Here is a 70398-nt window from a genome sequence, read left to right as displayed (position 1 = left end):
GGTGGGTGTAACAGGTTGTGTCCCATGGCCAACGGGGCTTAGCTTGGTTATGCTGTTTTCTCTGTTCATGTCGATTAAGGACCGTCCATTACTGTGGATGGTAGTCAGGTCATAGACTTATTATCCTGAGCACATACTTGCTTATGGGAGCGGGAAGGATCATTACGCTCTTGTCGTGGGTTCCGGTTCTTTCCAGACCGACTGATTGGAGGCGAGGAAAGGTGGAGGTCTAAGTATCATATTGAGACCGGGTCTCAAGTGTGGGGGCTTTGAGTTCAAGTTTGGACAGGGACCTAGACCCCGTGACAGGAGTGGAATAGGTTGGTCTTGTTTGTGCCTGGGGTACAAACGGGGCGTGTGGGTCGGGGTACCCAGTTGGGATACATTGGTTCATGAATCACCATTTCTGTGAGATGGTATGACTTGGCTATGGTCTAGCACCGTAGTAAGAACTGGAAGATGAAAGATGATAAAATAGTTCTGATTGCTCAACCCTTGCTTGAAAGTAGAACAGATGCTTACCTAGAATGGTTAGCTAATGAAGTAATCATGACTACAAATAAAACTTGACTGTAAGGATGAACTATTAGTAATGCTTTCCATAAACAAAAATAAAACAATAAACCCATATTGTCTATCATACCCATTGGAGTTGGAAAACTATTCCCACTAGTCGGGTAAATCTTACGAGTACATTGTGTACTTAGGGTTTATTTTACCCCTATTGCAGGTGTAGCTTGAGGAGTAGCTCTTGTGTGGAGGATTCTTCTGGTGGGCACAGATGGATCCTTGTATTATTTCCGCTAGATGTTTATTTTCATTTCGTTATTTAATTATCGCACTCTGAACTCTTGTATTATAATAAATAATTTTCAAGAACTCTTGTTGTATGAAATGGACTGAGTATTGTAAGCTCGTATTCATTATTGGATTCTGGATGTAAAATGTGGATTGTTTTGAATTCTCCCTTAGGGTGTGCTCGACGGAACTGTTCGATGTAGCTCACTTTCGAGGTGCTTAGTGTCTAGTGGAAGACGAGCGTCTCCAAAAGTGCGTTATTTTAGGCGGTTCTACCACACACCGGGGCTCGCTGGAGTCACGTCGGGGGTAGGACTGGAGCCACTATCGTCGGGGTAGGACTGCTGCACTGGGGAGCCATTGGCGTCGGGGAAGGGCTGCCACGCCGTGGATACGCACTAGGAGCACCGCTGAGGAGGCCGTCCCGCGCCTGCGCTGGGGATGGCACCACCGCCAGGGCAGGCCATGCTGTGGAGGGCCGATCTACCTTAGGCAAGCCGCGCCGAGGAGGGCGCCGCCAGGGTAGGCCGATCCGCTAGGCCAAGGCTGCCATGGAGGCCACGCCGAGGAGGGCGAAGCCACGTCGAGCTCGATCATTGCGAGGAAGAAGAGCGTCGATGCAGTCACGAGAGAGAGAGATAAAGTAGGTGGAGTGGAGTAGAGGGCCAACAGAAGTAGGGGGTTTTGGGGGGAAAGTAGGGGGCCAACAAAAGTAAGGGGTGTAGTAGGAGTCTACTGGAGCTGGGTTTTTTACCCCCACTACCCAAATCTAGAGCTATGAGAGATGGAGTCTCGAGAGCCTATAGCTGAGAGAGAAAGGTCAAAGAAGAAAGAGAGAGTTCTGGCCTCTCCTTATATAGCTTTAGGGGGGCAAGTTACAAAAAGATAGATGGGGAACTCCACTAGGTACTACGTATGATGCCTTTGGTCATCCTTATTCATTTGGGGCTATCTAGTTTATTGTACTTATACTTGAGGCGGAAGATGTGGGGGATGAGTTCCCATATCAAATGTCTGTCGTCGGGACATGGAGCTAGTGCTATCACAGTGGCAGGTAAGGCATGTCCACATCACCTATTTTGTACTGGATGTTCACTGTATAGAGCATGCCCCTTTGAAAGGTCCTAAATGGCTAGAGGGGGGTGAATAGCCTATAAAAATTTTCTACAACAACACTAAGACAAAAGGTTAGAACACTAAATGGTGTAATGTGAATTTTGCGCTAGCACTACAAGGATTGTAAGCCACCTATCCACAAGTCTAGTTGCTATGATCTCTATGTATCAATCAATGGCTAAGTCACTACTTCTACCATTAGTGAGCAACCTAGCAAGAGTAATTACAACTAATTAAGCTACTCTACTCACTAGCTACAACTAGCACTACACAAGTATATAGGAATGTAAATACAAGTGCTAGGAATGATGTACCAAGCCGGGCAAGAGATCAATCACAATGAATATTAATAAAATCCTCAAAGACAAGATGACACAATGATTTTTCACCGAGGTTTACTTGCTTGCCGGCAAGCTATGTCCCCGTTGTAGCGATTCACCCACTTGAAGGTTCATGCGCTAATAGGCATCACACGCCTAACCCGCATAAAGATGGGGATCCACAAGCTACAAGCAATCCACTAAAGATGTCTTTCATGATCTCCCACGGGAAAGGCTCAAGAACCCCTCATAATCACCATGATCGAAGTCGAAGACAATCACCTTCCTTCGTTCGATGATCCTCATTGCACCAAGCCATCTAAGTATCGGCAAACACCAAGAGTAACAAGCGAATCCCGCAACAAAACACAATCACCAAGTGCCTCTAGATGCAATCACTCAAAGTAATGCACTTGGATGTTCTCTAACCTCACCAAATGATGAATCAATCAAGCAAGATGAGTTAGAGAGGATTGGCTAGGCTCACTTGGGTGTATTCTCAATAGAAATGGCCAAGAGAGTGAGCCCAAGCCGGCCAAACCATTTATATAGGCACCACACAAGCCACCCAACCGTTACTCACATAAACGGGTTGTCGGACCCAGCCTGTCGAGACCGTCGAACCCAGAGAGGGTCCGGTCTGACGCCCTGGGCGGCCACTGTCACATCGCCACACATCCCCATTCAAAATAAATAACCGTTATGCGCTCAATGGACCGGCCGATGCCTAGAGTCCGACGCCCGTCAAATTTACACTGAGAGGTTCCAAAACACCAAAAATCATCGGACGCTAGTCCGATGCCTAGCTGTCGGACCCTCACTGGTCCAACTCTCAGAACCGCCACATGTCCTCGAGCAGCCACATCACCTCACACGTGCCTGGGGACCATCGGATCGAGGAACAGTGTTCCTCCGACGCCCCTAAAAAGCATAGCCCGACACCTCCTCCTATCTGCTTGCGCATTAGGGTTAGCCATCGAACCCAGCCAGCACATGGTCTAACACCCCTATCTCTACTCTTATCAAGCACAATCACTTCACCCTTGTGCATGTGTGCCAACTCCAAATATTTCACCACAAGTGTATGTGAGTTAGAAATATTCTAAGCCAATTTCCAAAGGTGTTAGCACTCACTAGAATCTAAATGCATATACAATGAGTTAGAACATCTGGTGGCACTTTAATAACCACATTTCACGATGAGTTTCACTCCTCTTAATAGTATGGCTATCTATCCTAAATACACTCACACCCACTTGGTGTCTTGAGTGCCAAAACAAAAAGCTCCTATCAAATATACCTTTGCCTTGAGCTTTTTTATTTTTTCTCTTTCCTCTTTTCCAAGTTTGGAGCTTGATCACCATCATCACATGTCCACCATCATCACCATGGACTTCATCTTTGCTCCATCACTTCTTGTGTACTAACCTATCTCATATTCACTTAGAGCCAAAGGTTAGTACCTAGGGTTTCATCAATTATCCAAAAACAAACTAGAGCTTTCACCCTTTCTGTGACACATGTGACCAACATGCCTACAGTTGTGCACATTGTGTCATGATGACCATTTTGTACAACTGACCTTTGACCCTTTGGGGGAAAGGAAAGACCAGCCAAGTTCCTCAAGCTGTACTCGGACGAGGCACTGAGGAAGAACCCTCGATTACTACAAGTCTAAGTACCCTAGTTGAGCACTCCTTGATCAGGGCCGAGATCGAGATCTAGGTCCAGGTGGTCCTTACCGTCAAGTGGGTCACATGGCCTGAGTTCCCTTGGCCAAGTTTGATTTCTTGTGGTGTCAGTGTCAATGTCTTTGGTACTTGGTAGTGTACAAGGCAGTAATATCAAGGAGATGAGGGTACCCCTAGTACAATTATTTGTCAGTAGCCTCCGAGCCTTCCTAGGACTCGATTTAGTTGTGAGGAGGATTTTCATCATGTTGTCATCATCGTTTCTTCTTGCCTTCTTCATGTGAGAGCATTAGTGCACCCACATGTGGTAGCCCTAGAGCCTTCAAGTGATTCTTAAAGAATCTGTTCAAGGATGACTTTAGTTGCCTCATCTTTGTCGTTCAGGGACGCATTTTTTTCATTTAGGGATGTTTGTTTTTGCCCTGACTGGGCTCCCTTCTTACAGTAGGAATTAGTGGACACCTTTTGTCTATCGGGCGGTCCGTTGACCCTTTAGACCGCTACGTCGGTCAACAACATTCGTACGAATTCTAAGCCCCTCGTGGATCATGATTGAGGGGGCAGGGTGGGTGCCCTTGCCCCATCCATTTGATGCAAGGTCTCAGGATATGCAAGGGTGTGAGGGCCTAGTTAGGTGAGGCCCATTAATGCACTACATGTGTGCAATAACATGTGCAAGGGCTTTACACAACCTGGCCCTTTGGGGGAGTGAAGGGGTATCGTGGAACCAACCATTTGTAGCAAATCCAATTGTCCCCTTAGTCTCTTCATGGCCTCATTGGGCCTATAAATAGCCTTTTCCAGGGCACGTTTTCTAGACTAGTCTTTGTTTGATTTGGAGAAATGGATCCACCCCATGTTTGAATCACTGAGATAGGGTTGGATCTATTTTGCAATTTCCTCAAATTCTGCCTTGTCCTCTTGTTAGGTTGAGAAGGCCGACTTGGGTTGTATCGTTTTGGCTGAAGCAAATCTCATGAACTTTTGGTCTCCTATGCATCTAGCAGTCCATGTACAAGTATCACTAGCAACAAGATTCATGATATGTTGTTCGATTTGCTTGGCAGAAACTTCCCTTGACACAAATAGTGATATTTGTAGTACTTGCTTTCTCTTTTAAAACTCTATAATAAACACATTCATGGATATAAAAAACTCTAATCTTCCACTTGTGCCACACGAAGTTCAAGGCCATAGTTTCAAGCCAAACATTTCTTACACTCATAAGTTATTTGATTGTTCAAGCCATAGATTAGACAGAGCATTCTATGACATTCTTTAGTTGAGTGCTTACCAAAACCACAAATCTCAAGATGCTCGCTGGCTTCCCTAATTTCTGTCCTCGACAAGGATGGGAACCCTACTCTCCCGTTCCTTGTTCCCGAGGACTTGCCTGTTCAGGTGTTTATCTTCACCTTCAGCCCAAATTTTATCTTATTTCACGTCCTCTCCGGTTCTTACGGTTTTTCCCTTCTCTCCAGTTTCCCACACCACCAGGTCTAGCCGGCCTACATCCGTTTCCCACACCACCAAGTCTGGCCAGTCTACATCACGTTGTGGTACTGTAGCAGTGGTACGCTTAGATGGCTAAGCGCGTAACACCCTCCACGAATGGATAGATTCACAGATTCCCCCCTTTCTGGATGACTAAGGAGACCCTTTTGTGGAAGATCCAGGAGACCTCTAGTATTTACTATAACTATTTTGCACCCACCCCACCCCCTGTTTCCTAGTTTGTATGTGGCCAATAGAGCATTTAGAGTTGATTTGTCTTTATGTAAGTTTATCCTTCAATAATATTGATTGTAGATAAGTAGTTGTGTTTATAAAAAATGTTTTAAGCTTACTGATTGATGCTGTCTGCAGCTTATTACTATTGGTTCCACATATTTTAGTTGACACATCTTATGTTTATATATGTCTGCAGTAGGGCTGATAGTACGAATGTGTTCTTTGGATACGTTTCTAAGCTATCCATTTCCTAGTGGTTTTGCTCCTGAATTTTAATCACCTGAGTGGTGAGAGGTGAAGGGCGGGCCAGGCGAGGGTAAGGCTTGCCACTGACACCCTTCCCCAGACCCCGTACAAAGCGGGAACTCTCTGCACTGGGTACATCCTTTTTGAGTGGTGAGAGCACTAGTAGAGAACAGACCTTTGATCCAAGGGCCAAACTAGGCTCTAGTCCCGAGAAATATTGTGCCCGGGACTAGAGAAACCTTTAGTCCCGGTTGGTAGCTCCAACCAGGACTAAAGGTCCCTGCCCAACGGCTCCTGTGCCAGGCCGTTGTGGCAGGGGACCTTTAGTCCCGGTTGGAGCCACCAATTGGGACTAAAGGTTGACCTTTACTCCCGATTGGTGGCTCCAACCGGGAGTAAAGCTCTTGTCCCGGCTAGTGGCGTGGCCTGGGACTGGAAAGTGACCTTTAGTCCCGGTTGGATCCACCAACTGGGACTAAAGGTCCCCCTATAAATCCTGCTGGCCATCTTCTTCCTCCCCGAGCCCGCCTGAGAGCTTCAGTTCAAATTTAAGCAGTGTTCTTGCTCTTTCTCCATCCATTCTTCGATTCCTCCATCGATTTCTTCGATTCTTCGATTCTAAAAGTTACCAACTTCATACTCTCATATTTCACCATTGTCTTATCTCATTTTGTTCACTATATATATATGGTTCTTTATTGTGGTTTTTTTCATTTGTAAGCAATTTGAGCTCAAAATCACTTCAAGCGCATATTTACATGAAGGAAGGTTAAAGTAGCTAGTTGAACTTATGGACCGTGTTCATCTCGGTGAGCATGTTCTTTGCTGAGCGGTAACGGACATCAAGGAGGAGCTTTGATTCTACGAGGGAGAGCGGCAATGGTCGTGGAAGACCATGTTCCCTTCCTCGTAGAATCGGAGCTCTTCCGTGGCCAAGTACGGTGCTGTCTGGTGGAGAAATGCTCGCCGAGATGATCATGTAAACAAGGTCAACTAGTATGGATGGTTATTTATTCACACGTCCCGATATCGTCACAGTAGTCTGTCAATCACCGTACCCAAACGTAGTATATATATAAATATAAACGATAATCGATTGTTATGTGTGTACACTCCTATTCTTCTGTTAATTTGCGGAAATATCATGTGAATTACTTACCTGCCGCAGTAAAAGACGAGAACACAATGACCATGGCCACGGCCATGAAAAATGCCAACGACACAACACTAGCAACTTTCTCGGCAAGCAGAGTAGTGTTAAACGCTCTGGAAACCTTTAAACTTCAAGCTTGCATATTTAAAATAGCTATTAAAAACTAGTATTCACCGTTCATTTGTAGCATGCATAGCACACTTCATTGTTTAGAGATATAGAGAATTTTAGAGTTTTTTTAATTTTATTTGTTTATAAAATAAGAAATTTATAGTGTATTAAAAAATAAGTATAGAGAGTAGATGGCAACAGCTTCCGGGTCCTCGGCCTCTCATGGGTTTCCAAAGCGACTTAGGTCGGGCCTCTCACTCATTGCATGCGGCAAGTGTTGTGATGAGACGAAGATTGTGATGGAGTACCGAGTGAAGGAGGGTCCCAACAAGGGTCGCATTTTCTACAAGTGTCCGGATCACAATGTGAGTTATTTTATCGTATTTAATGACTATGGTTAGTTTATACCTATTTTCATGATGGTTGTGATTAAAGTTCTAATTTTCTGTTTTAATTTTAGTGGGATGACACTGGATGTTCAGGCTTCTACTGGGAGGAAGAGTATGTTGAACTCGTGCAAAAATATCTTGCACAACAAGCAGATATAGCGGCTAATGAGGCAGTGATCCAGCCGAAGAAGCCCAAAGATGTTAAACAAACGGGGGATCTGCCTATTTTAGTTGGGATTGGTCGTAAAATCCTTGTGCTGCTGAAGTGCATTTTAGCTTTAGTGTTTTTAGTGGTAGTTGGGATTGTCTACATTGTAGCGAGAATTTCTTAAATTTATAGCTTTTGTGGTGGTATGCATGTTGTATAATTAACTAATTATGTTCTAGATTTTAATACGGTATTTATGTCATGTAATGCAGATGAGTCGGCATTGGATGTACAATGCTGATCATCGCTCCCAAGAGTTCATGGACGGCGTGCATTCTTTGTTACGTGCGGCCGAGACAAACAAACGCGATGGTTTCATGTGCTGCCCATGTGCCGTATGTAAGAATACGATGGAATATGCTAACTCAAAGACTCTTCATTCACACTTGTTCAAGTTGGGTTTCATGCCAAACTATATTTGTTGGACGAAGCACGGAGAAACCGGAGTTGTAATGGAAGAAGGTGAAGAAGAACAATGGGGCGATGATGACATTTTTGCTGAATATGGTGCCTTCAATGATACTGCAATGGGGGAAGCTGAAGAAGAGGTGGGGGCAAAGGAGAAGCCCGCTGAAGAAGAGGTGGGGGCAGAGGAGAAGCCCGCTGAAGAAGAGGTAGGGGCAGAGGAGGAGCCCGCTGACGATCTTGGTCAGGCCATTCGTGACGCACAAAGAGAATGTGAAAGTGAAAAGGAGAAGATCAAGTTCGACCGCATGCTAGAGGATCACAAGAAATTGCTATACCCAACTTGTGATGTGGGGCAGAAAAAGTTAGGTACCACATTGGAATTGCTGCAATGGAAGGCAAAGAATGGTGTATCTAACAAGGGATTCGCGGAGTTACTAAAAATCCAAAAGAAGATGCTTCCGAAGGATAACGAATTGCCCAGCACTACGTACGAAGCAAAACAGGTAGTCTGCCCTTTAGGATTAGAAATCCAGAAGATACATGCATGTCCTAATGACTGCATCCTCTACTATGGCACGGAGTACGAGAAGTTGGATGCATGCCCTGTATGTCACGCATCGCGGTATAAGATCAGGTGAGATGACCCTGGTGATGTTGAGGGCGAACGTCCCAAGAAGAAAATCCATGCTAAGGTTATGTGGTATGCTCCTATAATACCACGCTTGAAACATCTTTTTAGAAACAGAGACCATGCAAAGTTGTTGTGATGGCACAAAGAAGACAGTAAGGTAGACAATATGTTGAGACACCCTGCTGATGGGTCTCAGTGGAGAGCAATCGATAGAGAATTCCCCAAGTTTGCAAGTGACGCAAGAAACTTAAGGTTTGCTTTAAGTACGGATGGTATGAATCCTTTCGGGGAGTAGAGCAGTAGTCACAGCACTTGGCCTGTTACTCTATGTATCTACAACCTTCATCCCTGGTTATGCATGAAGCGTAAGTTTATTATGATGTCGATGCTCATCCAAGGCCCAAAGCAACCTGGCAACGACATTGATGTGTACCTGAGGCCACTAGTTGAAGAACTTCTACTTTTGTGGAACAAGCCAGGTGTATGCGTGTGGGATGAGCACAAGCAGGAGCACTTTGACCTGTGAGCATTGTTGTTTGTAACAATCAATGATTGGCCAGCTCTAAGTAATCTTTTAGGACAATCAAACAAGGGATATAATGTATGCACGCACTGTTTCGGTGACATGAAAGGTATATTCTTGAAAAAGTGTCGCAAGGTCGTGTACCTTGGGTATCGACGATTTCTTCCTGCAAATCACCCTGTAAGAAAGAAAGGCAAGCATTTTAAAGGTAAGGCAGACCACCAAACCAAGCCTTGCAACCGAACTGGTGAGGACGTCCTTGATATGGTTAATGATGTGAAAGTAATATTTGGAAAGGGACCTGGCAGCCAACCTGTTTCGAAGGATGGCAACGGTCACGCACCCATGTGGAAGAAGAAGTCCATATTTTGGGAGCTACCCTATTGGCAAGTCCTAGAGGTCCGCGACATGATCGACGTGATGCACCTGACGAAGAATCTTTGTGTGAATCTGCTAGGCTTCATGGGCGTGTATGGGAAGCCTAATGACACAATTGAAGCACGACAGGACCTGCGGTGTTTGAAAGAATGAGACAACCTGCATCCAGAGAAGACAGATGATGGACGCTAGTACTTAAGTCCTGCCAGCTACACTCTTAGCAAAGAAGAGAAGGACAGCTTGTTTGAATGCCTAGATAGCATTAAGGTACCATCTGGATTCTCCTTGAATATAAAGGGTATAATAAATGTGCCAGAGAAGAAATTTGGACACTTAAAGTCCCATGACTACCACGTGCTCATGACTCAATTGCTTCCAGTTGCATTAAGAGGAATTCTACCACCAAATGTACGTCTAGCCACCGTGAAGCTATGTGCATTCCTCAATGCAATTTCTCATAAGGCAATCGATCCAACGGATCTAGTGAAACTACAGAATGATATGGTTCAATGTCTTATCAGCTTTGAGTTGGTGTTCCCTCCTTCCTTCTTTGATATCATGACACACCACCTAGTTCATCTGGTCAAGGAGATTACTATTCTCGTTCCTGTGTTCCTACACAACATGTTCCCCTTTGAGAGGTTTATGGGAATCCTAAAGAAATATGTTCACAATCGTGCTCGGCCAGAAGAAAGCATCGCCAAGGGCTACAGTACAAAGGAGGTCATTGAGTTCTGTGTTGACTTCATTCCCAATATTAACCCGATTGGTGTTCCTGAATCGCGACACGAGGGGAGACTAAGTGGAAAGGGGACACTAGGGAAGAAAACATATATTGGTAAGGGTGATGATTATTTCAATAAAGCACACTACACAATTCTACAAAACTCCTCCTTAGTAGATCCATATATCGAGACACACAAGAACCTCCTCCGATCTGAGTTCTCAGGGAAGTCTAAAGCATGGATTACGCATCAGCACATGGAAACTTTCAGCGACTAGTTACGAAAAGAATGTCAGGGTGATGAGAGTATTGATGATGAGCTGTATTTGTTGGCTAGGCAGCCATCGTGGTATATCCTCATATACAAAGGGTACGAGATAAATGGGAATACATTTTACACAGTAGCATAAGATAAAAGGAGCACCAACCAGAATAGTGGTGTCCGCATAGATGCCATCGACCCTAGTGGGAACAAGCAAACATACTATGGCCGCATAGAGGAGATATGGGAACTAGACTATGCATCTCATTTTAAGGTACCTTTGTTCAAGTGCCAGTGGGTAAAGACGACTGGAGGCGACGTAGCAGTCGACAACCAGTATGGAATGACAACAGTGGACCTCAACAATATTGGGTACAAAGGCGAACCGTTTGTCCTTGCGAAGGATGTGACTCAGGTGTTCTATGTCAAGGACATGTCTACAAAACCGAAGAGAGGGAAAAACGACAACAACCCAATCAATGATGAGCCAAAGCGCCACATAGTTCTTTTAGGAAAAAGAAACATCATCGAAATCGAAGACAAGTCAGATATGTCAGAAGATTATAAAAAGGATGACCAAATTTCACCCTTCACAGTGAACAAAGACCCTAGCATTCAGCTAAACGATGAGGACACTCCATGGTTACGGCGTGATCATAACCAAGGGACATACGTCAAGAAGTTCACTACTATGCCCGCTTGATATATATTGATGTTCAATAGTGTGTATTAGAGATATTATGTAATAATTGTGAATTTATGTTTGATGTTGAATTATGTCACGTTGAAATGATGTGAAAACAAATTTATGTTTGATGTTGGGATTATGTCACGTTGAAATGATGTGAAAACAAATTTATGTTTGATGGTGGGATTATGTCACGTTCAAATGATGTGAAAACAAATTTCTAGTCGAAACACAAGAGTTTTTCTGAATTTAATTAAACACTATATTTTTGCATTATCGAAATAGTAATTTAAACACTATATTGTGTTTTAAAACTTGTTAAAAAAATTAAAACTTTAGGTCACATAATTTTCCTATGTGCAATAAAGCAAAATAGAATCTATATTTTTTTAAAATATTTTTATGTCTTTTATTTAATTTTCTGTGCAATTAACTATCCTTTTATCATTTGTGTAAAAAGAAATATATTAAAATCCTAATGAATTGGCGGGCAGCGAAACTGCAGTTTGGCTGCCCGCCAAAAACCTTTAGTCCCGGGTGCCACCACCAGCCGGGACTAAACCTTTAGTCCCGGGCGCCACCACCAGCCGGGACTAAAGGTGCGACCTTTAGTCCCGGGCGTTAACAGGGCCCGGGACTAAAGGGCCTTTAGTCCCGGCTGGTGGTGGCGTCCGGGACTAAAGATCCTCTCCCTTATATAGCCTCTACGCCCGCCCCGGCCCCTTTTCTTCCTCCTCCTCACTGTCGAGCCAAGCCCTAACAGACCCGCCACCGCTCGTTCGATTCGTCGCCGACGCCACACCTCGCGAGCGCCCACATGCACACCGGTGCCCTACCACCCCGACGTCGTGTGCTCGCCGACGCGCCGCCCCCCGACCACCACTGACGCCGACGCCGCCCCCTGACCACCACTACGGCCCGGCCTGACGCCACCACTGACGCCGACGCTCGGCCCCGACGCCACACCGCCCTTGGCGCCCGATGCCACGCTGCCACTGACGCCGCGTGCGCGGCCCTGATGACTCCACCCCAGCCCAGCCGGCCACGACGCTCGCGCCGCCACCGACGCCACCCGGCCCAGCCACTGACACCGCCCTCGTCATCACCGCCTCCGGACGCCCATCACCGCCGACCCCTACGTACGTCGATTGTCACCGCCAACCTCTACGTACGTCGATATGTGTTTGTATGTGATATATGCAGAGGAACGCCTCGTTGTGTTGTATGCGGAGCAACGCCGTTGTTGTGTTGTATGCGGAGCAACGCCGCTTCGTTGTGTTGTATGCGGAGCAACGCTGTCTCGTTGTGTTGTATGCGGAGCAACGCCGTCTCGTTGTGTTGTATGCGGAGCAACGCCGCCTCGTTGTGTTGTATGTGGAGCAACGCCGCCTCGTTGTGTTGTATGTGGAGCAACGTCGCCCCGTTGTTGTATATGCAGAGCAACGCCACCCCGTTGTTGTATATGCGGAGCAACGCCGCCCCGTTGTTGTATACCCTAGCGAGAATGACGATTCGCCCTAGCTAGAACGACAAATTCGCCCTGTCGTTCTCGCTAGAGCGAATTGTCGTTCTCGCTAGGGCGAATTCGTCGTTTATATGACTTGTTTACATATATGACTTGTTTATATATATGACTTGTTTATATGACTTGTTTACATATATGACTTGTTTACATATATGACTTGTTGACATATATGATTGTTTACATATATGAATTGTTTATATATATATGACTTGTTTATATATGTGACTTAGATTTATTTTGTATATGACTTATTGTACATATATGACTTGTTTACATATATGAATTGTTTATATATATGACTTGTTTATATATGTGTTAGATTTATTTTGTTTATGACTTATTGTACATATATGACTTGTTTACATATATGTGACTTAGATAAATTTGTATATGACTTATTGTATATATATGCCTTGTTTATATATGTGACTTAAATTTTGTTAAATTTGTTAGATATGGCTGCCCCGGGAGACAACATGGAGGAAGAAATGATGAATATTATTACCAATGCTGGTGAGCAGGATGTTGATGATGGAAGTCAATACCTAGCTCCTGAAAATGAGCAAGAAAATGTTTTGCAAGAAAATACAGGCGAGGTATATATACTAAATATATATTATATGTGAATATTGTATATATTTCTGTGGACAAAAGATATTTATTTATTATTTTTTATATGTAGCCCTCTGGATCGGCGACCACAACGGCGAAGAGCAAAAATATTCGAGGACCGAAGAAACCACTGTAGGGCCGGTACATAATATCGGAATTCAACATCAAGACAGGCAAACCACTTGGTCCACATAAAAGGAAATTCGTGGAACACTGTGGGTACCTTGTAAGGGACAAAATTCCAATCAGTATCCGTGAATGGAAGAAAAAGATCAACGAGCCTGATGTTAGTTTTGTCTCTGATGTTGACAAGAATTTGCTCTGGAATGATATCCTTGCCCATTTTACGTTGCAAGCGGATGATTATGATGATATCAACGATGATGAATTGAAGGAGCTAGTTCGATCGTGGGCTATGAAGAAGATGGCCACACAATTCCAGACTTGGAAGAAACACCTATACAACACATACATCAAGAAGAACGAAACGCCAAATTTCAATACTGCTACGGGCCCGATCTCGAAACAGAGGCCCTATTGGAATGATTTCGTAGAGTACAAGACATCAGCAGAGGGTGAGGCACGGGTGAGAAGGAACCAAGAGAATGCCCAAAAAAAGGTATACCACCATGACATGGGATCAGGTGGCTACGATACTGCCATTCCGAAGTGGCAAAAATAGAAGCAGACATTATTGCCAAGGAGATCGAACCAGAATCAGCCAAGTGGCCCCCACGCTCGAAGAATTGGTTTTCGGTCATGGGGGAAGACTCGACCCACAGACCGGTCTAGCAGTGTATGGGCAAAAACTCGAAACAGCAGCACGCTGATTGGCTTTTGCTATAGAAGCTAAAGAGATTGGTGTGTTCAAGCCCAATAGAGAGAAGGATAAGCTGACGTATGCCATCGGGACTGCTGAACACACTGGCCAAACTAGAGGCTTAGGACGCAACACTCCATGGGTTCATGGTTTCCCTAATGACAGGGAAACCTACCGAAGCCGCTAGAGAAGCAAGGAGGAGCAAGCAGCGCAGGTGACAATGTTGGAGGAAATGGTGCTTGAAGCAAAGGAGCGAGAAAAAGCAATGGAAGCAAGAATGCAGGAAGAAATCAGAAAGCAAGTGTAGATAGCAATGAGTGTCCAGAGGCAGGCATCAGAGCTAGGAATGAATGTTAATATTAGCCCCCCTGGTCTGTTGAAAAGCAGCTGCGCTTCCACTGAGCTGCCAAAGCAAGATGACGCAGCGCTGCGCTTCCCCGTGGATGATGTCACTACTCCAATGACATCAATTGAGCTACATGTTCCAAGGGGGAATGACACAATCAAGGTCGTTGTCGGTGTTTTTACTCCTCCAGACCCTACCAAGATACTAAGAATTCATGGGGCACCAATACAACCTAGATATGCTAGGGTCGCAGTGGATAAAGATAAAGTGAGCAAAGGTTATGAGGATCTAGCTCTTGACATTCCTAGAGGTGATAGAGAGAAGACTCTAGGAGAAGCAGAGAAGGCATACATACTATGGTGCAAGCGCTACATCATTATCCCTAGGGCGTCTACTCCACCACCAGCAGACATTAGATGCGGACAAAAGTTAACAAAACAATTTTTTGATAATTTTCTATAGGTATGACTAATAATAAGCATTTACTATATCTCATTATTTTTGTACTCACAAAGCAGGGCCTCTGCCAACCAAAGTCTAGTTGTTGCTTCTCCCGACCATCATAGTGCTCAGGACAATGATGACGCCTTCGAAGGCACTGCTGCATCCCCACCATCTCCAACTCCTCCACCGCCTCCAAGGAAGTCCACAACTCCTCCGTCGAGGTCTCCAACGCCTCCGCCACCTCCAAAGTCTGCACTGCCCCCAAGGCGGTCTCCAACGCCTCCCCTGCCTCCAAGGAAGCCAGCCCCTAAGAGGTCCGCCCCACAAATGAAGTCGTTGCCCTACCCGCTAGCAAAGAAGCAGAAAGCAAATACTCATCTAGTTATTCCCCAAAAACTATCTTATGAGAAAAGTGAACAGGAATTAAAAGATGTAGTACAAAAAGAAGTGACAGATTTCTTTGAAGGTGCAAAATAGGCACGATGAGCGAGGGAGAACTCAGAGCCATCATACTTCTTCCTACCTCTAGATCAGCTAAGAAAGAAGTTGGAACAAAAAAAACAGGATTCTCTTAAGAGCGCCGCGAAACAACCGATATCAGACTATGACCGCTCTGTCACCAAGTCATATGAGGCGGCACAAAAAAAGAAGAGAGTAGGGAAAGGTGTTGCACAACTCGAACAACAATCACAACAATCAATCCCCCCTTGTCGTTCCTAACGAATATGGTTCAAACTTAAACTTAGTGGAGGAGGTAGGCGGCTATGAGTCGTTTCTTCGGTTTTATGAGGACACTGGTTTGAACCTTGCCGAAGTGCTTGCTGAAGGACCATCTGCTCCGGAAGTGGATCCTTACAAGAATTTTGTACCAGGCTAGAGTCTATACAACCCAGAGAAATTAGGTGAACTGGGTACGCAAATGTACCTGCTAAACGGGTGGTACATGTCGACGTCTAATGCGGTACAAATCTATCTTTCTGTCAGAATTAGAAACCACCATTACTTCCGTGGCAATGACATTATCTATGTCGAGCTTCCAGAATTACACCAACTATGCCACCTGGACTCTCTCGACAAAAGTCTCATTAGCTGCTATTGTCTATAAGTGTGATTATTTTCTACTATATTCACAATTTCTTTATTATATATTCACAATATATATATTCACAATTTTCATGTATGCAGATATGAGATGACAGAACTTAGAAAGAGAAAGGATAATGATGTTGGGTTCGTTGATCCGTATGTCGTATACAAACACCCTAACCCCCCGAAGGATTATAAGCCTCAACCTGAGAGAAATCTCATGAATTTCTTAGTGAACCAACGCGACAAGAAGGAGATACTCTTCCCCTACAACTTCAAGTGAGTGTTATTATAAGTAATTAATGTCGATCATATATGTGGGACATCAATATTTCCTTACTAGCTAGTTACCTCTCTCTCTCTCTCTCTCACACACACACACACACACACACACACACACACACACACACATATATATATATATATATATATATATATATGTTTATGCAGCAATCACTGGATATTGATGGTCATCGATATGGCCAATAGTAGATTGAAAATCTTAGACTCGTTGAGAAAACCGCAAACGGAGTATCAAGACATGACAGATATTATACAAGGATAATTAATTTAGTTTCTCTATAACAACATATATATATATATATATATATATAATGATGCCGATCTCTCAACAATTATTAAAGGTTAAATTATTTTTTTATTTTATTGGGAGCAGGGTTTGGAAAAGGTTCATTGAGGAACAAAAAATGAAACATTGCAAAGCGCCACTGGGTGTAATCGCACACAAAGTAAGTACTATAACTACACATTTATATTCAATTAACACCGTATGATTATTTCAATTCACCCTAATTGATTTTTTGTCGTAAAAGTGGGTTCTAAGGCAGGAGCAGGGTAACAACTACTGCGGATACTATGTTTGCGAGTTCATCATGGCGTACTCAAAGAGAACTCCTGAAGAGCAACTCAAAGTACATATATAAATACTTTTTCCTTTATATTATTTCGATCGTATATTTACAATTTCTTTATTGTTCTCATTTGTATAAGTAATTACATGAGCAATACACATACATATATATATATATATATTAATACTTTTTCCTTTAACTTTTATTGAAGACTGAATGGTTGAGGGAAAGAGTCATACGACTTGACTGACTTAAAGCAATTCGAGAGACTATACCAGGATTTCTAAATGACCAGGTCATCAACCCCAACGGCGAGTTCTACAATGACCCGAACAAAACGTGGATGCCAAATCTGGAGGAGTGAATTGCTAAGGACATAAACAATTTATATATCAAACCTTTGTAATATATATATATATATATATATATATATATATATATATATATATATATATATATATATATGCACATATTATATGTACATAAAATAGCGTGTGTATATATATGATCATCATATATATATATATATGCATGTACGCGTATATTCGTTTGTTATTTATGTACAAAGTTCGAACGAAAACTTACGCGTGCGAAGTACACATACTCCCTCCATCCCAAAAAACCAGACGTCCTGGGCAACCGAAGCATGCTACGAAGCTCGTCGCGAAGCTCGCAGGTGTGCCCGTTGTGGCCTTTTACATGAGGACTACAATCTCGCAGCAAGGGTGTGCGATAAGATGGAAAAATTTGATTGTGAGGTGTATATTCCTGATGTGCACGAACTTCAAATGAGAGGTGACACAATTCTTCTTCCTGAGCACGTAATGAAGAAGCTGGATGAACAATACAATATGAAGAAACTGGAAGAACAAAAGCTGAAGCAACTGGAGTCACAAGCTAACGACGAGTGCATACAGGATCAGTAAGGTGCAAAAGCTAACATACAGTACATGCATTATCTAATTTGGTGCAAAAGCTAACTTGCTTCTTCTAATGGTTTCATGCTGGGAGAGCAGCTAGTGCTTCGGCTAGCAAAGAAGCTTCACAAGGGACTTGCAATGGCAGCCTATCTTCCCTCTCTAGTCTTTGTTTATTCATGTGATGAATCTTGATTTTGTTGCAACCCTTTATCTTCATTGCTTCCTTCAAAACAGTTTGTAGTGTCACAAAGATCATATTTGCCTTCTGTGGAGAGTACTCCATAAATGCCTACAAAACATGTGTTCAAGAAATGAATTAGTGAGTTCATTACTTGTCCAAGATCAATTTAAACAATCGAATGGATGATCAATTTACCTGCTGCACGGCTGGAATTAAATCTTGCATTGTTTTTGCATTCTTCTTGTATTGAATAGCTTGAATAGCACGAAAAAAAACCCAAGTCTAGAATGTTGAAATCCGGTGAATTGGGTGGTTGACAAATAAGCCGAATGTCAAACCCATATTGCTTAGCATGCTCACAAAAAATAGGATCATCCACTTTTAGATGAGAAGGTGCATTATCTTGTTGTATGAAAATTGGCTTGTGCACATCTTCTCTTGGCCACTTGGCTCGGATAGCGGGCAGCACTTTGTTTATCATGAACTCTCTAATCACATCTCTTGTTATTGAAGTTATGGGCTTGATAACTTGTGCACCACGAAGACGGTTTCCACTTCGTCTAATAGCTTGTTCAAAATTGACTAGTGGAAAACAACCTATTTTGCCATCAAACACACATTCTCTATTTCTAAATCTTGGCCGAGCACAAACACACAAAAACATGAGCCTAGGGATATAATTCTTGTTCTTGCAAGTACGATGTGGTTCATCTTCCTCGGGTAGCAAGTAGTATCTCTCGGATTTTTGAGAGATGTAGAACCATTTCTCATCAATAAACACAAAGTCAAACAAATCCTTAAACTTTGGATCATCAACTAAACCTTGCTCAATCATGTCAATGCACCACTTCAACCTAGTCTTCTTATTAGCCTCGGTGAGGTAAGGTTTTATGCTACTAGAGTGGCGTCTAAGCAAACCTTTTTTCAAGTACCTATGTATCCTAGATTTGCTAATACCAAGTCTACTAGACACATCTTCTATGGTCATTCTTTGCTTGAGAGGAATGTCCCTCAATTTTTCCAAATCAAGAGGGATTGCTTTACGGCCACTTCTACCTTTCTTTAGATTAGGAACCATGACTGGAATGTTGTGAGCAAGTTGGTTTTTACCTTGCTTCCATATGCGCTGAACTGATCGAATCTTTACTCCAAATTGAGCACCAACAATTGTTGTATCTTGCTTGCCTAGTTTCCCATTCTTACTTCTCATCAACAATGCTTGGTACACTTGTTGTCTAACATGATCAGAATAGTCATGCTTCGGTTGATTTACTTGATCGGCATGTTGTTCTAACAAAAGGAAAAAAACAACCATTTTAATAGTACTCACGGCATGCTCTCAATATATGAAAAAAAACAAAGACATTCAACAACAGATGCTCACGGCATGTTCTAGCTCGTCATGCACAAGAGAAGAAGAACATGCTGTAGTACATGCAGAAGAGGAAAACAAGAGACGAAGCATTTTACCGATGCCATGCTCGTCATCTTCAGGCTCGTTCAGATCAAAGCCGGCGTCGCCATCGTCATTTTCAGCCTCGTTGAGATCCAAGGCAAGGTTGCCGTCGTCATCGTCCGCTAAACGTTCAGATCAAAGGGAAAGAAAGCATCAGCTTCATTGCAAGTACGGAGAAAACGAAAGAACAAAATGAGAAAAAAATTACCAGCAAGGTTTTGTAGGTAATCGAAATCGACAGCACCAAAATCATCTAATGGCAAGTTCAAATCGAACCTGTCCAAAAAAAGAAGAAAGAAAATGAGAAACGTTACCACACGTTCTTGCTTTGAATATAAAACAAAAAAACCAAACAAACTGAGTAGTACATTACCATTTATGGTGTCGTCCTCCAATATTGGCTCATTGAGATCGACGTCGCCGTCATCTTCTTCCAAACGAACGTTCAAATCAAATGGATTAGCCATTGCATTTGAGAAGGAGTGGAGAAGGAAAGAGTGGAGCATGACAAGCATGGGAGTGGTACAGTGGAGAACGAGGCGTTTTAAATGAAGCAGCAGCCAGAGCAGTCGAAGCGTCCGGAGACCGACCAGATTAGCGCCAAATTAGAATGCTTGGAGTGCGGACAGAAAAATTACGTGGCCACGCACAAACCCGAGCGCGAACGGCGCAAAAACAAGCACCAACGCTGCCCAAACGCGCCAAAACAACACCAAACGCGCTCCCACCCGCACCAGTGCCATGCGAGCCAACGCGCACGTGCCATGCCCCACCCAAACCCATGCAAAATGAAGCCACAGGCAAAAAAAATGCGTCCATGGAGTTTCGACCTCGAGACATCGGGACTCAGGGCTCACCCACACCGCACTAACCAGATGAGCCAGGAAACTTTCTCGTATGGATAGCGCTCGCAACAGTATTTAATAGGGGCATATAGGGAAAACTATACCCTAATTAATGACTCCTTGGTAAGCACAATCATGTCCTAAACGTCAGTTTTTTTGGGATGGAGGGAGTATATATTACTATTAGCAGCGTATTCGAAAATGTATTTTAATATCAAAACTAATCATTAAATGAAAAAAGAAACCAAAAATAGAAACCAGAAAAAGAAAAAAAAAGAGGGACATTTAGTCCTGGTTGGTAACACCAACCGGGACTAAAGGTCCTGCCCCGTGGCGGTCCCTGGCCAGGCCTGGAGGCCCCCTTTACTCCCGGTTGATGTTTCCAACCGGAACTAAAGGTTCCCCTTTAGTCCCGGGCGTCAAGCCGGGACTAAAGGAGGGTACCTTTAGTCCCGGATTGGTGCTCCCGGTTGGGAAACCGAGACTAAAGGGGTTTCCCAACCAGGAACAAAAAGCCTTGCTGCACCGGTGGAGGTTTTATAGCCATGTCGACACGAGAGCTGGCTGCCATAAGATCACTATGCACTTTGAATTAGTTGCCCGTGAATTGAATAGTTCTCAACAGAGCTACAAGAGAAATCAGAAATGCATAAGGTCAGACTTCCATATGCAAAATAAAAATGGGTGTGAATTAAAGAAGTAGCACAATGCACAGTGGTACTCCCTATGATATAGGTGAAGCATACAAATTCAACTCTTTTGGGCAATTTGTTAACCGTCTTGGGAATATTAGACCCCCCTCTCGCCCCAATTTTACAACAGGCTGAAATGTTTTTCTCCAATGCTTGTAGGAAGTCTGAATAATATATATATATATAATCCTGAGGTATGGTTGTAAATTATCCCTGTAGCTAAAAATGGTAGGAATTAAAGCAATGCTTGCTGACTACTAAAAGATGGATGAACTTGTCACCTGCTAATTACATGATGAGGAAAAATACGCTATCATGGCATGCAAAATGGTTGTTACTGGTATTTCCTGCTACCTTAAAAAATGAGAAGTATTTTTGTGGAGCATATTGATCATATTAAAATCAGGGATAGTGGTACACTGCTTAGCCGGGGCCATAAAAACCAACTTACAAAGACATTTTTTATTACTTGGGCATCAGATGAGGTACATAAAAACATGGATGGTAGGAAATCTCGTGCATCACAATAGATGAAGACTTATCTGGCATACCTTTGAATTGAAATTATGTATGTGTGCAGTTGTCTTTGCATAGCTTGTCATGTGATGCTTCAAATTTTGTGTTGTCATTCTTCAACAACCTCGGCATTGCATAACATGAAAATGAGTCTACCAGTAACAAACCTTGTGCGCTTTAATTACCACCTTGTGCGCATTTTGATAGTACTGATGTGTTCTTTGGATACGTTTCTAAGTTGTCCATCGCCTAGTGGTTTTACTCCTGAATTTAATCACCTGCATTGTTGTCTATTTAATTGAGTGGTTTTCCCTTCCTAACTAGTTCAGTACTTGTAGTTTCTTTAGATTGGTGATGAATACTTCAACCCTTGTAGGTCTCATCACTGAACTGGAGACGACCAAGGCCCATCTGGAAGAAAGACTTGCGGAACTCCTGGAGCAAAATCAGGCAATTTACCCAATACCACCAGAGTTGGCTACGCCCATAGAGGGTCTAAGGTTCTACAAAATTTGAGCGCAGTATCCGCAGCTAGTTTTGCTGCTATCTGTCTTTTGTCTCTACAAATGTAAAACGGAACACACGAAATGCATAGGTTTTTTTAAACGTCCGGTTGGCAACCTACATGATATTTTTGGAAGTCTCAGTCTACATTATATTTTTTGTAAGTCTCAAGCTGGGTTATCAGCAATCTAGCTTTCCGGCATTGAATTCGTCCCTTGATCTAACCCTTGGCGGGGTAGTATTCTGCCAAATGAATTCTGACGCCTGGTCAGTTGCCTCACCTTTGGCCGTTACCAGCTTGGGGGCGTTTGGTTGCCTCTATATAGGAGAACCAGGCTTTGGAGATGCAACTTTAACGCGTTTGGTTGTCTACATGGGAGTCTAGACCTGGCTCCCCAGATGCAAAAGGTAGCCCACAGCCTGGCTCACCAGATACGGATTTCATTTGTGTTTCTGGCGAGCCAGGATCGCATGGTGCAGCACAGATTTTCTTAATGATGCTATTAACGTGTGAATAATGTATATTAAGCGATATTAGTGCATTTTAAAGTAGATTAAGATATTAGAAGTACAATTAGGATTATTGGAGTGTAGTTACATAAGTCAAATATTATAAGATTACTTGTTTATCTATTTTTATTTTATACAATACGATCTCATAAGGTCAACCAAACAGTATCTCTCGTCAGCCAGGCTCTATACATATACAGCCAACGAAACAAGGATAGTTTGCACCACCGTAGCCTGTCTAGCTTGGGCATGGCTCTCATATACAATGCAGGCTCCCTAGAGAAGGAACCAAACACCCCCTTTAGATTGCTGAAGAGTCTAGCTGAGCATGCAAGAGGAGAAGGCCAGAAGGGTGAAAAGGTCCTTGATCGGGATCGCTTGAAAGCACCGTATTAGCTGTGATCGATCCTGTTGGAGCTCTTTGGAGGCTTGAGTGGACATACGGTTGACAAAAGCTTGTTGTAGATCAAAGTTGATAGCCTGACGAACCGTTGCATCTTCCTGCTTACAGTGACTAGGGTCTGCTTAGTTGGCTTCCAATTCTTGCCAACCAAAATCATGGTAAGCCATCAATAGTCATCCCCGACCTCCACCACCATCTACTGCCCTTACTCGTCGTCGTCGTCATCAACCTCCACCAACACCATCTCAAAACCCAAATAATACACCACCTTATACCCCTTCTGGCACTGCCTAATGATGCTCATGACGAAGTCGTGTTCCTTCTGAAAGAGCGCATCCACCTTGGCAAAGACCTCAGTATCCATCCCCAACTCAGCGGCAGAAGAAGCCAGGGAGTCGCCCAGGGGCTCAGGGGGGTTTGACAGCAGGTCGTCGACAATGGTTTTCCTCACCATCACCGTCTTGGTCTTCCTCGCCACCTTGTCCGCCGCCGCTGCCTTGTCGTCCTTCTCCCCCACGGCCACCGCAGCCTTGCTGTCGAGATTCATGGAGACCTTCGCCGCCGCCATGTTGATCGAGCCCAAGTCTAGCGATTGCGTTGGTGCAGAACTCCACCAGGCCGGTAATATATAACACTACCAGTACCACGCGCCGCGAGTGCCCGACTCGGACTCCATCGTTGGGCCGTCATCTTTAGTGCCGAGGCCCGAGTCGGCCAACTAACTAGTGTAAGATTTCATGCGCATTTCAATTTAACAAATAATAATAAGAAATAATATATTTCAGGTAAAGGGGTTATTCACGCAAGTGATAAAACACTAACTATAAACTGTTTATTAAAAGATGCAGTATTGTGACGGGCATCAACAACAATTGTCGAAACAGTTCAGCGTACAGGTGCTCGAAGTTACAGCGACAGCGCAACCAGGTTCTCAAGAACCAGCGACAGCCCAAAACATGTGTCGACACCACAGATACAAGAAGGCAACACTGAGTACACAATTGTTTCAAGATGAAAGAATTGATTCGTCTCCAAAGAATAAACAGTGATAATATACTGTGTATGCGGCTAGTACAGTACACTATAACAACAACACTCTACAGAGCCATGCTTCTCACACTACTGGAACACACCTTCTCTTCTATCCTTCTCCCAAAAACGATGGTGTGGGGGTGTGAAATTTGTTTGCGTTTAAACAAATTGGGTAGGGGGGCAGATTATCTGTACAAGGGCATCTGCATGCTGCTTCTCTCTTCTCACCTGTAAACAAGGCCCACCCAACTCTTTCCCTTCTCTCTAAAACATAAAACCAACATAGATATATATATATATATATAGCTACAAAATGTTCAAAAACCCTGCATTCCTATTAGTACAGGTCTGACGCACCTCGGTGGTTTAGAGCGCGCCCCAGAATCTCGTGCAAACTCGCACAAGTCCATTCCAACTGCAGCATCCCCGTGATCAGCATTTTAAGGGCAGCTTCTTTCTGTCACCCGCTTGGGGTTTCTGGAACGGTCATGGGTTGCCATGGCTGTCTTTGTGGATACAAGACATGAGTTGCGACGGTCATGCTGAGCAGTCACCAGTTAGAGCTCGACCTCATGAAGATCCTCTGTCAATCCATTGAGCTGCACTGATGAGTTGCTGTTGGAACGACTGTGTGATGGTTTGCCAGGCATCAGTGGTGAAGGCATCGTCTGTCTGTCAGGTGATCGAGTGCCCGCAAAAGCACTAAACTGCTCAGAGTATGTCCCACTCCAGGATGCGGCTCGTGATTTTGAGAATGAGCTGTTGCTGCTTAATGATGATACCCCGGAACCCTGGTAAGGGGTGGAGATGTTCTCCATACTAGATTGCCGATGAATTGTTGATTGCACTGGTGATGAAAATTGCGTGTGCGGTGGGGGTGATGAAAACTGTGTGGGTGGTGGGGTTGAAGAAAATGATGTTTCTGCTGGTGGTGAGGCTGACCGCTCATCCTGATGGATGGTTTCACTGTGTATCTCTGCTGCTTGGTGTGGCACCATCTGATCTGCAGCAGCAGGTGCTGCAGTCGGCATGAAGGACTTGGCACCAGCTGGCGGTGTCACAGATGGAGCAGCTGGTTTGTTATATGATGGCACTGCTCCAGACACACCCGATTTATTGAATGTGTCAACGTATCTAAAATGAAAACAGAAAAGCCATCAGTTTTCTGGATAATACCTTAGATAGCAATATAGAAATATAATTAAGAGTACTAAATGACAATGCCACTGTCGAATTACCTGGACCGGACACCCATCCGTCCACGAGCAGAAAACTGGTTTTGGCTAGGTGGAATTGGCGGCATACCCAGACCTCCTTGCTCCGAAGAATTTGAGGATTTCCATTCTGTGACTCCATTGGGAGCATGGCTTACACTCATGGGGCCATTCAACTTATGGTCTGGCATACCATTCTGGAAAGATGGTTTTGTTGGAGGTGGAGGAAGAGGAGGCTCCTCGGCAGGAACCGCAGCACCTTCTTCCACCCACCGCTTCAACTTTTCATCATAGTAAAATTTGTTCTGATCCCCTAATTTTGCCTTCATAACAGAAATATTATCCTAAGGTTGGTGTTGCATATAGAAGAGACGAAATGGGGGAAAAAACTGGAGATAGTCGTTTCATAACTTAGTAAAAAAAATACCTGGCGGTGGGATTTTGACATTAAACCCATAGTCTTCTGCACTAGCCAACCAAATCGAGAACTACCGGATCCTGATGCACTGCTCTGTGTGCCATCTGATCCAGCACCCTGTTAGGTTTTTAAAATGAGACGAGGGGATAAATACCAAATGATCTTTCAAATTCAACATAACCAGAAACTAATGTCTTAAAATTTCTCTTTGCAAGTACCTGTTTTGATGTTCTACCGAAGTCCGGCTCAGAAACACTTCTGTTGTGTGCAATTGTCCTGCCAGTGCCACCACTATTCTCTGCTATCTCAGTCATTGACTGCATTGAAGCAGATGGCATTAACGATGACATGGCCATTACCGATTGGCTATTTACAAATTTTGCTGCTGCAGGCATAGAGTGGCTCTCTCTATCACTAACAGATCCATGTGGCAATGGTGGAAGTGGTGCAGATGGTGTACCCATCATGCGGGATATAGATTTATCAAGCGAGGTAAAAATCTTCCCAACTAGTTTTGCTGGGGCAAGATTTGTGCCATATCCACCCTACAAAAAAAAAACAAGCAAAGAGAGTTGGTCCATTTGTAAATGAACAAGTAAAAGAGCAAGAGAACACCAGATATAAAGCAAGCAAAGATTTGCAATAAGCAATATACCAAATGGCATGGTCATACCTGCTGGTGAGTGCGTATCCTCTCCTCCAGTGAAGAAAATAATTGTTTCCACACCTCCAATTCGGGGGCACGGCCAGAGGCTTTCAGTACCTTCATAGACGCTTGGCAATATCTAGAGAAGTTAATATTCAACTGCGTCATAATGTACAAGTACAAGCTAGGGAAAGCATTGTGTCATTTGATTGTTATGAACAAGCCAACAACCTACCTCAAAGAATCAGAAACCTTCCCCACTTCCACAAGCATGTATGCATATATCAGCTTATATGGCTGAAAGGGTAGTAGAATATACTGAGAATTACCAAGCACCTTCGCGTATTCATAAACCTCTGTCCTCTGTTTGCATTTTGAAGATATTAGTCCAGACAGTGAATAGCAACAAAAAATAAACGAATAAATAACTATGCATAATCTTGCCAATGGATCCGTATAATATTTGTTTAAAGCTAGCCACATCTAGGGCACATTTAACTAGGCAACTGAGCAAAAATGATGTTGTAAACGTCTACTCCATACAGCATACACAACTTTTTTGCAGGTATAACATATAGTGTCAAACCTGAATGGCTTCAGGGCTGGCAAATGTTCGAGGACACTTCAAGTGGTCTGCACCAATGAGGCATAACCTTGCACTTTCCGAGTATGAATCAATATTTAGTTCAGCAACTAAATAGCATGAATGGGCAGCTGCAACCTGTATACATTGTGTATAAGGTACTTGACCGCATATACACAAAAAAGTATGAAAACTGAATCTAAAAATAAATATTATATAATGATACAAACCTCATTTTTTTCTTTCCAGAGGCAATCACCAAGATGAGTGATTACTAGATCGTCACCTTTCGTTCTGTTTGCAGTAATAATAGCCAAATTCTCCTCCCAATCATCCAACATACCATTTGGACCAGGCTGACTCGGGGGGGGGGGGGGGGGGGGGGGGGGGGGGGGGGGACAAATTGTGAAAAGTCAGATAGTAAAACAGAAAACCAGGAAAATTATTGATAAGAGATACCCAAAAGTCATGACATTGCAGTAAACAAGACATTATGAAATCATTAATCACACAAGAGATCAGCAATGACAACAAGAAAGGTAAAGTTTTTTTTATAACTCTGAATTTGAATTATATAATCAGTACTTGATGGTCAAAATAGTAATACATTTAACAACTAAAAGACCCATTAACTTAAACTTTGCATGTACCTCCATAGGTTGATGGGATGTACCATAGTCACTGTTGACATTGTTCTCTACATTAAAAACATCTGCAGGTTGTCCAGCAATGAGAAGGCATAGCGTTCGCAGAGGGGACCCAGATACAAAATGGAAGTGAGCCATTTTCTTCACTGTATCCACATAAAACTGTACCAACAGTCCAGGAAAAAAAAAACAATGAATCTAACATGGAAATGAAAACCAGGCAGGAAAGTCGAGCAACATGCTATATTACAAAAGGGAGGTTATTTAAAGTCAAACAGACCTGATCACCAAGCTGCAATGCCAGTATGATTGCAGGTCCCCAAAGTTGACCTCCCTGGGCACACTGAAGGGCCTCTTTTCTTCTCCCAGAAACTAGAAGACTTTGGACCTCTTGTGCAACAGCCTAAAAGAATAGTAGTTGTTTCAATAAGGGACATTTGCTAAAAATAAAGGGCAGGATATTATAAATAAAAATTACCTGCATCTGACTTTCTGAAGCAATATTTTTCATGCAGGGAACAATGGATCCATAATCCCCCATATGAACAGTGCTTCTCTTCCATGATGAAAATAGCTTAGTTGCTGCCATTTCTGGACCATCTGTCTCCTATTATAAAGAATTCATGTAAAAAATATGTACAAAATATAAAATTAGACATGGTTTACAAACTACAGAGTTAAGAAAGTAGTTGAATCCCCCTCGTAATGAAACATGAAATATGAAATCAAGCGAAGTTCCCACGTGACAATGCTAATCACAGGTATTTATAACTTTACATGGTTGAAACACTGTTCGTAAACAAATTCTAGGTTGTATGAGTATACATAAATCTGAAGTTTAGTAGCTTATCCAACTTATGTTTTGGTTTACACCATCCAACTCGAAACAAATCACCATGGCACAATGTTTTCTAATGCAAGTTGTAAAAATAAATAAGGATAGCAAAGGAAAGCAGACCAGAGAAATCAGAGGAGATATATAAACGAACAATTCAATTACAGAATAGAGTATGAGAGGAAGTACCTCTTGCGATGGGTCAGACGCAAAAGGTGAACGGAGTTTTCCATAGTGCTGAGACAGTATCTTCAGCAATGAAATAAGCAACTTGTGAGTATCACCTTTCTGGAATTCACTGGAGGAAGACTCGTACCATGCAATCATTTCATCAAGCCACTTATTTACATCCTTTGATGCAGCACTTCCACCAACCAGAGGACCAGGAACAGGTTGACGGCACAGAGCATGGAAATAACTAAGTGCACTACCATTAGTGATGCTTGAAGGATCAACTTTATCAACGACCACCTCCGACAGATTAAGAACTGAAACTGTGCTACTAGAGTTACCCTTGAATTGCAAGAAGAAGAAAAAGAAAGAAATATTTTAGTAATTTAGTCAAACTCAAATATGTTCCTTCATTACAAAATGCGTTACAAAAGGAAACTATTGTGATACCTGATTTCCAGTATTAAAGCTTGCGGGCATGGAGCTAGTTTCTTTCATAACTATGAGCTTCCCTCCAAACCCAAAAGCAACAAGGGCATGCGGTGGTCGTCCAGCCGATGACCTGCCTTCATGTGGGGAGTGACCGAATTGCAAGTTTGACGCATTTGCACCCGGAAATTGTTGCTGATTAAAGTTCATGGAGTTTTCAGTACCAAAATAGCTATTTGACAGGTGCCCTAGCGAGGTTGCATTTGCTTGTTTCTGGCCCTGGTACGTGGTTTGCATTGGGACAAAGCCTTGAGTACTCACAACACCATTGGCATCACCATAACCATGGTGGTTTGCAGAAGTGTCAAATCCCGTGTAGTTAGGTTGGGAACCCACGTAACCAGCATGTTGAATTGAAGAGGGTTCAAATGCCTTGAAACTTGTATTGTAACCTGTAGAAGTTTCAAATTCTTTGTAACCGGCCTGGTGAACTGTGGAAGCTCCGGAACCCTTGAAATCAGTCTGGTGACCCGTGGAAGGCATGAATCCCCGGGAAGCACTATGGTGACCCGTAGAAGGTTCAAATGCCTTGTAGACACTCTGGTTATCCATGGCAGGTTCAAACGCCTTGTAACCTCCCTGATTACCTGTGGACTGTTCGAACATGTTGTTGCTGGTGTGGTGACCTGCGGCAGGTTCGAAGCCTTTGTAACCAGCCTGATAACCCGTGGAAGGTTCGAATGCCTTGTAAATGGATTGTTGACTGTCAGAGGAGCTATAACCACTCTGAACACTTGATGATTCAAAGCCCTTGCGTCGACCGTAGTGATCTGTAACAGTTTCAGCTGTGTTAAAGCCAGCCTGTTGGCTAGTAGAGGAATTAGTAGTCTCAGCATTCCTGTGTTGTTCAAAACCATAGAAGCTACTAGTCAGGCTGTTATCTGTAGCACTTTCGGATCGTACATTGTTACCAAATTCATCCGTGGTCTGCCATTGGTTCTGCTGAGTGAAACTATTCGAGAATGAGTTGTGTTGGGCCACCTGATTGTGGGCAGCAAGGTCCTCAGTTTGTCCGGCATTATAGCCTGTCAGAGAGGAGGAAGTCGCAACAACACCATCGTTTGCAACAACAGTCTGGCCCGTGCTAGCTGTTCTAGCCTGCATGGCGGCCTGCTGGTACGACTTAAGGGAGTTCCACTGCTGGGTGTTGGTGTCAAAGTACCAACCAGGGTATTCTGCATAGAAGAGCATATTGGGTGGGTACTCCGAGGCGGCCCCTTGCCCCCAACTTGAGGCAGCACCTGCTGCGGTAGTGCTCTCCTCAGCAATTGTCTCAAGCCCCGCATGCGCTGAATTGTGCAGGTAAGATGCGTCGAGCTGCTGCTGCTGCTGCTGTACATTCTGAGTGCTATTGTCCAGCACCTGAGCTGCATTCCCAGTTGAATTTACACTGTCATCAAGCTGGTACCATTGCTGCGATGCCTCGTCGTACTTCCACCCAGGGTACATGGCCTCCCAAGACTTGGGATCTGCTGACTCCACTGCAGTGCTGGTGCCGCCGCCCTGGTCGTGCTGACCATTGACATTCTGCTGATCGGAGGAGCTGCTCCCGGCAAAGAAGGCCTGATCCGTCACCTCAGCGGTCAAGCTCTGGGTCCTGCCGAAGAAGGCGTGATCCGAGGCCGTCTGGGTCCCGGCCGTGCTCCCGAGGAAGCCGTCGTCGTCGCCGGCGCCTCCCGAGAGATCAGCGAACGGATCAGGACCGTCGTCCGCGCCACCTCCGAAGGAGGCCCACTGCACCTGCTTGACCGCGGTGTGGACGCCGGCGCCGCCCTTGCCTGACCCCTCGGGAGGCGCCGGTGCCGGAGCCGGCGGCTCCGGGGCGGCGGCGAGGCTGGTGGCGGAGACGGCCCTAGGCAAGTCGCCGGCGGGCGGCGGGGGCGGGTCGTCGTCGTCGACGAGCTTGTCGAAGAAGTCGGCGTCGGTCTGGTCGTCGGGGGAGAAGGAGGAGGAGGAGGCCATGCGGAATTGGATCGGGGACGGGGAGATCTCTCTCCTGTCGTGTGGGGGACGGGGGGTGGATCTAGGGTTGGTTGGTTGCTCCCAGCACTCAATTGAAATGAAATGGGGGGAGGGGACGGTCAGGAGCGGAGGCGGTGGCGGTGGCGTGGCGGGGGCTTGCCGGCCGGCAGGACAGGGCGGCGGATCGGAATCGCAGGAGGAGGTGGCGGAGGCGGAAGGGCGCGGTTGCGGTCACGAGCACGACAGCCGACGTCGCATCGCGCCACCCGTGGCCATCCCACTTCTTACCTCACCTCTCCTGTCCTCTCTCTTGTTCCTGCTCGTATCCTTCCATTTTCTTCCCCTTGTTATTATTACTCTTCCGAGTGATGAAGATCTGATGATGATGAAAGATTTTTTTTTCTTTTTCTGGTGACGTGTCAGGGATCTCACCTGAAGTTGGTTTGGTTCGACCACACTTTGCTGTCCTGCTCATGTGGTACTACCACCAACTAAAAAGGCATTGCTTCTTCCGGAAAGTTTTTTTTTAAATAATTTTGCCAATCTCAATGGTGAATATTTTGCCACAGCGTATCTACCGTTGGTTTCGGCCAGGTTTATTCAACCAGTCAACAGTGTTTTTCTCTCACGACAAATCAGCACCGGCCAGCCCAGAAACCAACCAGCGAACACGCCGAATGGCAAATACTAGGTTTATTATCTGGATTGCTTGCCATTATATGGGTACTGCTCGGGGTGGTCGGTTGAGGGGGCGGTGACTAGGGCAGGTGCGCCGGTTGCTAGGGGGCGGCGGCTACTAGGGCAAGGGGCGACGGCAGCGTTGGTGCGCCGGTTGCTAGGGGCAGCGGTGGCATCAGGCTAGGGCAGGGAGCGACGGCGGCGTGGACGCAGAAGAGAGGGAGAGACGAGTGGCGGCGCAGGAGAGAGAAAATAGAAGATATGGGAATAGATTATTTATTTCTTCACTATTCCTATTGCTCAGTCGCCTGTTTTCTTGTTTTGGTTTCAGGCGAACAGCAACGAATGCTTCTTCCCTTCCTAATCCATCTATCAATTTTTAGCCCTTTCGTTTGGCTGTGACTTGTCGTAAACGATCGTAAATTTTCAGCCAAAACTGAACACGGTGTTTGAATTCTCCTGCCGCTGTCCGCTAGCGATTGTTTGGGTGGGCTTTCCCTATTCCTAACTGCAGTGTCGTAGGTGCTCTCTCAGCGAGTCAGCGGAGGTAAGTGTCGCCACGTTTTTTTGTCATCGTTGCATGTAAATCTACGGCTGGTAAGTTAGTAAGTCCCTTATTTCTTTGCTTAAGGTCCGAAAGTTTACATTGTGTCTCTATTTATAGTTCGGAAAGACTTACTCCTGAGCAGTATAAACTTATCCTCTAAAAAAATTAATGAAAGAGTCCTTTATAGATTTAGAATGCTATCTTTACGAGCAAACTATTTATTTTCTAACAAATCATGATCTATTCGGCGTGTGTTAGCAGCTGCAAAAAAAACTCTTCCTTAAATAAGCGGGAATGCTCAGCCATGGGTGTCGGTCCTGTCCGGACGCGGCTCCTAGTCCGCAGCGGGCCTGCCTCTAAAAAATCATCATTTCGCTCATCCAACCGTCGCGGTGTGGCTACTCATCCGTCCGCCCCCGCAGCAGCCCTTCTCCAACCGCGTCGTGCCTTTCACCAACCGCGCGGGCACCCATCCCTCGTGAGCGGACGACGCTGGACGACTGCAGCTGAGTGAGCAGCGGCGCTGCAGTAGCATCAACAGGGCCGTCGCCCATGGCTACTAGCCTGGGCCATGAGCAAGCGTTGGAGAACCGCAGGAGGGCCGCGCCGTTGTTGTACCGGCAAGCTCCATGCGACTGTCGATCTCTGCGGTGGCGCCAAGCTCCGCAACAACGAGCGTCCATTCGTCCAAGCAGCATGGTAAATTGTGCTGAAAGCGCATGTTGGAAGCGTATGTTCCAAGTGTTTTAGATGTGTCACCTAGATGTTGCAAGTGTTTCATCTAGAAGATGCAAAATTAGATCGGGATGTTGCATATATTGCAAGTGTTTCAGAGGTATATTGCAAACATCTTTTTCCAATGTTTCATGATGTTACATATGTTTCACACATATGTTGCAGGTGTTTTATCTGTATGTTATGTATGTTTTATAATGGTTTTCAAGTGTTTTTGTAAGTGTTGTTTTACAATGGTTTTCAAGTGTTTTTGTAAGTGTTTCAGACGTATGTTTCAAGTGTTTCATCTGTCTTTTTTTTATGTTGCAAGTGTTGCATCTGAATGTTTCAAAGGTAGATCTGGATGTTGCATATGTGTGCACAACATCGGGGGCACGTTAGGTGAATGGGGCACGGCAGAGACGGGCACGAAGGTGAACGGGGAGCGGCGGGGGACAGTAGCGCAGTGAGAGATAGACGCGCTCGCTCGAATCGTTTTTTGTTGTGGACCGGTTTCATCGGATGGGTGGAATCAGGCTGGGAACTACGTCTGGACGCGTCTTGGCGCTGAACGTTCGGGCGCTAGCTGTTCCGACGGGAGGTCAGATAAATCTTTATGCCTTGACTATCACAAATCAATTATGGTTTTAGATAATTTCGTAAATACAGTCTAGTACCATTCTAATATATAGTGTTTTTTTCCGATACCAAAATCCGACACGAAATAGACATATTCACAGCATTACAAGCAAAATATAGGCATGCCAATATCTCGTCCTACTTCACCGTTATTTGGATTTTAACCAATGTGACAAGTAGCACGTTTAATTAGCACAAGACAGTCCTTCCAACTTTGTTTTGCATATCAAAACACACACAAATAGCATGTCAAAGCGGGAAGGTAAAATGGAATAAAATGGTTTCGAAACAATGCCCAACGCCAGGCATGTCTTATGGATCATGTCTTTTTTACCTCAAGATCGGCTCTAGGGCCTTATATTACTTATCGATAGCTCGGCACAACCGCGAGCAACCACGATTTTTACAATGTCAGGAGGATCATCAGGCCACAACATCGATTGACCTGTGTCCCACACCAAGCCTAGCTTTGCAATCTCGTGCGCAGACGAGTTACAAGATTGTGGAATACAAGTAATTTTGTGATTGCTAAACGATCATCTAAGAACTCACGAATATACTTGAAAAGCATCCCGCTCGGTTCTAAATCACGTCCATTACTGTACCCATGCATTTGAGGGATGTCAATATAAATGAGATTTCTGATGTAATTGATTGCAAGAGTAACAGATATTTTATAATGCTAACATTACAGCTGGAAAAAAACTAAAAGTGAGGCATTTTAACTAACTCAGTTATCGATATTGCGGCAATTCTAGCTAACCATATAGTACACCACCACCACCCTGAAACATAAATAACTCAATGACCTAGTAAGCGACCGATAAAATGGATAGAAATAAAGGCTATCAAAATTCTGGTATGTTATGCTAATATATCAACACTACCCCAAAACATTGAATTTGTGTTCTGCATTTTCTGCTAATATCAAATTCTCCTGCGGTTATCAACCCTTGGTTTCTTGGATGCTGCTGAAGTACTGGAATTATCACCACCAGATTGTATCTGGCATTTTTTTAAAAACAAACTTTCAGCTTATCGGCATAGTTGTAAGCCAAAAAGATAGAGTGCAGACGATACTACTTACCTTATCAAGCTTCTCTCTGACAAGCTTTACAGTAGCGTTCATCGACTTGGATGGAAAGTAATCCTACAAACAAAGCGAACATTTATCCATATATTGGGAAAGTAGCATTCAACTTAAGGAAAGGAAACCAGGACCAACAAGAAAAGAAGAGTGCAAAGCTACTAGAGTGGTAAGCTACATTAAACAGATTTGCATTACATATTAGCACGGCAGGATCTCCACAAAAGTTAGACGTTTTGGCCCCTACCAGGTACTTTGCTTTAGTGATGTAATGCAAAGATGTTTGTGTTCTAGTACTAAATATCTTAGTTGACTCGTTGGCATTAATTAGTAACCTTAAATTTATTGGCAAATGATTTTTTAGATTGAACACATTTTTACCACATACCTTATCTGAGGGCACATGACTGAAACGAGGATCTTCAATATGAGAAGCATGAATTGTCTTCATATATTCCCTGAATATGTGTAAAATGAACCTTAGGATAAAAATCAGGCTGACACTTTTACACTTTGCTCAAGAGAACAGTTAGACTGAAGAGTTTTTGCCTAGCCGTCATAGTTTCACAACATCCACAATGTAACTGGTCACGTTATACTGAAATCAGCAAGCCAGTCGCAGGAATACAAACCTCTTATTAGAGTTCATCTGGTGGTGATTCCCACTAGATGATCCCTGAGCTGGAGAATACTGAGATGTCCCTTCAGGTCTGCCAGCAGATGCTGGAAATGGAAGAAAATATCTCAATCAAAGTTACCAGTGTAAATAAATTAGCAATGCTCACAGTAGTTATGCGTTGCTGTCAAAATACTAAATACAAAGCTGTAGGGACCAAAAAGTAAAGTGGAGGCACACATTTTATTCGGCCAAGGACTTCTTTTCTCCTAGCTTCCAGTTTCTCCTTAGTGTCTAGAGGACTCTCAAATTGAGGGGCGTAGGTCACCTGCAGGCGGTTGCCAAGAAATACAGACTCGTCAAGCTTCCTCTTTGCAAACCTGCAGCATGAGAGCACCAATTTTGCATTTCAAATGGAGGCCGCTGATTCTGTACTTTTACCACGAGAAAAGATGTCAATAGTTGGCAGCGGATAAGCTCGAACTTCAATGCTAGCAACTGGACCGCAAGATGTGAATTGAATCAAAATTTTTAGTGGATCAAATTGTATGATGGCCGGCTGAATTAATGGATTTTATGACCCAATTGACTTTTGTGGTTCAATAAAACACTAAGTAATTATTATGTTCTCTTGATTGAAGCCTGGTGAACAATAAGCATAAACTGAACATTGTCCCAAGTTGAATTGAAGAAAGATGAAGCTTACTTAGGGTTACAGCAGTTGGGGTTGGTAGGCCATAGAAAACACGGGGCGGTTTCATTGCCTTGTGATGTTATTACAGTCCAAGAACACCTGAACTAGACTGCTAGATCAGCACACCGTCCACACCTCACCTGGCGTTGTTGACCTGGGAGAATTTGACGAAGAAGACGTCGGTGTAGGGCTCACAGTCCTCTGCATCCATGGGCGTGCACCTGACACCAATGAACTAATAAGCAATTCGAATACAGGGTACAGGAGGAGCGAGAGGAGAAGAGGTGAGACTGACTCCTCCACGGGGCCGTACGTCCCGAAGAGACTGGCGAGGTCGTCGCCGCATCCGAGCGACGGCACGTTGCGCACGATCAGGTACCTGCAGGCAGGAGGAGCAATCGGCACCAACCATGAGCAAGGGGCAAGGGCAAGCCAGGTCTGGAGAGGCAGGATTCTGATACCTGGACTCGTCGCAGACGGTGTAGACGCGCACGGCGGCCGGCTCGTCGCGGTCGCGAGGCATCTCGACCGGCGGCGCGCAGAGGGGTCGGGGGCGGGGCGGCGGTGCCGCTGGGCCTGGGCCTTAGCGGAAGAAGGCGGAGCCGCCGAACCGGAGACACACCACCGCTCTGATGTTTCTGCAAACTTTGTAACGATTTTTTTTAAATGAATCTAAACCTTCAGAAAAGGCATATAGCGACTAAGAAGACGAAGAACTAATCTGATGGGTAATTTAAATGCAAGGCCAGCAACTCCCATGATTTCGACCAAAATTTCAATCTACTTCTACAATTCCGAGGATTTCATTTCACATCACGGACCAGGGGTAACGAAGCATTCAGGTATTACCATTTTTTCCCTCCGCCATACATCAGAGATGCCATCAAGCAGTTGGGGAATAAAATACACGCCAGCTGATGGCAGTGAACATGTCAATAGGGAAAAAAAAACATTGCAAAATGTCATCTGTTACTCAGGTTTCAGCGATGTTGCTTCTGCAGCATTAGGCAGAAGCAGCAGCACAATTACAGGTCTGCACGGGTGACAAAACTTATTGTTTTCTCCTTTTCTCGAAACCAAGTGGGCAGCATACCATTCACCATTCAGGCATTCACATAGAACCTGCCTTCCTTCACAAAAATCCGATACAATGGAACCTCAGAAGCACCTAGCTAGAGAGGCAGTCAGATGGGGACACCGTAATTCACAATCTTCGTGAGGGCGGCGTTAAGCGCTCGCTTCTCCTTCTTAACCTGAGAAGCTAGGCCAGATATCTGCAACACATGAAAGAAAATCTCTGCTATGAGTTTAGATCACAGAAGCCAGCCAGCTTAAAAAAAAAATACAATACATTCAGAGGCCAGAGGATAGGCATGATTTGTTGTGGAGAGGCTTAAAACTGTGATCATCGTATGCAAATTTACAAAGTATGAATGCTGCCTGCGTTTAGCACAGTTTTACCTAATCACTCACTACATGGCATGTAATAACTAATAAGTGGTAAGGACTACTGAAATATATACTGCTATATTGACAAGTGTATTTCTGAAAAGGGGCCCAAAGGAAGTGTTTGATATTAAACACAACTTGGGCTGGAACAAATAGCAGCACATGTAGGTTAAGATAAGAAAGATATTACTAAGAGAACTAAATATAATTCTCTATATAACATCTTCTGAGCAATCCAACAACATTATACATCCCATATTCCCATATATAAAAAAAAGGTACACTGTTTAACAAATTCATTCTCAAGCACATAATATCCATGCCAGGAGCAACTAGTAAGACTACCAAGAAAATGCCAGGAGCAACTAGTAAGACTACCAAGAAAAGGCTTCAATGTATCCATATAGTTTAGAATATTAGACTTAGGAGATAACCCTGTACATGGTCCGGTTGCAAACCGGCCCAACCCACAAACCAGCCCATGATAAACCGTGTAAGGAGCCACGCACGGGTTGGTTTGGTTCGATTTGGTACCCGTCTAACCGTCTTCTTCGTTCGACCAACCAGACGCCGCCGGTCGCAAACGCACAATCGCTTGAGGCCTTGTCGGAGACCAAGGGCGGCGGGTGCCTGGAGCGCCACGGCCTCGGGTGGCGGGCTGCGGCAGTGCAGTGGCCTCGGGCGTCGGGTGCCGGGAGAGCCGCGGTCTTGAGCGGCCGGCAGCTGGAGCGCCGTGGCCTCGGGCGTCGGGTGCCGGGAGCGCCGCGGCCTCAAGCAGTGCCGCCCCTCCGGGCGTCCTTTGGCAGCGGGGTCGTACTGTGCATGTGCATCTTCCCTTTTCCCTATGTACTGAGCTTTCTCCAAATCTCACAATCAAAATCTTGCAATTTGAGCGTCGGCCTGCAGTAAGCGGCGAGGGCAGCATCGATGGCGTCCGGTTCCGGCAACGAGGCCGCCGGCGTGTCACGGCCATCTAGGAGCATCTTGGCTCGGCTCGTGCGTCGGCGTCAACTGCTTCCTAGCACGGCTGCTTGGGGGCTGCAGCGTTGACGCACTTTGCTGAGATTAACCGTGATAACCGTGAACCCGCTGGTTCCAAACCGCCGACGTAACATCTTCTACGGGTTGGGCTGGGTTTTGCCCAGAAACCAGTTAAACCGGACCATGAACAGGATTATTAGGAGACATGTGTTATGTTTAAAAATTATAATTGGCTAGAACAAAAGCCTCAGATCGATTCCTATAAACATCACTATGTCCAAAGATACATGCTGATTTACTAACCTCCGATCGAAATTCAGATGCATGTGCTCTGGGGAGCTGATCAAGAATGCCCTTCAGACCTGAGAAGATACATTTCATCAAATGCAAATTCTGGATAAAATGATCTCCATAACCAGAAATCAAATGTCATGACACAAAACACTAATATCTCGAGAAATCTTACACACCTACTGCTTGATTTTCAATATCACTAATCTTGCTCAACTCATGTTGAATGGAACGCCCTTCTTCCCTGATAAAGCAGAAAGTATCGCCCATGTTATATAGAGCAAGGACAGAAACAAATGACAGAAGGGGCGAGAGAGATGCCTGAGTGTATTCCATCCTTTCTGAAATCTTTTCTCTGCAGTTGCTGCTCTATCCTGGATTCCAGTATGCATAGAATCAGTCATGAATAGCATCTGAAGTTAAAAGAGACAAAAAAAAAAGTAAAATGGTTCAATTATCTTCAAATGAAGAACAATTACCAACAGTTTTTGGCGTTCATTGGATACAAGATTCACAGTCTGCCGCATGTGATTCACTTCAGTTTGTACGCCAGAAAGTAGGGTCTATAGTATGAAAACACAAAAATTATGTTAGATAATCGATCGGATCCGTACATTTCTTAGGGAAAAAACAAACTTGCAAACATCATATTTGATTTTATTCTGACTTGCTACATGAACATCATCAATCATGTACAGGGAAACAACAGGTAAATGTATCCAAACACTGGCATGTAAATTATAAGCATGTAGTCATAGGTGAATAGATAGCCCCACCTAGGAAGAGAACTTCTAAGCAAGATAGTGAATTAACTTGAAAGAGTATGAATCAAGGAAGATGGTTAATTAACTTTGAAGAGCATGAATCTATCAAGTCACAGGAAGTATATGTGCTGATCAAAAGGACATAGAGTGCTTACCTCCTTGCTAACAAACATGCGCCGTACTCGTTGAATAAGGTAGCTCCTTGGCCCTGCAAGGATCCATTCATATTTCATTTAGTATAGAAAGGTCCATTTTAAGCCTTCTTGAAATTATATTGGAACAAATGGCCAATGAATCAGCAAGGTTATTACCTTGGGGCTATGTACCATGAAATACTAGGCAACTAAGTAGAGGATGGATAGTTTGAACAAAACTTGCAACCGCTTTAATGAATCTCATCAATTCCCAGATCATTGAACTAATTTTTCAAAGTTTTTTTAAACCAACCAGAACAAGATATGTGCATGATATTCTAAGACGGAATACATTGGCTCGGCAGAGATCTCAAAACATTTCATTCATTTGCAAGAACACAGCAAAGGATCAATTCTAGAGTATCAAAAGTACATTCGAGTTAAAGAAAACAATTTGGTTTAGCATGTGGTAATAATGAGTTCAATGTTCTTCAAGTGCATTGTGTGGATAGAATCCCTCATGCAAATACTAAATTACATTGTGCATTAGCAAAAGGAATCAATGAAAGTTGTTGCAAGGAAAACATATATTACTTTTGAAAAGGACAATCCCTGCAAGTGTTGCGGAGCCTGCAGCAATGCCTGGATGCATTATAGCCATGACAACGCCCTCTGCAACGATTATAAACATTCAATGCTTGAGAAAAAATGAAATAAAAAAAGCATAATTTAGCCAACAAAGATGAACATCATCTACGAGGACATCAAACTAAGGGGAATCCCGAACTATCTGATCTTTACGCAGCAAAACGCACCTTTGATCTTGCCAAACACAATCTGCTCGTGAGCAGAGTACTCCTTCTTCACCCATTCCAGCTCCTCCTGCGAACAGGACAGCAAAAGGTTTGAGCTTTCATCAAATGTTGCCTAGATCGACCGAAGCGAGGGGAATGGGGACCATCACCTTGGCGACGAGGGTGAGGTCGGAGGCGGCCGCGTAGGCGGAGGACGCGGCCGTGGAGGAAGCAGAAGCCGCCGCGGAGGCGGATGAGGTGGCCAAGGTGGTGGCGGAGGCTAGGGCAGCCTTGGCGGCGTCGGCCTTCTCGGCGCCGAAGGTCTCGGCCCAGCGGGTGAAATCTACGGCCGCGGCCGCCGCGGAGGCGGCAGAGGCGGCGACCATGGAGGAGATGGAACCGTTCTCCGGCTGCGGAGGAGGTGGCGGCGGCGGCGAGTCGCCGGAGCTGGTGGGCCCGTCGGCCATGGTGGTGGCGGTGGTGCGGGTCTGTGCGTCGGATGGATCCAATGGGCCGAATTCAACGTGGAATAAGGCTGTGTTTAGTCGGGTGAACCGTAACACTTTTATTTTTATTTGATAGGCTCAAAACATTCGTCTCACGATTTCCAACTAAACTGTGCAATTAATTTTTTTTTTGTCTACATTTAATGCTCTATACACGTATCGCAAGATTCGATGTGATGGCTACTGTAGCACTTTTTGAGAAAAGTTTTCGAAACTAAACCAGGCCTAAGGAGAAGGGTTGGTGTAGTAGTATAAGAAAAATACGGTTCCTGACTATGTATACGTACTCCTAAATAGGGTCATGGCACGATATGAAAACGAAAATTTGGTGGTCATATATGGCCAAAGGAAGACCAGACCTGTTTTGTTGCCGAAATTAAATTGGCATTTTGTTACAAATCTCTTCAATGGCTTGTTTGGAACTGGAAGGTCCTTCATTTGGAGTACATGTACATAGCCAGATTTATTCAAAACTTGGTTTCTGAATCCATTTTATCACCTGATCCTAACACTACTCGTGAGAACATCACCTCATCATAGCATATAACATTGTGCTACATTTGGATTACACAAAACTGTACTACAGATAGAGAAATAGGCAGAAAACCAGAGCAGCATCAGTAATGCCATTTAGGCCTCAACTCCTCTTCTTCCTCCGTCAACTCTTGATACCTGTACCATTGCGACGCTGCTTTACTGACAGGCAATGGCGGGCGGACAAAGACCTCAACCGGTTTGGGTACATGTACCACCAGATGCAGCTCACCGCGATCGTATTCTTCCTCGACATTGTCATCAGGGCTGTTTGATGGCACGCCTGATGGCTCCACAGAAATCCACCCAAGCCCAGAGATCGCGATGTCACAAGCAGGCCTGAATATGGCATTGGTACAGATAAGGTTTTTAAGCCCAGTAATCAAGGAATCAGCTTCTTAAATTAAAAAATGGCGTACCCAGTGCAGAGAGCTCCCGCTCGGTGCGGGGTTTAGGAAAGGGTGTCAGTGGCAAGCCTTATCCTCGCCTGTGCAATGCGAGGAGACCACGACTCGAACCCGGGACCTTCCGGTCACAGGCGGTAAGACTCTACCGCTTGCACCAGGCCCGCCCTTCATCTTCTTAAATTAGTACTATACAAAAATGCAATTGCTCCCATTTCACTTGTTATCCAGACAAGATATTCCCCCATCTTCCCAGTAGAAGAAGAAGGCTAGCTTCAATAAACTACCCATGCAGTTTTTGACCATAAATGAATGATGAGTAAAGCTATGGCATCACCATTACTTGCAGACATTACCTGTCACGTTCCTCATACTTCATCTTCAACTCGCGAACACCTTGAAGCCCTGGCCATCCTTCAGCTCTATCCTTACCAGTTGGCGGAGTCAATGTAACTCCAACTTCAGTCTGGAAAGTGAAAAATAAAGACAGAAATAAAATGAAATCATCGTTATTTCAGATGAGCCTCATTTAGATGCATGTAAGTTTCATGCAAACATAGAAGCCAATAGCAAATGAATACAGTTTTGAAGAGCATGGTTAAACGTGTAGAGTTTTGCAGGACACAATTCAGAGCTGTGATTAGAAAGAGGAGAAGAGGGAGAAGCAACTCTCGCTTCCTAAGCCAAATAAAATATAGCTGGTGGTATCAGACAATGAATTTTCATACCAATTAGCATAGGCATACCTCGTAAAATTGATCTGCTTCTGTTGTCGGGACCATATTAATCTTTAGCTTCTTGGGCCCATAGAATGTCAGCCGTGAGCGTGGAAGAGCCTATGTCATCCATTGATTGACAATTACAGCTTACAAGGGAGAATTAGAACATGATAAGAAAACAAGACATCAAAGATGAAGTTCAGCTCATTAGGTACCTTGACAACATCAATGCGGACTAGCCCAGCCCAGAACAATGAATTCCCACTCAATTCAACATCTGTATCATTAGCCTGAACATAACATTATGTTCTGAAGAAAAAGATTAGTGTGGAAATTTTGAGAAAGGAACATGTGCTCAACCGAATGAAATATACATACAGGAAAACATCGCCCTTTCAAACGACTTTGTGGTGCAAGAGAAGGCAGATCATCAGCATTGATAACTGCTGCCTGCCTATGGTGAAGGTGGACTCCAGGTGTATCATACAATTTCTGTGTGCAAAGATTCAGGGATATGTTAGTAGACTTCAAATTGGATCTCAAAGTAGAAGATACAGAACATCAGGATGTAATCAGAGACGACACATATTTTGGAGCAGTTCATATTGAGCACTGTGCATGCATACAAACTATTGTATTGCATCAAAGGATCATGATAAGACACACCTTTAGAAGTATAGACACATCTATGTTGGTTAGCGAAAGATTTTTTTTATTTAAGAATTTTCAGCGAGCATAGATTAAATTACTGTCCGTGTAGCTATATCAACAAAGTGTCTGCAACAGGCTAGCAACTAAAGTTAACATATGCATATCCTTTCAGAAGATCAACTAGCCAAACAGAATCATACCCCTCCGCCTAAAAATGCTTCAATTTGAATAGGGCCAAGGGTTGTTCCAGGAACAGCAGACTGTATTGGCTTGTATTTTTGAGCTGCCGCTGCCACCGGATCCTTGTATGCCATTGTTCCTACAACAGAAGGATCTCCAACAATTAGCGTGGTAAGAAAAAGAACAAGCAGAATTGTTTAAACGGTAACCACTACATAAATGGATAGAAGAAAAATATTAATAATAGGAAAGGCATACTTAGCATTGCGCTGATAAATGCAGATTTCCCAACATTTGCAGAGCCCTGTAACAGAGTATGATCTGTGTCAGATATAGGTACACTGGCCAACAGGCAGAAACACAACTCACAATCTCCAAAGTTGTATTGCCTGAATTAATGAAGTTTGTTAAATTTCTACATATAGCAACAGCAATTGCATATACAATATAATGCACATATCTCTGAACAGCAATTGCACTCTTAATTTTTTTCCCCGACATTTAAAGTTAACACAATAATGGAAGTGATGAGTGCTTACCAGTATATATATATCTCGGCCCTAATACGATAAAAAGAAACATCAGTCAGGATCGTGAAATGTAGAACGAGCAGGGGAAGTGAAGATCTATAGAATTTGAGATGATATAATTCGAGCACGGGCAAGAAAGTGGACAGTCTAACTGCAATAACCACAAAAATAAACAGAGATGCTGACCTTCTTTTCCTGTTGAATCTCCGATATAACCCCTGTGATACCGACCAGTGACTTTGAGCTTGTCAAATGGACACTAAGGACGCTGCATATACCAAATTTAAATTGGTCAAATCATCTGATGAAAGTACTGTGAAATGAGGAATAGTAAGGAAATGCTTCCTACTTAAGCTTCTTCTTGACAACTGACTCAACAACCCAGTCACCTATGCAATTCAAATCAGTGTCTCTGGGAAGGAGATCAACCTAGGAAAGAAGTAGCTTCAGTTGTCAGATGATAGTGAGAAAAAAAGGACAGTATAGAAAAACTGAATGTATAAAACAACCACCTTTGTTATCACAAGTATAATAGGATTAGCACCAGCAAAATCGCGTACTCGTGCCAGGAAACTCCCATTGAAGTCAACGATGTCAACCTTCATATAGAAGCTAGAATGAGTGGACAGAGAAAGGAGCAGAGGCAAGAGAATCAGCAATCTGGCAAGTTGTTTACCAATTTGACTATCAGTGCTTTCTCGTGACGGAGGTATGACAGCTTCTCCCTGAGTTGTTCTGCAGAAACAAACTGCTTGCCGCCAGGATAACCACCGTGGCCACCAACAGCAGTGAGCATGTGGCCATGAGACAGGAGCTTGCACCTTCCACATAGAACGGTTCTCAGTTGGTGGTGCCTCTTTTTCTGCTCATCAGAGAAGAAATGAAATGCTATCATTCTCTGCTCCGAGGAAGACTATGAAGGGATGAATGAAGTAGCCGGTCGGCGAGTGGAGCGAAAAGGGACGGGGAAGAAGCGTTGGTGATTACCAGTTCGTAAGTTTCGGGGTCGACGTATCCCGGCGCGGCCTCCTCCGCCGTCTGGAGCGGGGCGCCGCACCCGTAGCAGGGGAAGCCGGAGGGCATCCGCGCCAGGGCCCGGCGCTTCTCCTTGCGTCGGCGGCGCCTGTCGGCGTCGTCGGGTGCGAGCACGCGCGCGGCGGCCTCGGTGGCCAGCTGGCGGCCGAGGAAGCGGTCCCCACGCGTGGGCGCGGCGGGGCCCGCGCCGTCAGGCGGGGCGGGCGGCGGAGCAGGAGCGGCGGCGAGCGAGGTCCGGTGGGCGTGGGGCTTGAGCGGTGGAGGTGGTGGCGGTAGGGTTTTGGGGAAGGAGAGGAAGGGGAGGTGCGGTGACGCCATGGACGATGGACGGTTCGTGACCGTCGGCGGCGTGGCGGAGCAGAGCAGAGCCCAGGGGGAGGTCTCGTCTCCTTGCCTTATCCGGCCAGCGCAACGGAACGGACGGAGGCGGTAGCCGGTAATGAAATATCTTGGGGCGGCATGGGCTTGGGCTTGTTGTCCGACCAGATCCAATTGAAATGCCCTTTCAAAAAGAAATCCAATTGAAATGTGATGGATCAAATAGGCCCAGAACATCTCGACTAAGGGCTTGTTTGGAACGGAGGATTTCCAAAGAAAAATCAAAGGAATGAATTCCATAGGAATGTTTCCTCAATTTGCTGTTTGGAAGAAACCTGCATTCCTTTCCAAAGGAAAGACTAACCGTGCTTCACAAAACGTAGGGAAAAAAGCATCCAAGAAAACCTAAAGGAAAAATTCCTACAATGTTTTGTCAAGTTCTCAAGCATGAAACCTGGTTTTTGGGCACATGTGGCATTTTTGTTTTCCTATGATCCAAACACCCCAAAGTTTCTATTCCTGTGTTTTCAAATCCCGTAGTTTTCTACTTTTTGCTCTATTCTATTCCTGTGTTTTTTTCCATTCCTTTGTTTTGTATTCCTGCGTTCCAAACAGGCCATAAACCAACGAATCTCTTTTTTTCAAAAAAAAAATTGTATTGTATTAGACTAGCATAAATGTCCATACGTTGCCAAGGAAAATAATAGTTGCTTTTATATATAAGAAAAAGTGACTAAAATAGAAAATACAAATCACTTTTATACATGAGAAAAGAGGACCAAAATAGGTGTATGTCTCAAAGTAGATAATTATCACAAAGGTAAGGGAAGAGAGATAAAGAAATCTCCACATAGTTGATGGTCTGTTTCAAAGAAGACAATAGACATATGTACTGATCACAATCATCTCAGCCTCTTTAGCCATACCACTATCACAAGAAGCTACAATGCTTGACGTGGACAGAGCTTGACATTTGTCGTTGCTCTCTAAAGCCATTGCACTAAGGTATTTCCTATCAGTGGTTGGTAATGTGAACCATGATGAGAGTAATAAAAGGTAGAGCTAATGTGAATCTGATGCAAATATATTCATTGGCCATTTGAGTTTGTTTTAATTTGTTGGAAAGGTAAAGTTATTCCCCTTAAACCACATATGTCGGCACGCACGTCCAAGGTGGACCAAAAGCTCCAAACCTCCTATCCCAATCAACACTTAGGCCCCCTCTAGAATGCGGGAAAATTTCCCGTTTCTTGCCTTTTTCTATTAAAAGAAACTAATTTCTATGAGATTCATGTATATGAAACTCCTTTATTCTAAAGGAGTCTCTACATGTTTTGGTGATTACACAAAAGCATATGCAGGGCATTCCTCGTCTATAATAGCATAGGAATCAAGAGCAATAAATAGTGCATGAATCTAAATTGTTTTGCATAATCAGATCATTATTCAAAAATAAAAATAAAAAAGATCTAGCAGCAAGTTCCTTGTTGAATTCCACGGAAAGTACCCTGTTGCGCATACTGCGGTGCATCTGATCCAAAAGGCAGCCCAACAATAGAGGGACCATCCAGACATGTTTTTTTCTACTAATCTTCTGTGTGTTGCTAGATTACTGAACAAAGTTAATACATACTATAATATGAAAAATAGTGAGGAGATTTCCTAGCATTAGTAATCCAAATAAATTAAGAAACCATATTCTTGATTAATTAAGTGTTAGCGTAGTGTAGCATGCAAATCTCAAAAGTAGGCCATTAGAGTTATTTCCCCCCCCCCCCCCCCCCCCCCCCCCCCCCCAAAAAAGAGCAAAGCTTAACTCTGATTCATGATTCCTTCTACCGTGACTACTCTTAGGCCTCGTTTAGATGCAAAAATTTTTGCAAAATGGCTACTGTAGCGTTTTCGTTGTTATTTGGCAAATAGTGTCCAATCATAGTCTAATTAGGCTTAAAAGATTCGTCTCGTGGATTTCGTCTAAACTGTGTAATTAGTTTTATTTTTTATTTATATTTAATGCTTCATGCATGCGTCCAAAGATTCGATGTGACGGGGAATTGCAAACTAAACTGGACCTTAGCTAGTTGGAAATGGCAATGGCTCTTTTTAGAGCATGGATAGCTATTATTGGTAAGTTTCACCGCTACCTGAATTGCAAAAGAAAAATTGTTAACTGCAAAATTTTATACAGTATTTTATTAAGCACTACGATTTTGGTTAGGGCATCTCTTCATCTCCCTCCGAGGTTGTTTGAAAAAAATATATATATAAAATTTTGAATGCGTGTTGTACTACACCGATGAATGGATGGGATCCAGAGCAATACCACCGGACGTACCGGCCTTGAACCACCGATCGCTGCAATTGCGCATGCTCCATCGGCCTGCCATGCTTGGATGGATGGATGGATGCATGCAGCGTAGCTATGCATGAAGCACGATGCCATGATCGATCGATCGATGCATGCATGCTGTGCTGCTGCTAGGTTCGAGATGGGGACGTACGGCCGAGAGAGGCTTCAGGCTAGCTCCTCGTCCATTGCCCGCGGCCTGCTGGCTGCTGCTGCCTCCAGCTCTAGCTCTTGTAGCGTTGATGGATCGGACAGGGACCCGGCCGGCCCACTCCCATCAGTCCCAGCCGACAAAATTAAAGCGACCTCCTAGCGGCGGTAGGGTAGAGCCGTAGCAGGGTCAGGGAGGGCCAGGCCTCTTGTCTGTACTGTGGGCAGTGGGCCTGCCTACCTAGCCGTTGATATCCATCGCAGCCTAGCGGTGAAAGAGCTAGATTTAACAGCTTTATACCTCTCGTGATAGACGTCGTTTAGACTGGGGTTAGGAATCAGTAGTTGGTAATATAGCATTTTTGTTTATATTTGACAATTATTGTCTAATCATGGCTTAACTAGGTTCAAAAGATTCGTCTCGTAATTTACAATCAAACTGTGTAATTAGTTATTTTTTTATCTACATTTAATACTCCATGTATATGTCCAAAGATTTGATGTGATGGAGAGAGAGTGAAAAAACTTTCAATCTAAACAAGGCCATAGCCTCAGATGATTTCAGAGGCGAAGCTATCTGTAATTTAGTGGCTACAAAAAAAACAATGGTAGAAGCTAAGGCCTTGTTTAGTTCACGAAATTTGGATTTTGGGGCTACTGTAGCACCTTCGTTTTTATTTGACAAATAGTGTCCAAACATTGACTAATTAGGCTTAAAACGTTCGTCTCGCAATTTCCCACCAAACTGTGCAATTGGTTTTTCTTTTCGTCTACATTTAATGCTCCATGCACAGGCCGCAAACATTCGATGTGACAGGTACTGTAGCAACTTTTTGGATTTTGGGGTGAACTAAACAAGGGCTAAATTGTCATCACTTTTGCACCCATATATCATAATGAACTCTTGCACTCACAAACAGTGGTGAAGCGTGGGGATTAATTAAGGGGGGCTAAATTGTTAAGGAAAACCAGTGTGTGTATATATATATATATGTGTGTATATATATATGTATATGTATATATGCAAATGCTTTGTATTTGTGCAATATATATCTACAAAACAATCTACTTTTGAGCTTTGTATAAAGAATACTAACGAACCTTAGTAAACAAATCAAGGACATGAGAGTAGACAAGACGGGGACGGCCAGCACCCAGTTTGGCCCTCTGAGAGGCTCCGTCAGTGCTCTGAAAGGCTCCACCGGTGCTCACGAGGGCAAGCATACCTCCTTAAATTTGCTCTAGTTTCACGAGGGCACATAATTAGTATCATTAGATAGATCTTTAAATATATTTTTATGATAAATTTATTTAAAAATATAAATATAGCTAATATTTTTTTGTAAACCTAATCAGACTCATCAAAATTGATATGCATGAATTCTATGGTGATCCTTTTTATGGGATGAAGGGAGTAGCGTTTGAGTCAATAGCACGGAGGTGGCATGCATGCAGGTTGGCCCTCTGAGAGGCTCCGCTAGTGCTCTGAAAGGCTCCACCGGTGCTCACAAGGGCAAGCGTACCTCCTTAAATTTGCTCTAGTTCCACCCCTGGGTGAATTGGTTAATCTTCTCTCCCCCTTCCTCGAAGGTGCTCTTGGTAGTGTTCAGAGGTAGGATTGCCTGCATAGATTTATAAAGTTGAGTGCGTGTGTATATTTAACTTTGAGTGTATATATATATATATATATATATATATTAACACTGGATTTTGGTCAATTCTGGAAGATGACAGGTAGACCCACATGCGGGAAGAAGAGTGTTCGGCAAACAACGCAAGCGGTCGGCTAAATGCTTGTGCGGTCGGTTATTCTGGAAGGCGGTAACTCCATTCGGGAAAACAGAAGATGGCAGGCAAGACCGATCAGAAAGATGAGAGTTGTATTAATAAAGGAATCTATAAGTTTAGGGTAAGGAATCGTAAGTTTCCAAGTTTGTTTAGAAGTTCCTTTGTAAATCGTAGTCCTTTGGGACTCACATTTTGTCTAGGGTATAAATATTGACCCTCGACCATTGTAATAAGGGTTCACAACCAAATCAATACAACCGGCCCCGTGCCAACTTTCGAGTCCTTTTGTCGTGTCGTCGAGTTCTTCGAGAGGAGTCATCGATCCGTCGACCTCCGTAAGTTCCGACAACCTTGTTATCATGTCTAGTATCATGCGGTGGATTTAGACGTGATGCAAGTAGTCTTGTTTGTTTTTCAATGATCGTGCGGCGGATCTTTGCTTGACAATCAAGAAGTCTTTGCTTATGCTTTGCTTATGAGTAAATACCGTGCGGCAGGCGTTTGTTCAATACGCTTAGTGAAAGCAAGATAGTTATCGGCTCTATTAGATATGGCAAATCTAAATAGATTCATTAAGTTATCCAGTGTTGCATGTTTTAAATATTTTATATATTTGTAACACACTTCTGCCCGATCTAGATCAATATTGTTCGGCCCTCCCTTATGGTTTTATTTGCGCTTCAATGATCATTGTTTTCGTATTACCTTCGCAAATAGATAATACGCTCGTAATGGCTGAGTTATTTTGATCTAGATTGTCACATGTCGTGGGTTCGTGTATTTTAATTACGTTTAAGCTTTGACGAAACTAGGTGTCGTGCGGCAGATGCAGGTTTTAGATTAGTTTGAATGTATTTATTTGCACGTTCCTGCTTCATGGACCCCAACTCGGCTAGATTGCCGAGCTTGGTTATGCATTAACTCATAATCAATTTCACTTGTTCAAACATGTCTTCCCATGCACGTATATTCGGCAATCAGATCTCCACGTGCATTTATCTTATCATTAGCTGAATGGTTTATGAACTCATTGGCAGACAGTTCTCTATAGCTGTATGTCGTTGTAAGTGGCTTCAGGGCCGTATATGTGGAACTGTCTGGTATTACCCGACATGTTCTGGTTTGACATTTAATTATTTTGTCCCTTGTTAGTTTTCAGGTCAAACTGACTGGCACGCTTCCGGATAACGAAGCACCCGAGAACCCGATTGAAGCTACGCTTTTCGGCTTGCTGTGTGTGAGGCACAGTGTCACATTTTGTGTCAACACACTTTTTGGCACGCCCGGTGGGACCATCTGCTAGTTCAAGATGGCATCTGAGATCAATAATGATCATGTTCTAGATGTAAGCATGGCAGAATTGCCAGATAATTACAAGGATTTAGTGCTACAAGCATGTGAGCAATACCAACAGAAGTGCTTGATGTCTTTTTCCAAAAACAAGAGCAATAAAGTATTTCAAAAGCAGTCAATGCCAAGAGTTCTTCTTCCGCATCAAACTGATTACACTGAAGAGGAGGATGCTCAGAAGATGGCAGCCCTGGTTTATAAAGCTATGGGAGAAACCATGACAAACCATCACACAGCTTTTCTGAATACCTTTTGGGCAATCATGATCAGTACTTTTGGCCCAATGGTTGATAAATACTTCGAGGAAAATGTTGGACCACTCAGTGGGCCGACGCTTTTCAATGTTCCAAAGCATCAAGAGAAGCCTGTTGGAAAGGAAGTAGCGTCGCCTTCAAATATAGGTGGATTGACTCACACTGAAAAGCAATCACATCCCACCTATGGCCAGGTGACATTTGGTACCACAGGAGAAGTGCCACTTTCAGCTTATAGAGTTTCTCCGGCATCAAACAGATTGCAGAAGAATATGTATGGAGATGGGTATCAAGAATTTACTGATTACAGTGCTATCAATGCTGTGCCAAATCCAGGGTATAGAAGTGTTTCAGGATTGCCTTCTGGAATGCAAGTACAAGGAAATCAGGATCCAGGCATTGATGTTTTGATGCACAGGATGGCTGATATGATGCAAAATCAGTTCGGCTTGAAGCCAAAGAATCAATCATATTCATACAAATCTCCTTATCCAGAATGGTACAACAGAGTGGCATTGCCTCCAAGGGTGAAGCCTCCAACAGATTTGACCAAGTTTTCTGGTCAAGATGATACTAGTACCATAGAGCACATCAGTCGGTACTTAATGCAGCTTGGAGAAGCTGCTTCAGATGAAGCATGGAGGATTCGATATTTTCCTTTGTCTCTTACAGGACCGGCTTTCACATGGTTCACGTCTCTACCAGCTCATTCCATTGGTACGTGGGCAGAACTAGAGCAGAAGTTTCATTCATATTTCTATACGGGTACTAATGAGAAGAAATTGGTTGATCTCATGAGTCTGAGGATGAGAACAAATGAAACACCATTGGAGTATCTTCGCAGATTTAGGGAGACCAAGAATATGTGTTATTCTCTAAATTTACCAGATGATCAACTACCTGGAATTGCTATAGCAGGAATGTTGCCGAATATCAGGGAGAAGTTGTTCGGTTTAGAGTTTGATGATCTTGGTCAACTTGCACAGCGTTTAGCAGCTATGAGTAATCAAGCCCAAGGATTCAGGAGAGATAATCGCTTTCAGAAGAACAATGCCACTAATGAGGTGTATCAGGGCTTTCTGGATGAAGCGACTGAGTATATTGATGAAGATGAGATAGCTGCAGCTGAGTTAAATTGGGCAAAGGAACCCACTCAAGTTAGTCAACGCTGGTTGAAACAACAAAAGGGAACCTATGATTTTGATGTTACTAAGGCAGACAGGCTTTTTGCATTGTTGATAAAGGAAGGACGCATCAAGCTACCAGAAGGACATCCTATGTTACGTCCTGAAGGAGTGAAAGACAAAAAATATTGTGGCTTTCATAACACTAATTCTCATTCTATCAATGATTGCCGAGTGTTCAGAATGCGAATCCAGAAAGCTATCCAAGAGGGACATTTGAGGTTTGATGGCAAGATGAAAATTGATGATCAGCCTTTTCCACAAAATATGATTTCTTTCTCTGTGAATATGGTATCTGCCAATGATCTCAAAGGTAAAGTCAAGGTGAAAGTGTTGACTTCCGATAGAGCAAAGGAGAGTGGTGCTGTTGACCCGGATCGGCAAATCACCAGTAGAGAGCTGTAGCATCGAGTTTGGTTTCAGGATAGCCGAACCGAGAAAGGTCAAACTTCCAAACCCAGAGTTACATCACGTATTTTGCTAAACAAGTGGCAGAGGGAACAAGAGAAGGAATACTGTAAGAAACAATGGTTTATGGAAGAATGCCGGAGGTATGAGGAAGAAGTATACCGAAGGGAGCAAGAAGAATACATGACAGAACAGGAGCAGTCTCATTGGGGTTGTTCGTTCTTTAGGCATTGTTGGAATGAAGGTTTGAGGTTGCCTGCAAGAAATAATTGTCCGGAGTGTAGTGCTTAGTACTCCGAGTATAGGCAATCTCAAGTCAACCGCCGTCCCGTCTATGAAAGACTTGGAACGAAGGTTACTGAAGATGATCGGCGCTTAAAAATAGGTGGCTTTGAGAATCAGCAAAGGAAAAGAGTTGCAGGTTCAGGTTGGATTCATGATAGAGTGCATGATGAAGAAGCTGACTTTTGTAAATACGTATGGCAAAAAGGACAGTGGTGTCCTCCAGGCCTAAGGAAAAGCCAGAAAAGAAGAGTACAACGATTGAGGAATAAGGAGTTGGAACAAGAAGTTACCGAAACAAAGCAAATTTGGCGTCCTAAAAAGAAGCCTGATGGATGTGGTCCTTCGGCTAATGCTTGCATGGCTTTCTTCCTCCCATCAAAGTTTATAGCTCCCGAAAGCCAAGATGTCCAAGAAGAGGTGTACTCCGATTTTGATGAAAGTGAATGTCAGGATTTGATGGCTCAGCTTGTATTAGCACAGCAGGCTGTTTTTGATAAACCAATCAAGAATCGTCACTTGAGGCCACTCTATTTAAAGGGATATGTCAATGGCAAGCCTTTAACTAAGATGTTTGTCGATGGAGGGGCTGCTATCAATATCATGCCTTATACTACCTTCAGGAAACTTGGGATGACTAATGAAGAATTATTGAAAACTGACATGGTGCTTAGGGACTTTGCTGGCAATCCTTCCGATACCCGAGGTGCTATCCATGTCGAGCTGACTATTGGGTCAAAAACTCGGATTACTACCTTTTTTGTCATTGATGGCAAGGGGGCATATAGTCTACTCTTGGGCAGAGATTGGATCCATGCTAATTGTTGCATTCCTTCAACTATGCATCAAATTCTTATTCAATGGATTGGAGATGATGTTGAAGTTGTACATGCTGATAATTCGGTAAGTGTTGCTGCCACAGAATCTACCTATTGGGAATATGAGGGCGTCGATTGTTTCTCTGGAAGAGTGTGGAAAGAAGGTCCTGTAAATGTTTTCAGCGAAGGCCAACAGCCGATCCAAGCAGTCGGCTCTCATAGCAATTTTTAATGGGAAATCCCGTCGATGGCAACAAAGGAAAGTTGGGGCGTGGTTTTATGTCAGCTGATAAGTTGGAAGAAATCAATGTTGGTGATGGTTCTAAGCCAAGGCCGATGTATATTAGTGCAAAGTTAGACCCAGAATATAAGTCAAAGTTGATAGATTTGTTGAAAGAGTTTAAAGACTGTTTTGCTTGGGATTACACGGAAATGCCTGGATTGGATCGTTCCATTGTTAAGCATCGATTACCCATTAAACCTGGGTTTCGTCCTTATAAACAACCTCCAAGGAAGATATACAAAGAGGAGGTATTGGCCGATGTGAAGAAGGAGGTTGAAAGGTTAATAGAAGCAAATTTCATTCGGCCATGCAAGTATGCAGAGTGGATTTCAAATATAGTACCGGTATACAAGAAAAATGGAAAAATGAGAGTTTGCATAGATTTTAGAAATCTTAATAAGGCTACTCCCATGGATGGTTACCCAATGCCAGTTGCCGATTTGCTGGTAGATGTAGCAGCAGGTTATGAAGTCATTAGTTTTATGGATGGTAATGCTGGCTATAACCAAATTTTTATGGCGATAGAAGATATTTCGAAAACAGCTTTCAGATGTCCTGGTCATATTGGTTTGTTCGAATGGATAGTCATGACGTTTGGGTTAAAGAATGCTGGTGCAACTTATCAAAGAGCTATGAATTATATTTTTCACGAGTTGATCGGCAAGATTGTAGAAATCTACATTGATGATGTAGTAGTCAAGTCTAGAAATCATGAAAGACATTTAGCCGATTTAAGAAAGACTCTGGAGTGCACAAGAAAGCATGGCTTGAAGATGAATCCAAACAAATGTGCCTTTGGAGTTTCGGCTGGTGAGTTTTTGGGATTTTTAGTTCATAAAGGAGGAATTGAAGTTGGGAAAAAGAGCATGGAAGCAATAGACAAAGTTGTGCCGCCAACTAATCTCACAGAATTGCAATCATTGTTAGGCAAAATCAACTTTGTAAGAAGATTCATATCTAATTTATCAGAAAGAGTTTTACCCTTTTCCCCTTTATTGAAGCTCAAGAAAGATCAAAAATTTGTATGGGGTGACATACAACAAAAGGCTTTTGATGAGATCAAAAAATATATGAAAGCACCACCTGTGCTGGTACCTCCACAACTTGAAAAGCCTTTTAAGTTGTATGTGGCGGCCGATAGCCTAACGATAGGATCGGCCCTTATGCAAGAGTTTGAAGGAAAAGAAAGAGTCATAGCTTATTTTAGCCGAAAGCTGTTAGACCCGGAAACAAGGTATTCGGCTACAGAGAAACTTTGCTTGTGTGTATATTACTCCTGTACCAAATCACGACACTATTTGTTGAATTCCGAATGCGTGGTGGTTTCTAGTTTTGATGTAATCAAACATATGTTATCAATGCCGATTTTGAATGGAAGAATTGGCAAATGGATTTTAGCATTGTCAGAATTTAATTTAAGGTATGAATCGGCAAAGGCGGTAAAGGGTCAAATTATTGCTGATTTTATTACCTAGCATCGGGATCTTTCTGTTGAGGCGATAAACATTGTGCCTTGGGCCTTGTTCTTCGATGGATCATCTTGCAACAAAGGTGGTGGTGCTGGTATTCTTTTGATTTCCCCACAAGGAAAAGCTTTTGAGTATGCAGTCCCTATTGAATTTCATGTTACTAACAATCAAGCAGAGTATGAAGCATTGCTTAGAGGGCTTCAGCTTCTTATAGAAGTAAAGGCCGTTGCTGTTGAAATCTTTGGGGATTCTGAGTTGGTGATTAATCAACTGAATGGTCAGTATGGATGCAAGAATAATGTGTTAAGAGAATATTATGAGGAGTGTAGAGAACTTTTAAAGAATTTTCTGATAGTAACCTTGCATCATATCCCTAGAGAGTACAATGAAGAAGCAAATAAGTTAGCTCAAGCTGCTTCTGGATATCGAGAGAATCGGGAAGTTTTTGCTATAGAGGAAGATGTTTTAAATACTGATCCAGTAGATGGTGATTGGAGATACGAAGTTACCAATTATCTGAAAAATCCATCTCAAAGGGTTTCCCGAAAACTCAGGTACAAAGCTCTCAAGTTTGTGTTTCTTGATGATCAGTTATATTACAAGTCCATCGATGGAGTATTGCTCAAATGCTTGAGTCAGGAAGAGGCCAAGAAAGTGATGTATGAGGTTCACGAAGGGTTGTGTGGTGCACATCAGTCAGCTTATCGGATGAAGTGGATAATTAGGAGAACTGGTTATTTTTGGCCAACTATGTTGGAAGATTGTTTTGAATATTACAAAGGGTGTCACAATTGTCAGAAATTCGGCAATATTCAAAAAGTTCCAGCGTCTGCTATGAATCCTATAATCAAGCCTTGGCCGTTCAGAGGATGGGGTATAGATTTAATTGGTCAGATCAATCCTCCTTCTAGTAAGGGACACAAATTTGTACTTTTGGCCATGGATTATTTCACCAAGTGGGTTGAGGCTATCCCTTTGAAGAAAGTAACGTCAGAGAATATGATCAGTTTTGTTAAGGAACATATAGTTCACAGATTTGGGATTCCTCAGACTATAACAACTGATCAAGGGACTCAATTTACTTCTTCAGAATTTTGTGACTTTGCCAAAAGTATGGGGATTAAGTTATATAATTCTTCTCCTTATTATGCACAAGCTAATGGTCAGGCAGAAGCATCAAATAAGATTATGATTAAAATTATCCAGAAGAAGATTGATGAAAAAACCAAGGAAATGGCACTTGGTTCTTAATGAAGCACTGTGGGCTTACCGAATGGCTTGTCATGGATCCACTCAAACGTCTCCCTATGAACTGGTTTATGGGCATCATGCTGTACTACCATGGGAGTTACGGTTAGATTCAAGGCGAATTGTGTTACAGAAAGAATTGGCAAAAGAAGATTATAAGAATCTGATGATGGATGAATTGGAAGATTTACATTTGATTCATCTCAAGGCATTGGAAAATATTGAGAAAAATAAAATACGCGTTGCCAGGTATTATAACAAAAAGGTTAGGCTGAAAAAATTCGCAGAAGGAGATTTGGTTTGGAAAACTATATTGCCAGTTGGGACAAAGGATAGAGCATTCGGCAAGTGGTCTCCAAATTGGGAAGGTCCTTTCCGAATTGTAGAATGTGTGCCTGGCAATGCATACATATTAAAGACTTTATTCGGAGAAGAGTTTACCAGAGCTATTAATGGAAGATTTCTTAAGAAATACTACCCCAGTGTTGAGGTTGGTTCGTGAATGTAGATCAGAAAAACTGATAGAGGGAAAATCGCCTTTGGCCTAGAAGATCGGATACAAGACTGAAAAATAGCCGATATTGTTCATATCGCCTTTAGCCTAAAAATCAGATACGAGATTGGAAATAGCCGATGTAGTTTGCATCGCCTCTAGCACAAGAATGTTTATCCGAAACTGGGTTGTTTTCAGCATTTTTCTAACAATCGCAAGTGGGATTTTACCGAAAAGAATCAAAGAAGTAAATGTCATTCCAAAGGATGAGATTATTTATAAAAGTTCATCCTAATACAAACTACTCCTCAAATAACTTGTTGAGGACGGATTGGGGGTTTGTGATTTCGGTAAGGGCAGCAGCATGATCGTCGTAGGCCTCCAGACGCTCATCGATGTCGTCGAGTTCGTCCGGGCGTCCTCCAACAAAGCCAACTGGTTGGGAGGAGTAGTCTTCGTTGGTTTGGGAGGTCATTGCCGCCAGCCCGAGAGAAGCACCGAGGTGCACACCTTGGATGACGGCCTGATCAATGCGGCCGTCCACAGCATCAAGGCATGCCTCGGACGTCTCCCCCTGGGCATTCACCTTGTCGGCAATCTTGTTCGCCGCCGTCTTCAAGCGGTCATTCTCCGCGGAAAGAGCTGGGCAGAAAAGAAGAAATGGGTCGGCAAGCAAAGGGAGTCAGGATGATAAAACTAAATGAAGATAACAAACCGGTGATGGCGTCGCAGAATTGCTTCCGCTGGTCCTCCCATTCGGCCTGATCGATGCCGAACTTCTTGGAGACGTCGCCTAGCTCCTCCCGGGCTTCGTCCCTCTCCTGGCGAAACTTGAGCGCCTCCTCGTGAGAGTAGGGATGGTGTGCATCTACTGGTTCTGCCGAACCCCAGGGATTGGAATGGTAAGAGCTTGAGGAGCTGGGAGACCCGGAGGAGCCGGATGATGGAGTTCCCGGTTGAGCTGCCGTCACCGGAGGAAGGAGATGGTATTGGCTAGAGCTGATGACCCTTATCCTGATGAATGAGGAAGGGAAAGTCAAAATTAAGAGATGAACAAGGAAATTGCAAAGGAGGCAAAGAGCCGAATCATACCCACGACGCCGGCAGCGCGATGCTCTGCTTCCTTCAGCTTCTCCATCAGCAGGACGCTTACCACGATTGCCACTGTTCGTCATTTGCTTTGATGGAAGTTAGGGTTTTCTTCTGGAATGAATCGAACGAAGGAAGTGGAGGAGACGGGTGTGAGAACGCTAAGGCAAAGATAGCGATGAAGGCTAATGGAAAGGTCTATTTATAAGCCGAAGCGAGAGATCGTGGCGAATTCCACGGGGTTATGGAGCGAGAATCCCGAACGGCGGAGTAGGGTTTTTTCCCTTTCGGCTGGGCCGTTACTGGACTGGGCCAGGCCTGAGTTAAGTCGAATGTCGCTTGAATATCTCCATGATTTATTGGAGCCAACATTGTTCGGCTATACCCTCACAGTATTTGGATTGGATTCGTTCGGCTATCGGAAGAATGGAGACAATCGGCTACATTCTAATCGAGTACTTTAAGGGAAAATGGCCGATTGCTTTTTTCCGAACGAATGAAAATAAGTGAACATAAAGTTGTTTAATCAAGGAAAAAAAGGGTATCACACTTAAAGTTTATTACAAGCCTAATGTTTGCTGGTTCAGAAGATGATTGATTGCTTCTATGGCCTCAGTCCTGATTCGGCTAACATTATCTAGCACTTTTTGATCTTCATCTTCAGAACTCTGGATGCTGGACAACTTATTTTTGATCTGCTGGTCTTCTTTGATGGTCGAAGCTATCTTTAGTGAAGTTGCTTCTATGTTCTTCGGCAGATTGGCTATATGGGCCCTGTGAGACTGAATTTTGGCATTCAGTTCGGCTAGTTGAGCTTCTAGTCTGATTTTTTCATCCTCCATGGATCTCAGTTCAAGCTCCAAGGTTGCCAAAGAATTTCTTGTAGTTTGGATATGAGAGTGAAGATCTTTAATCTCCAGCTTTTTCAAAGATCTATCCTTCTGCAAAGCGGCCCTCGAAGATATGTTCTTGGTTGCCCTTCTCACCATAGCAAAGTGATCATCAAGATGGGCTGCAGATTCTAGGGGAGCCTTGAGAGCAGAAGGGATATCTTGATCAATGAGTTCAAGGAGGTCTTTTATCTGGTCTGCATCCTGAACCAGACTAATGGTATCCTTATTCAGCAGAATAATCACTTCTTTTAGCCGAGTCTGATTCTCCAGTGACAAAGTTTGATGAGAAGTGATCTCTTCACCTTTCTCAATAATGTAGTCCTCAATAGAGAAGGAGTAACTAGTGGTCGGTTTAGTGATGTTCTTCTAGACAAAGAGGAAGAAAGAAGGTGTTAGCCGATTGGGTAATTTTGCTAAAATATAGTATGAGACAAGGCATTACCTGTTGGGCTGATTGGTCATCAGGATGGGTTATACCCTAGCTTGCTGGAGGACTTGATTGAAGATTCAGAGGAGACGGATCTGGAGATTGATCAGGAGAAGTTTCCCTTGCCAGTTCATCTAAGATCTCATCTATTCTCAGTAAAGTAAATGATAATGAGCATAAGAGATAGATGTTGTTAAAGAGAAAGGAGAAGAGAATTGGTTGAACAATGTTACCTATAGTCTCATCAGGTTTATGAGCCTTTGAACCTTCAGCTTCATGGGTCTCTGAAGTTTCGCTATCATGGATTTCTTCATCTTCAGTAAAAACTTCAGGGGTTGGTTCTACAGGCGCTGAGGTATTACCCAGTATGGGAATTTCGACTTGTGGCTGCAGTGGAAGAAATGAATGTAGAGATAGTAAGGCTTACTGCTAAATGAGGTTGTTAACCTGATAAGAAAATAAAAGATTCATGCCTTAGGAGATAATCTGGCTTTCTTGGTCCTTGGTTTCTTGGGTAAGAGAAAATTGTCAGATGTTTTCCTTTTGCTTTTTCCTCTTGAGGATGCAACAGCTGAAGTAGCAGGAGTTTTCATGAGTGCCTTTAACGGTGCTGAATCCAAAGTTATGGGAGCTTTCATGAATTCCTTTAAGTTTGGAGCATCAAACCCCAGAGCAGGCTTGGGACCAGCCGAATAGTACTGGATTGCTTTGGCTGGGGGGGTAAGCTCAAGATCCTGTACATAACCAGATTTTAAAATAAGAAGTGAATTCAGGATGCAAGAGATGATGAGCATAATGAAATTACCTCGCTATCAGAAGCAAAGTCAGGTTGCAAGTTTTTGCATAAAGAATGAACTGACATATTGAAGATATGAGCATGCCATTCTTGCCACCAAGAGACGAAGAAGGGATGAGCAACATCTATTAGCCCAAATGGAGATGGTTCATATGTTGGCAATTCCTATCCTAATTCAAAGATCTTCTTGGCTTCCATTCTTTCTGTTATTACTTCCCTTGACTTTATGATTATTGAGAAGAGGAATCTTGGAGGCAGTTGGCCGCATCCTAATTGTCTGGCCACCATATTTGGATAGTAGAATTCATAGGTGGACTGCACTAACCTCCCATGATGAAATTCGGCTGGCAGAATGCAAGGTTTGATAAAGGAGTTGAAAATCTCTGTGGATTCTTGGCCTGAACAACCAGTTTCATAGCTAAACTTGCAGGGCAAAGTCAGATCTTCATTTTCTCTGTAAGGAAACCAGAGCACATTGCCGAATCCTTTGAAAAATAGCTTGAAGAAATGACCGATGTCTAAGTCAATGCTTATGGATGATGCTGCTTCCCCATAAGTCTGACAAGCCTTGACCTTTGCTGTGTTGCCTTTAGCATAGTTGACTGAAGAAAAACTTAGAATGGAGAGGCTCACAGAGGTTATCTGATGCATATATAGCTGAAGCCACATTTGAATTAGCCACCAGGGACCATTCACACAAGAGATTTCTCCACCTTAGCGCATCTAGAGAGTGATCTGATGCATCAGATGATAAGCAGACCCTAGGAGATATTTGCCTAGTGGAATCTGAGTGCCTGCAGCTAAGTCTTCAGCCATTACCATATGATTCAGGGTCGGTTCATTGGATTTTCCACAGAAGATGAATCTGCATAGCCACATATTCATAAAAGCTTTCAACTCTTTGTCAGAGACGGCGCCAGATGCATTCATGTAGTTCTGAATATGTTTGACCCATCCACATCCAGAGCTGACGGCTCTTTGATTACTTTTGCTCTTGTACTTGTAAGGATATGCTGGCAATGACACATTCAAGCCAGTCATCATGAATACATCGGCTAGAGTGATGGTCATAATACCATGACCAAAGATAAAGGCATTGATAGCGTCAGACCAAAAATGAGAAGCTGCTATCAGAAGGGGATCGTTCCTGGGTGTCTCTACTAAAGATAACTCTAGACAATGACTGATGTCTTGACTTTCCCAGTGGCTGCTGCTTTTCTCCAGCATTCTCCTGTACCAGTTACGCCATCCGGTGATTGGGGGAAATGGCCAATTCTTGAATGTGTTTGGCCATCGGTTTGATGAGGTAATCCCAGACTTGAAAGGAATTCTTTGGGTTTCCTTCTCAATAATTTCAGAAGCGTCAAGATTTCCCATTGGGCCGAGGAAATAGGAGTTGGGATTGGCAGCATAGGGGATCAAAATCTGGCTCTTGTATTCCTTTAGAAGATGATTGAAATCAGAGGGGAATAAATCAAAAAGGGAGCGGGAGAATAAGATGAAAGTTGCCGAATATAAGTAAAGTTTACCTCTGAGATTTCATCCTGGGTCGCCATTGAAGATTTGAAGGAGGTCCGAGGTTGCGCTGAAAGCTTGAGTTTTTGGGCAGCGGCTGCGGTTTTGAACGGTGATGACCTAGGAGGATGAAAGAGCTTATGGTCAATTTTAGAATAAAACAACTTTTATCCCGAAATTGAGGGGGCATGTGTTAACACTGGATTTTGGTCAATTCTGGAAGATGACAGGTAGACCCACATGCGGGAAGAAGAGTGTTCGGCAAACAATGCAAGCGGTCGGCTAAATGCTTGTGCGGTCGGTTATTCTGGAAGGCGGTAACTCCATTCGGGAAAACAGAAGATGGCAGACAAGACCGATCGGAAAGATGAGAGTTGTATTAATAAAGGAATCTATAAGTTTAGGGTAAGGAATCGTAAGTTTCCAAGTTTGTTTAGAAGTTCCTTTGTAAATCGTAGTCCTTTGGGACTCACATTTTGTCTAGGGTATAAATATTGACCCTCGACCATTGTAATAAGGGTTCACAACCAAATCAATACAACCGGCCCCGTGCCAACTTTCGAGTCCTTTTGTCGTGTCGGCGAGTTCTTCGAGAGGAGTCATCGATCCGTCGACCTCCGTAAGTTCCGACAACCTTGTTATCATGTCTAGTATCATGCGGTGGATTTAGACGTGATGCAAGTAGTCTTGTTTGTTTTTCAATGATCGTGCGGCGGATCTTTGCTTGACAATCAAGAAGTCTTTGCTTATGCTTTGCTTATGAGTAAATACCGTGCGGCAGGCGTTTGTTCAATACGCTTAGTGAAAGCAAGATAGTTATCGGCTCTATTAGATATGGCAAATCTAAATAGATTCATTAAGTTATCCAGTGTTGCATGTTTTAAATATTTTATATATTTGTAACACACTTCTGCCCGATCTAGATCAATATTGTTCGGCCCTCTCTTATGGTTTTATTTGCGCTTCAATGATCATTGTTTTCGTATTACCTTCGCAAATAGATAATACGCTCGTAATGGCTGAGTTATTTTGATCTAGATTGTCACATGTCGTGGGTTCGTGTATTTTAATTACGTTTAAGCTTTGACGAAACTAGGTGTCGTGCGGCAGATGCAGGTTTTAGATTAGTTTGAATGTATTTATTTGCACGTTCCTGCTTCATGGACCCCAACTCGGCTAGATTGCCGAGCTTGGTTATGCATTAACTCATAATCAATTTCACTTGTTCAAACATGTCTTCCCATGCACGTATATTCGGCAATCAGATCTCCACGTGCATTTATCTTATCATTAGCTGAATGGTTTATGAACTCATTGGCAGACAGCTCTCTATAGCTGTATGTCGTTGTAAGTGGCTTCAGGGCCGTATATGTGGAACTGTCTGGTATTACCCGACATGTTCCGGTTTGACATTTAATTATTTTGTCCCTTGTTAGTTTTCAGGTCAAACTGACTGGCACGCTTCCGGATAACGAAGCACCCGAGAACCCGATTGAAGCTACGCTTTTCGGCTTGCTGTGTGTGAGGCACAGTGTCACATTTTGTGTCAACAATATATATATATAATATTAATATTTATGACACATAATTAGTATCATTAGATAGATCTTTAAATATATTTTTATGATAAATTTGTTTGAAGATATAAATATAGCTAATATTTTTTTGTAAACCTAATCAGACTCATCAAAATTGACATGCATGGATTCTATGGCGATCCTTTCTATGGGATGAAGGGAGTAGCGTTTGAGTCAATAGCACGGAGGTGGCATGCATGTAGGTTGGCCCTCTGAGAGGCTTTGCTAGTGCTCTAAAAGGCTCCATCGGTGCTCACGAGGGCAAGCGTATCTCCTTAAATTTGCTCTAGTTTCACCCATGGGTGAATTGGTTAATCTTCTCTCCCCCTTCCTCGAAGGTGCTCTTGGTAGTGTTCAGAGGTAGGATTGCCTGCATAGATTTATAAAGTTGAGTGCGTGTGTATATTTAACTTTGAGTATATATATATATATAATATAATATTAATATTTATGACACATAATTAGTATCATTAGATAGATCTTTAAATATATTTTTATGATAAATTTGTTTGAAGATATAAATATAGCTAATATTTTTTTGTAAACCTAATCAGACTCATCAAAATTGACATGCATGGATTCTATGGCGATCCTTTCTATGGGATGAAGGGAGTAGCGTTTGAGTCAATAGCACGGAGGTGGCATGCATGTAGGTTGGCCCTCTGAGAGGCTTCGCTAGTGCTCTAAAAGGCTCCATCGGTGCTCACGAGGGCAAGCGTATCTCCATAAATTTGCTCTAGTTTCACCCATGGGTGAATTGGTTAATCTTCTCTCCCCCTTCCTCGAAGGTGCTCTTGGTAGTATTTAGAGGTAGGATTGCCTGTGTAGATTTATAAAGTTGAGTGCGTGTGTATATTTAGCTTTGAGTAAATATATATACATATAATATAAATATTTATATTTATGGCACATAATTAGTATCATTAGATAGATCTTTAAATATATTTTTATGATAAATTTGTTTGAAGATACAAATATAGCTAATATTTTTTTTGTAAACCTAATAAGACTCATCAAAATTTTCATGCATGAATTCTATGGCGATCCTTTCTATGGGACGAAGGAAGTAGCGTTTGAGTCAATAGCACGGAGGTGGTATGCATGCAGGTTTGCCCTCTGAGAGGCTCCGCTAGTGCTCTGAAAGGCTACACCGGTGCTCACGAGGGCAAGCGTACCTCCTCAAATTTGCTCTAGTTCCACCTCTAGGTGAATTCGTTAATATTCTCTCCCCCTTCCTCGAAGGTGCTCTTGGTAGTGTTTAGAGGTAGGATTGCCTGCGTAGATTTATAAAGTTGAATGCGTGTGTATATTTAACTTTGAGTAAATATATATATACATATAATATAATATTAATATTTATGGCACATAATTAGTATCATTAGATAGATCTTTAAATATATTTTTATGAAGATATAAATATAGCTAATATTTTTTGTAAACCTAATCAGACTCTTCAAAATTGACATGCATGAATTCTATGGCGATTCTTTCTATGGGATGAAGGGAGTAGCGTTTGAGTCAACAGCACGGAGGTCGCATGCATGCAGGTCGGCCCTCTGAGAGGCTCTGCTAGTGCTCTGAAAGGCTCCACCAGTGCTCACAAGGGCAAGCGTACCTCCTTAAATTTGCTCTAGTTCCACCCCTGGGTGAATTGGTTAATCTTCTCTCCCCCATCCTCGAAGGTGCTCTTGGTAGTGTTTAGAGGTAGGATTGCCTACGTAGATTTATAAAGTTGAGTGCGTGTGTATATTTAACTTTGAGTATATATATATATATAATATAATATTAATATTTATGGCACATAATTAGTATCATTAGATAGATCTTTAAATATATTTTTATGATAAATTTATTTAAAGATATAAATATAGCTAATATTTTTTTGTAAACCTAATCAGACTCATCAAAATTGATATGCATGAATTCTATGGTGATCCTTTCTATGGGATGAAGGGAGTAGCGTTTGAGTCAATAGCACGGAGGTGGCATGCATGCAGGTTGGCCCTCTGAGAGGCTCCGCTAGTGCTCTGAAAGGCTCCACCGGTGCTCACGAGGGCAAGCGTACCTCCTTAAATTTGCTCTAGTTCCACCCCTGGGTGAATTGGTTAATCTTCTCTCCCCCTTCCTCGAAGGTGCTCTTGGTAGTGTTTAGAGGTAGGATTGCCTGCGTAGATTTATAATGTTGAGTGCGTGTGTATATTTAACTTTGAGTAAATATATATACATATAATATAAATATTTATATTTATGGCACATAATTAGTATCATTAGATAGATCTTTAAATATATTTTTATGATAAATTTGTTTGAAGATACAAATATAGCTAATATTTTTTTGTAAACCTAATCAGACTCATCAAAATTTTCATGCATGAATTCTATGGCGATCCTTTCTATGGGATGAAGGAAGTAGCGTTTGAGTCAATAGCACGGAGGTGGTATGCATGCAGGTTTGCCCTCTGAGAGGCTCCGCTAGTGCTCTGAAAGGCTACACCGGTGCTCACGAGGGCAAGCGTACCTCCTCAAATTTGCTCTAGTTCCACCTCTAGGTGAATTCGTTAATATTCTCTCCCCCTTCCTCGAAGGTGCTCTTGGTAGTGTTTAGAGGTAGGATTGCCTGCGTAGATTTATAAAGTTGAATGCGTGTGTATATTTAACTTTGAGTAAATATATATATACATATAATATAATATTAATATTTATGGCACATAATTAGTATCATTAGATAGATCTTTAAATATATTTTTATGAAGATATAAATATAGCTAATATTTTTTGTAAACCTAATCAGACTCTTCAAAATTGACATGCATGAATTCTATGGCGATTCTTTCTATGGGATGAAGGGAGTAGCGTTTGAGTCAACAGCACGGAGGTCGCATGCATGCAGGTCGGCCCTCTGAGAGGCTCTGCTAGTGCTCTGAAAGGCTCCACCAGTGCTCACAAGGGCAAGCGTACCTCCTTAAATTTGCTCTAGTTCCACCCCTGGGTGAATTGGTTAATCTTCTCTCCCCCATCCTCGAAGGTGCTCTTGGTAGTGTTTAGAGGTAGGATTGCCTACGTAGATTTATAAAGTTGAGTGCGTGTGTATATTTAACTTTGAGTATATATATATATAATATAATATTAATATTTATGGCACATAATTAGTATCATTAGATAGATCTTTAAATATATGTTTATGATAAATTTATTTAAAGATATAAATATAGCTAATATTTTTTTGTAAACCTAATCAGACTCATCAAAATTGATATGCATGAATTCTATGGTGATCCTTTCTATGGGATGAAGGGAGTAGCGTTTGAGTCAATAGCACGGAGGTGGCATGCATGCAGGTTGGCCCTCTGAGAGGCTCCGCTAGTGCTCTGAAAGGCTCCACCGGTGCTCACGAGGGCAAGCGTACCTCCTTAAATTTGCTCTAGTTCCACCCCTGGGTGAATTGGTTAATCTTCTCTCCCCCTTCCTCGAAGGTGCTCTTGGTAGTGTTTAGAGGTAGGATTGCCTACGTAGATTTATAATGTTGAGTGCGTGTGTATATTTAACTTTGAGTAAATATATATACATATAATATAAATATTTATATTTATGGCACATAATTAGTATCATTAGATAGATCTTTAAATATATTTTTATGATAAATTTGTTTGAAGATACAAATATAGCTAATATTTTTTTGTAAACCTAATCAGACTCATCAAAATTTTCATGCATGAATTCTATGGCGATCCTTTCTATGGGATGAAGGAAGTAGCGTTTGAGTCAATAGCACGGAGGTGGTATGCATGCAGGTTTGCCCTCTGAGAGGCTCCGCTAGTGCTCTGAAAGGCTACACCGGTGCTCACGAGGGCAAGCGTACCTCCTCAAATTTGCTCTAGTTCCACCTCTAGGTGAATTCGTTAATATTCTCTCCCCCTTCCTCGAAGGTGCTCTTGGTAGTGTTTAGAGGTAGGATTGCCTGCGTAGATTTATAAAGTTGAATGCGTGTGTATATTTAACTTTGAGTAAATATATATATACATATAATATAATATTAATATTTATGGCACATAATTAGTATCATTAGATAGATCTTTAAATATATTTTTATGAAGATATAAATATAGCTAATATTTTTTGTAAACCTAATCAGACTCTTCAAAATTGACATGCATGAATTCTATGGCGATTCTTTCTATGGGATGAAGGGAGTAGCGTTTGAGTCAACAGCACGGAGGTCGCATGCATGCAGGTCGGCCCTCTGAGAGGCTCTGCTAGTGCTCTGAAAGGCTCCACCAGTGCTCACAAGGGCAAGCGTACCTCCTTAAATTTGCTCTAGTTCCACCCCTGGGTGAATTGGTTAATCTTCTCTCCCCCATCCTCGAAGGTGCTCTTGGTAGTGTTTAGAGGTAGGATTGCCTACGTAGATTTATAAAGTTGAGTGCGTGTGTATATTTAACTTTGAGTATATATATATATAATATAATATTAATATTTATGGCACATAATTAGTATCATTAGATAGATCTTTAAATATATGTTTATGATAAATTTATTTAAAGATATAAATATAGCTAATATTTTTTTGTAAACCTAATCAGACTCATCAAAATTGATATGCATGAATTCTATGGTGATCCTTTCTATGGGATGAAGGGAGTAGCGTTTGAGTCAATAGCACGGAGGTGGCATGCATGCAGGTTGGCCCTCTGAGAGGCTCCGCTAGTGCTCTGAAAGGCTCCACCGGTGCTCACGAGGGCAAGCGTACCTCCTTAAATTTGCTCTAGTTCCACCCCTGGGTGAATTGGTTAATCTTCTCTCCCCCTTCCTCGAAGGTGCTCTTGGTAGTGTTTAGAGGTAGGATTGCCTGCGTAGATTTATAATGTTGAGTGCGTGTGTATATTTAACTTTGAGTAAATATATATACATATAATATAAATATTTATATTTATGGCACATAATTAGTATCATTAGATAGATCTTTAAATATATTTTTATGATAAATTTGTTTGAAGATACAAATATAGCTAATATTTTTTTGTAAACCTAATCAGACTCATCAAAATTTTCATGCATGAATTCTATGGCGATCCTTTCTATGGGATGAAGGAAGTAGCGTTTGAGTCAATAGCACGGAGGTGGTATGCATGCAGGTTTGCCCTCTGAGAGGCTCCGCTAGTGCTCTGAAAGGCTACACCGGTGCTCACGAGGGCAAGCGTACCTCCTCAAATTTGCTCTAGTTCCACCTCTAGGTGAATTGGTTAATATTCTCTCCCCCTTCCTCGAAGGTGCTCGTAGTAGTGTTTAGAGGTAGGATTGCCTGCGTAGATTTATAAAGTTGAATGCGTGTGTATATTTAACTTTGAGTAAATCTATATATATATACATATAATATATTATTAATATTTATGGCACATAATTAGTATCATTAGATAGATCTTTAAATATATTTTTACGAAGATATAAATATAGCTAATATTTTTTTTATAAATATAGCTAGAAATTTACGATCAAGCGGCGAAGTACAGAGGAAAGGACGATGCGTGACGGCACAAGGGCTCATCAGCCATTATTACCGTCTGAATTCAATTAGCACTAGTACTCGTAGTACTCGGTATGCAATGCAAGGCCCCCCCGGCAAGCGGCACTGTAGCTAGCACGTACAGTAGTACCTCTAGACTCTAGTAGCTAGTACGTACGCTCAGGCTCGTGGACTGCACCTAGCTTTCATGTCATCAAATCATCATAATGATGGATGCATTAGTACTTCAATTCCTTCCTGAAAAAAAATACAACTATTGTACGTATCGGAATGTATACGTATATATACTACGTGCATTCTTTGGCTCATATCCGGCTTGTTCGACTTCTTTTTTTTTTTAGCCGAAACAGTATTTTTTTCTCACAACAATTCAGCCAGTGTTTCCAGCCAGTTTCAGCCAAAATTCAGTAAGCCGAACGTGACCATTTGCTTGCTGCATCCATTACATTCCACTGGGCACTGGAGTAGTACATTAGTATACATCACTCCATACGGTGATCATGCATGCATACGTCTGTAACGTACGTACGTACAGTACAAATGCAAAGTAACGTACGTACGTACGACGTACTGTACTCCTGCGGCTGCGGGCGGCTGTTAGTAGAGGAAGAGGAGACCGCAGAGTGGAGAGATGGATCATGGATATATATGTCGGGAGCTACGGGCTACCTACTAGAGAATCTTTTACATTTCCATGCATGCATGCAGCATCATAGAGTACGTACTGTACCTGTACGTAGCAGCACTGCACATATATATATGGAGTCCTGAAACTGAAACGGGATGGCTTCGGAGGGGCAGAATTAAGGGGCGTGTTTGATAAGATGCCTGAGGAAACCCTTGTTTGGTTTGCTGTAGGAAACCGACCAGGCCCAACGAAGAATGTGTTTGGTTCCCGGTTCGTAGCCTGGCTGAGAACCAACTAACCCCAACTGCTATCTTGAGATGGTGTTTGGTGCTGGGTATACTCGGCCTGGCCCAAAGAGAGGTAGCAGATAGGCAGTAGCGAGCACAGGAATGAGCACAAGTGCAACCGAATTATACATGGAGTTCCATTACATTAACAGCAGTCCACACTACATTACAATGCTAAAAATAGGCCTTAGACATAGCACTAAACCGTCATTACCAAGCA

At 43.1% G+C, this 70398-nt stretch overlaps 5 protein-coding genes across 7 annotated transcripts; all 5 read right to left on the bottom strand.

Moving 5' to 3' along the window:
• Window positions 1-18172: 18172 nt before the first annotated feature.
• On the bottom strand, window positions 18173-23677 carry LOC136478005 (uncharacterized). The gene is made up of 6 exons (XM_066476324.1): window positions 23319-23677; window positions 19848-19915; window positions 19654-19761; window positions 19294-19473; window positions 18379-18465; window positions 18173-18291 (listed from the first exon to the last, which is right to left on the bottom strand). The coding sequence occupies exons 1-6, from the start codon at window positions 23675-23677 to the stop codon at window positions 18173-18175; spliced, it is 921 nt and encodes a 306-aa protein (XP_066332421.1).
• A 422-nt stretch (window positions 23678-24099) lies between these two features.
• On the bottom strand, window positions 24100-31459 carry LOC136475509 (protein transport protein SEC16A homolog). Its single transcript, XM_066472985.1, has 13 exons — window positions 29106-31459; window positions 28674-28997; window positions 28128-28256; window positions 27930-28052; window positions 27653-27811; window positions 27233-27358; window positions 27006-27140; window positions 26655-26782; window positions 26447-26558; window positions 25992-26318; window positions 25783-25890; window positions 25380-25678; window positions 24100-25275 (listed from the first exon to the last, which is right to left on the bottom strand). The coding sequence occupies exons 1-13, from the start codon at window positions 31104-31106 to the stop codon at window positions 24699-24701; spliced, it is 4548 nt and encodes a 1515-aa protein (XP_066329082.1). The 5' UTR covers window positions 31107-31459; the 3' UTR covers window positions 24100-24698.
• Window positions 31460-34338: 2879 nt separating this feature from the next.
• On the bottom strand, window positions 34339-36775 carry LOC136475508 (uncharacterized). Of its 2 annotated transcripts, XM_066472984.1 has the most exons (8): window positions 36543-36775; window positions 36377-36460; window positions 36222-36302; window positions 35628-35767; window positions 35404-35494; window positions 35160-35229; window positions 34772-34834; window positions 34339-34689 (listed from the first exon to the last, which is right to left on the bottom strand). In XM_066472984.1, the coding sequence occupies exons 1-8, from the start codon at window positions 36602-36604 to the stop codon at window positions 34612-34614; spliced, it is 669 nt and encodes a 222-aa protein (XP_066329081.1). In that variant the 5' UTR covers window positions 36605-36775; the 3' UTR covers window positions 34339-34611. The 2 variants fall into 2 exon arrangements, 1 of the variants encoding a protein (XP_066329081.1); XR_010763199.1 differs by having other exon boundaries at window positions 34604-34689; window positions 34772-35229.
• Window positions 36776-36918: 143 nt separating this feature from the next.
• On the bottom strand, window positions 36919-41023 carry LOC136475507 (RGS1-HXK1-interacting protein 1-like). Its single transcript, XM_066472982.1, has 9 exons — window positions 40665-41023; window positions 40516-40582; window positions 40295-40372; window positions 39722-39774; window positions 39282-39365; window positions 39124-39176; window positions 38982-39046; window positions 38815-38873; window positions 36919-37355 (listed from the first exon to the last, which is right to left on the bottom strand). The coding sequence occupies exons 1-9, from the start codon at window positions 40959-40961 to the stop codon at window positions 37266-37268; spliced, it is 846 nt and encodes a 281-aa protein (XP_066329079.1). The 5' UTR covers window positions 40962-41023; the 3' UTR covers window positions 36919-37265.
• A 439-nt stretch (window positions 41024-41462) lies between these two features.
• LOC136475506 (putative nitric oxide synthase) lies at window positions 41463-45493 on the bottom strand. 2 transcript variants are annotated; one of them, XM_066472980.1, is made up of 13 exons: window positions 45006-45493; window positions 44695-44880; window positions 44531-44617; window positions 44368-44447; window positions 44205-44286; window positions 44028-44048; window positions 43747-43792; window positions 43509-43627; window positions 43036-43149; window positions 42873-42947; window positions 42685-42774; window positions 42295-42404; window positions 41463-41873 (listed from the first exon to the last, which is right to left on the bottom strand). In XM_066472980.1, exons 1-13 carry the CDS (start codon window positions 45369-45371, stop codon window positions 41618-41620), a joined length of 1632 nt encoding a protein of 543 aa, XP_066329077.1. In that variant the 5' UTR covers window positions 45372-45493; the 3' UTR covers window positions 41463-41617. The 2 variants fall into 2 exon arrangements, with proteins under 2 accessions (XP_066329077.1, XP_066329078.1); XM_066472981.1 differs by lacking the exon at window positions 44028-44048.
• Between the last annotated feature and the right edge of the window lie 24905 nt (window positions 45494-70398).

This window comes from Miscanthus floridulus, chromosome 8, assembly GCF_019320115.1.
Source record: "Miscanthus floridulus cultivar M001 chromosome 8, ASM1932011v1, whole genome shotgun sequence".
NCBI classification, from domain to species: domain Eukaryota; kingdom Viridiplantae; phylum Streptophyta; class Magnoliopsida; order Poales; family Poaceae; genus Miscanthus; species Miscanthus floridulus.
Note: the sequence above shows the minus strand (reverse complement) of the source record. Positions and strands in the feature narration are given on the sequence as shown.

Excerpts from the sequence above, each read along its gene's own strand:
- LOC136478005 (XM_066476324.1), bottom strand. The coding sequence starts at position 23,677 with ATGGCGGCGGCGAAGGTCTCCATGAATCTCGACAGCAAGGCTGCGGTG. Across the intron at positions 19,474-19,653 it reads AGATGACGAGCATGGCATCG|AACAACATGCCGATCAAGTA; the intron begins GTAAAATGCTTC and ends TCCTTTTGTTAG. Across the intron at positions 18,292-18,378 it reads TAATTCCAGCCGTGCAGCAG|GCATTTATGGAGTACTCTCC; the intron begins GTAAATTGATCA and ends CATGTTTTGTAG.
- LOC136475509 (XM_066472985.1), bottom strand. The coding sequence starts at position 31,106 with ATGGCCTCCTCCTCCTCCTTCTCCCCCGACGACCAGACCGACGCCGAC. Across the intron at positions 26,783-27,005 it reads CCAGCCCTGAAGCCATTCAG|AGGACAGAGGTTTATGAATA; the intron begins GTTTGACACTAT and ends AAATGCAAACAG. Across the intron at positions 26,559-26,654 it reads AAGGTTTCTGATTCTTTGAG|ATATTGCCAAGCGTCTATGA; the intron begins GTAGGTTGTTGG and ends TAACTTCTCTAG.
- LOC136475508 (XM_066472984.1), bottom strand. The coding sequence starts at position 36,604 with ATGCCTCGCGACCGCGACGAGCCGGCCGCCGTGCGCGTCTACACCGTC. Across the intron at positions 36,303-36,376 it reads ACGTACGGCCCCGTGGAGGA|GTGCACGCCCATGGATGCAG; the intron begins GTCAGTCTCACC and ends CATTGGTGTCAG. Across the intron at positions 34,690-34,771 it reads TCAGAGAGAAGCTTGATAAG|ATACAATCTGGTGGTGATAA; the intron begins GTAAGTAGTATC and ends AAAAAATGCCAG.
- LOC136475507 (XM_066472982.1), bottom strand. The coding sequence starts at position 40,961 with ATGGCCGACGGGCCCACCAGCTCCGGCGACTCGCCGCCGCCGCCACCT. Across the intron at positions 40,583-40,664 it reads ACCTCACCCTCGTCGCCAAG|GAGGAGCTGGAATGGGTGAA; the intron begins GTGATGGTCCCC and ends TCCTGTTCGCAG. Across the intron at positions 37,356-38,814 it reads CATCTGAATTTCGATCGGAG|ATATCTGGCCTAGCTTCTCA; the intron begins GTTAGTAAATCA and ends CATGTGTTGCAG.
- LOC136475506 (XM_066472980.1), bottom strand. The coding sequence starts at position 45,371 with ATGGCGTCACCGCACCTCCCCTTCCTCTCCTTCCCCAAAACCCTACCG. Across the intron at positions 44,881-45,005 it reads ACCCCGAAACTTACGAACTG|AAAAAGAGGCACCACCAACT; the intron begins GTAATCACCAAC and ends TCTGATGAGCAG. Across the intron at positions 42,405-42,684 it reads AAGCAGATCAATTTTACGAG|ACTGAAGTTGGAGTTACATT; the intron begins GTATGCCTATGC and ends TTCACTTTCCAG.